This window comes from Perognathus longimembris, chromosome 22 (assembly GCF_023159225.1).
Source record: "Perognathus longimembris pacificus isolate PPM17 chromosome 22, ASM2315922v1, whole genome shotgun sequence".
Lineage (NCBI taxonomy): Eukaryota > Metazoa > Chordata > Mammalia > Rodentia > Heteromyidae > Perognathus > Perognathus longimembris.
In genome coordinates, this window is record NC_063182.1 from 17,320,110 (window position 1) to 17,392,198 (window position 72,089).

Consider the following 72,089-nt stretch of genomic DNA (forward strand, 5'->3'; position numbering starts at 1 on the left):
GATTCAAATAGCTGGCTTGTTACTACGGACCTAGAAGCCAATTTCCTCACATAGATGTAAGCTGTACACTTGCCACTCTGACCTAGGTATACATCTTGCCCATATGAAGAACTAGAATGTCCCTGTGGGCACAAAAGTTAGGCTGACCTTCCCACTGATCCAGGCACTAGACCAACCAGCCTATGGACAACAGCAGCAAACCTGCTTGGGGACCAGGCCAGGGGGGCAAGCCAGTAACTGAAGAGGCTGATGAATGAATGGTTTGCCCATCGTTAAATGCACAGATGCACATGCAAGGTTACAAAGACCACAAATAATGAGTGAAGTGTGACATTAACAATGGAAAAACATTAAGCACATAAACAAAACCTAAAAATGGAAATCTGTTCATTGTCAACAATTCAAAATGTTTACTTTTCTTTCTTTCTTTCCTTCATTCCTTCTTACCTTCTTTCCTTCCTTCCTTCTTTTTTTTCTTTCAGAGTAGCTTTGAACTTGTGACCTTCTCACATCCACCTACCACCATGCCTGGCTCAAAGTAATCATCTTAGGAAAGATAGCAGAGCTACAAGATGTTACAGCTAGATAAATGTCTATTTGGATGAATAAAATGAGAATTTATAGAAACCATAAAAAACAACACAAATTCTGGACCTGAAGATTACAATGGGCCAAATGAAAAATTTCATAGAAAGCTTCAGAAGCAAACTTGGTCAGGCAAAAGAAGATGTAAGCTTGCAGATAAGTATCATAAAAATTACACAGTGTATATAAAATGGAAAGAATTTTTGAAAAACAAATATACATATGACTTGTAGAACACTACCGACTAACTAAATAAATATTCATGGGATGTATAAAAAATAGAAAAAAAAAACAAAGTTTATTTGCAATGATAGCAGTGGGCTGTAGGCATGGCTCAAAAAGTAGGCAAGGACACGAGTTCAAACCCCTGTATCATTTCTCCTCATTTTAATGAAAAGAGAGAAACTTCTCAAACCTGGAGACAAGTGAACAAAAACATCTGTAAATTCCAGAGAATGTCATATACATTTAGCATGAGAAGTATTTAACAAGAAAAAGGATAATCAAATTTGGAAAAACTAAGGACAGAATCATATACAATGGAGTTCCTAGAAAACAGTCAATACATTTCTCCAACAAAACTTCCCAGGCTAGGAGAAAGTAGGGGGATAAATACATAAAGAACTGACATTACAAAAAAATATCAACCAAATAGTATGCTGGCAGAGTTGCCTATCAAAATGGAAGAGATATAAAGACTTTGCTAGAACACAAAAGTTAAAGAAATTCACCACTGTACTTGCCTTTTAAAAAAGTGCTAAAAGAAGTTATCCAAGTTGAAACAAAAGGCTACTCACAACATATAAATGTATAAAACTTCCTATAAACACAGAAAAATCTATTCTTAAATTCAGAGTACTATTACTCTAATTTTTGTGGATAAATCACGTCTAATTCTAGCACTAAAGATCAAAAGTAATAAAAGTATCTTTGTAGCTACAAAAATTCATTAATGGAAACACTATACTAAAAAGATGTAAATTGTGACATCGGTGATATAAAATGTAGGATAAGAGAAAAAGAATGTGTTTCTATACCACACAAAAGTAGTCTAGATTGGGTGAATTCCAATCTGATTCTCGTCAGTATGGTTTTTTCCAACACCAGGAATACAATTTCAGCAGGAGAAAGACTTTAGTTAGATTAAACAAAATGACTCAGAGAGCTTTGTCTTTGAGGACTGCTCCCCCAATAAAAGTTATTGAAAGCTATATGTGCAGAACCGTACTCCCAAGTGAGAATCAGTAGATTCTCTATGTCAGAATCCACAGTAATACAGAGTTGGAACTATTCAAGGATTTTCTTCAATTTCGTATTAAACAAGGATAGTACATCTATTAACATTTTTAACAAATCACAGGTGACTTTCTATATTAAATTTACAAAATAGCTCAAAAGCACAAGTTAATAACCAGTTCATCATATTAATAAATTGTCTTATCAAGAAAAATGTACAAGAGCAATTTTTTAAACTTTAAAAAGGTAACAGCTCCTCTAATCAGGTAAGAGTAAAACTAAGACCCAAATAATTTCCAAAGAATACTGCAAATTATGAACCAGAGGGAAAATTACACTAAGTTCTCTAGAGAAAAATACAACTGTTACACCTGTGTCCTCACCAAAGACATGTAAAACACATGAGGACAAAAGAATCCCATTCAGTTCTGTAGGATGAAACAGCAAAACAAAACAACAACAACATAAAAAACCAAACCTGACAATGTGAAGGCTTTGGGTGATGTGGCAAACAGAAAAACATAATCATTTAGTGGCCAAATTTTGCACACTTTTAAAGAAACCCACTAAAATCTAGGTGATAGTTTGTACATGTTCATGGGCATGCAGAATCATGTCTATGAGGAAATGAGTTGAATAATGTAGTATAGTTTATGAGAGTTAATTTTAAATGTTAACTAAATCAAGGAAATGGCTGGATGGTTAGTGAAACATTTCTTTCCTTGAAGGTGTTTTCAGAAGAGATTGGCATGGAGTTGGTGGAGAGAGTGAGAAAGACCATCCATCATAACAAACATGTGTATGAAGTGGGGAATCTCTTCCAAGTGCAACAAAAACCACTATCCTTGGGCATAAGAACAACAATTTCTTCAGCCTTTGCATTCTCACACTTGTGCCAGCAGCCTTGTGGGGCTCACAGGCATTCTTTTTCAACCTGAGAATTTTACTGTGGATATGTTAGGCTTTTGAAGTTGAACTGGACTGTGATACTGGCATTCCAGTGTCTTCTGCTCCGCACACAGTCTATTATGGGACTTTTTAGCTCCTAGGACAGTTTGAAGCAATACATCTTCCCTCAGATGTCTATATGTAGAGTCCCAACCTAAGATTATTTAACTTAGGGTACTTTTACTTCAAGACAAAAACAGATTAACTGCAATTTTAAATTATGATATTTTTACAATGGAATTATCAGAATGTAATCCCATTATAAATCAAGAAGCACCTGCTTTTCTATTATCTATCTATCTGTCACTTTGTCAATTCACATATCCATCCTGTTAGCCTTCTTTTACTTGTGAATCTCTATGAATACATAGTATAAAATACACTCTCATTCGCACAGACCATTCAGCTACTGAGTATTCAGAAGGTAGAAGAAAAACAGATTTTCGTAAACCCACATGAAGGATGCCCAGGGGAAACCTCTAGCAGCACAATCATTACACTGCAATGAATCATGAGGTGGCCTCCAAATCCAGGAGAAGCATTTTTCATTAAACAGATGTGAAAAGCAGCCATCCTGTGTTCTCATCTTCTTTCATCAAATCCATCTTTAATCAAATTTTAAAAGGAAAGGAAATATATGAGCCCTTTAATATTGAGGATTGAGAATTTTTTAAAAGTTGCTCTGTCATGGTTCCAGCTATTGGAGCTAAAATCTCTGAAGACAAAATGAGGAAATATTCTCCTTTGTGAGACTAAGCTGTGTTGGAGGAGCTCTCTGCTAAAAGTAGTCCTAGGTTTGCACTAATTAGATACATTATCTGGGTTAGAGGTGGGTCACTGCTCAGCCGGACTTTTGTTCCCCTTCCATAGAAAGGCTTGATGCTGGAAAAGAGATTTGTAAGCTACACGTTACATATCCCAGCAAACAGGTGCCCACGTTACCAATGTGTACCTAAGTGATGTGTGTTACATCTTGGTTTAAGTGATAGAAAATAATTGTGTCTTCTCCTAGCCTCTTTCTTTCACTGTAATGAAGCTCAGGGGATCTTTGAAGATACATGTTGAGAAGTGAGAATCTAAATACCTGGACTCCTGAGTAGAGCCAAGTGGTCGCTTCCCCCTCCCCTCTGCAGTCCCCTTTTCCCCTCCTGCCACCAGGCTGGATCACTTATAGTGTTATTTAAATAAATAAATAAACAAACTTTTATTTCTCAGTTTTAGAGTTTATTCATTGTAACAGCTAACATTGCCGTAAAGTAAGTTATTTGATGCTTGTCTTGGAACCTCTCTATTCAATAAATATTTGTAGAGTAAATCAGTCTGGAAAGTCAGATGTCAAATATGCCTTGTGGACCTTGAAAATTTCTTTAGGGAATATATAAAATAATTTACACAAATATGACCAGAAAAATTCTAAAGGCTATTCTAATACCTACAATGAGAGCAATTTTATTGCCAAGAGAAAGATAATAAAAACATTATATGATTGTATGTGCATGTATATGTGAATGTGTGTGTACATAGAAAGATGTGTCTGTTTATAGAATGAATATTATATTAATGCAACTATACATCACAGCTAACTAAAAGAACTATTTTGTAATCGATTGTGGTTTGCTGTCCCAAAGAAAAATATTGCAAACAGTACAATGAGGGTTTGTGTAGGGCAATGACACGTTCTGAAGAGCAGAAAGCCGGATAAAGAAAAGTGCCATGAGTGCCATGCTGGAATCAGTGTTAAGTACTCCATCCATATTGTAAAGGGTAGAGAAGAAGATATAGGGAAGTTGCATGTCAACGATAGTTTGTAAGATGTCAGTGCTCTCACATCAGTGAGACAGTATAAGGCACAAGGAACAGAAAAGCATCAGAAGACAGGCTAAAGAAAGAACAACTAACAAAATTACATTCCACTTGAATAATTTAGGATTGCACCTCTGGAAAAAGAGCCAGATATCTCAGCATTTCACAAGGAAAAAATAATGGACAAAAACCAAAAACAAAATAATACCAAAATAGCAGTTTCCATTTGTTCTGAACTAAATGCAAAGACATTTGTTCTCCCTCAAAATTACAAAGCAGAAAGAAACTTTGTTGATAAATACAAAGCAGTACTAAATCATGTAATTTTTTTAATCTTCTAAATTTCACATGTATATTTAATTTCATTTTCCAATTGATTTAAGTTCAAAAAATGTCATTGCCATATGAAGTTTAAAACTGAAAGGTATGAAACAGAATGATGCCACCAGGTTACTGGCGATTTATCCTCCCAAAAATGGCACTGGACTCCCTGAAGGCTTGGATTGTGTTTGTGGCATCTATGGATAAGCAGGCCAGAGAAAACTGAAAATAGATTAAGTGAATTAAGTCAAAATGTTTATACTAATCCAGAAAATGTATGGTTTCAACTCTCTAAATTATATACACAGATAAGAAAGTTTTATTTAGAACTAATCAATTTAACTAATGACGATGTGGAAACCAACAAAAAATTAAGGAAAAAAATAATTTCAACTTCTTAGTATTAAATATGGAAGATAATAATAGAAACTATCAGAGAATATATAAGAAACCATAACCTAAAAGACTCCATAATTGAACTATAATGTCAAAATCTATTAAGATAACAAAACTGAACAAATTTAAAAGATGCACCTTTTCTTTTTCCTTTTTTTTCTTGTTGCCAGTCCTGGGGCTTGGACTCAGGGCCTGAGCACTGGCCCTGAGTTCTGTTTGCTCAAGGCTCACACTCTACCACTTGAGCCACAGAGCCACTTCTGGCTTTTGCTGTTTATGTGGTGCTGAGGAATCGAACCCAGGGCTTCATGCATGCCAGGCAAGCAATCTACCACTAAGCCATATTCCCAGCCCCAGATGTACATTTTCTAGGCTCTGTGAGAAGCCTTAAGGTTTTAACTCAGTACAATTAAGAACTTAGGAATGGAAACTAGGAGGATCTTTCATAGAGAATATTATGATTAACAGAGTTTTAAAGAAAACATCACCCTAATAAAACAAAATACATCAAAAGTAAATCACACACTTCAACGTGAGGTTAAAAAGTAACTCTACTTTGGTTATGTATGCTTTTAATGATAACAAAATCACAGCAAGATTGGATTAAGGGTTCATTCCCTGTCAGAATTGTCAATGGGAAAACCCTCTTGCTTTCTCAATATCAGAAATAGTTGTCATATCTTTCTGACTAAAAGTGAAATTTTCAGGTAATGATTTATGGTTCAATGGATAATAGCATATCCATTACCTCAATTGTTCATTACTTGTTTGTAGCAAGACCATTGAACATCTTTTCTAGTTATTTTGACATATAAAATACATCATTACAAACTATGGCCACTATTTATTTGTAAAAGAGTATTCGAATTTATTCTTCCTATGTAATTGTAACTTTGTACTGAGTAAACTTTTCTCATCTCCCTCATTTCTCCATCCTCCATTCTAAAGTGACCATTGATCCACTCACTGTTTCTGTGATGTTTTAGCCTTTAAATTTCTCTTAGGCATCAAAAAGAATATAATTTAATTTTAAAAAAAAAACACCAATACTTGGCTGTTGCCTAAAGAAGGGAGAAAGCAGGCTGGTGTTCTACCACCTGAGCCACACCTTGAGTTTAGCACTTTGATGATTAATTGGAGGTAGAATCTCTAAGAATTTTTATGCCTGGGATGGCTTCAAACTGCTTTCCTCAGTTTCAGCCAGTTAAGTAGCTAGAATTATAGGTGTGAACCTACAACCTATAGGTGTGAATCACTGCGTTGTTTTTAATGAGTAACTTAATTTGCAGAGGATTTTGTAATAAGAAAAATTAGGTGGAGCTATTTAAAGATCACAATGTAATTTGAATTTTTAACTAAATAATCTGAATAGGAAAACTGATTCACACTTCAGAGAACAATACACAAGAAAATTAAAAGGGGAAATGATTTTTCTAAAGAAAAAAAAACCTTTAAGATATTTAATTTTTAAAAATCTCCAGAATGTATGAATAAAAAATATAATGAATGAACATCCAAAATGTGTTACTGAGTACACAAAATATACATAGCATACATTAGTTTTTTTCCAAATTATAAAATAAAATAGTGCCATTAAGTTACATTAACTTGTTACTTCATTTGGAAGTTTTGTTTTTGTTTTTGTTTTTTTTTTTGCCAGTCCTGGAGCTTGGACTCAGGGCCTGAGCACTGTCCCTGGTTTCTTTTTGCTCAAGGCTAGCACTCTGCCACTTAAGCCATAGCGCCACTTCTGGCCGCTTTCCATATATGTGGTGCTGGGGAATCGAACCCAGAGCTTCGTGTATATGAGGCAAGCACTCTTGCCATTAGGCCGTATCCCCAGCCCCTTCATTTGGAAAGTTTTTATTTACTGATTTATTCACTACTATATTTCAGAAAACTATATTAGCTAATTGGCTGTATATTTTTCTAAAGACTGTTTAAAAGACAAACAAATGGTCATTGAAATGGCAATCAAGAAATCATGAAGTGTATGTAATTTCTGGAATGCTCTCTTTAAAAATTGTCCAGAAATAATTCTAATGTATATGTTTCTTAAATCAACTAAGTACCAAAATACATCTCCTGGGACAATTTAAGAAATTCTGTGTTCTCCTATATTAAAATAATAATAGAATAGGATGTGGATTAATAAAATGTAGAAAATAATCATAATTGTTTTAACTGAAAATATTTTAGAATCGAATACATCCTCAAGTAGACCACTGATTCCTGAGTATGATGAATAAGAATAAAACTAATAGCTATGACCATATGAACACATAAGATGATACTAAGCAAAATGAACTTCAAGTTATGGAAACAAGTTGTATATCACTGTAGTTGTTATTTTCAACATGCCATGTGAAACCATACTGCCCCCTCCCCCTTTTTTTGTATTTCTTTCCCATGGTTTTACCCCTGATATCACTGTAACTGATTTTGTATATACATGTATTGGAACTAGGGAAGGGAAAGGGAATAACAAAATAGACAAAGGATAAAAAGACCAACAAATGCAACAGCAATACTTATCAAACTACATTGTGAAAGCCAACTGTACAACTCATTGGGGGAAAAGGGAAATGGGGAGGGGGGAGGCGAGGAATAAAGAGGGAGCGGGGGAAGAGGGAGGCGGTAACAAGTTGGATAAGAAATGTACTCACTGCCTTACATATGAAACTGTAACCCCTCTGTACTTCAATTTAACAATAAAGAAATTAAAAAAGAATTTTAAAAAAGAAATTCTGTGTTCTATATATGCAATATCATATATAAAGCTACTTTTTCTCTAACTGGTTGTCTATGGTAGGATTCTTGCATCTAAATAAAGACTCATGCTCTATTAACTCAGTCCTTCGAATACACTCCCTATTTTATCTTCTCAACAATTCTAAAAGACAAGTACAAGTATTACCTATTTTACAGATTAAAAAAATAGAGACAAAGTATAAATATAGCTTAATCTCTATTTCAATTTCAAATTTTAGATTTCTGCTTCACTGTCACATGATGTTTTGAGAGAGAATTACCTCATCCTCACACACTTGAAATTACTAAAATACTCTATCTATGGTCACTCTGGTCAGGGATTTTGTTTTCCATCACATTCTAGCTAAATGAAGATACTCTGTCACAGCCTTCTGTGTTCTTATATTGTCTTCATCCTAACACAACCCAACACAATCCTACCCAGTATTTAGTGAGGTACAGAGCAATTATACACAGTGTAGAGTTTTCTGGGACTGTTATGTCAAAATATAGGTAAAAACTAATGGCTTCAGAGCAAGTTGGGGAATAGAGCCATAGCCAGACTATACTCTGAGTTCAAAAGGAAACTTTTTCTATATCGCTAGCTCCTTGAGATATATGGTTCTCATTGAAAGAAAGGTGTTATTTTCATTAGGAAAATAACTTATGCACTGTTTAAAACACTTGTATATCAAAGTATAAGACCTTGTTCAGTTTCCCTTCATTGTCTTTCTTTTCATGGCTTGGAGCTTTTGGCAAAAGAAGGTCACTTGACAATTTCAGTGGTATTTCTCAACATGTATAAGTCATGACTCAATTGCAATGTCATTTCCTGTGATAATCTCATCTCTATTACTGTTGGTGGACCACTAGAATGAAAGATTTAACTATTCCTTCCTGGCTAATGAAAGCTAGTAGAAATGTGCAAAACAGCAGTGTTTGTTTTATTAGTGGTGTCTTATCATTCTCAGAAACACCTTATCCACAAAAGTTGCCATGAAAACTCAAAAGGAGACCTTGGAATAAATCCAAAGTTCCATTGAAAATCCAGGTCTTGTGTTTCCCCTTCTAACATAGTCCAATTGTGAAGTTATTTGGCAGGAGAGATGAACTCTCATCAGACAGGCAGGGCTGCATGAAAATACTGAAGTCCTTGCATGAGATAAATCCCTACGAATTTCCCACAACAATTCAAATAATTTATAGTTTGAGTATAGGTCATAAAACCCATCCTGTAAAGAATCTGGCTGATTTGTTTTATAGCCCAAATGCTCTCAATGCTCCTCTAACACTGAACTTCCTTTATTAGTAGTGCCAAAGGCATCCTCCATTGCTTGTATGAAATATCTTTAGTTTTGACACTTGGATCAAGTGAACATGAGTCCATGGCATAAAATGGTTTGAGTGGTCCATTCACCCATTACACAGGTATTTTCCAGGAGCTTACTTCATGCCAGGCACTAAACTAGGTGTCAATAATACAGTAATGAACAAGATAAACCTGCCCCTAGCTGTCAAGAAGCCTACATTTAGAAGGGGGAAGGGGAAATTTAGTTAAGAAATTAAATGAAAGACAATTATAGATTTACTCGTGTTAACTACACTCATTCAGATCAGAAAAAAAGAGAAAAAGAAAAATATAAAGAATTGATCGAGAAAAAAGAGAGAGAAAAAACAACAGAAGTTTAAATTCTACCAGCCATTCTTTTCATTGATAACACATTCTGAGGTAAACATGATCCAGAAAGTATGAAATCTCAGTTACTGCCTGCCACTCATAATGTGAACATCTCACCACTGAGTGATTGAGTGTTTTAAAGGTGTGACAACTAAACATGTACCACTGTCTTCATCTTATCTTCACCTGAATTAATAGCAGCCTGGAAGACAGGCAAGTTGTGTTGGATTTATTAAAGACAGGATAAACAAATACACCCTCCAATGTGGTGCCTTCCCAACAAAACATTTCAAGGGCAATTTTGGTTGTGTGAATCTTGTTTACTGTAATGTATAAGAAATATCTCTTTTCCATGAGCGAATAATATATGTTAGGAAAAAATATTGCACTAGATGACCAAAAATTTTCCTGCTGGATTTCACAGAGCTTCTTCTATATAAGTGGTGATGGAGATGTACTTTCTGCCAAGCACTGTAGAGTTAATTCTCACTTAGCTATGCTTGTTGAGGACTATTGAAGTCTATACTATACAAAGCAATTTTGAAAAGATCAAAGCATTTTGTCATTAAAACAAGGCTTTCCTTGCTTGAGAAGATATTGTATTTAATCTCAGTGCAATTCTTGATACAAGTAAAATGGATTCAAAAAGACTTTGTTTTGATGTCTGTACTCTATTGGTGCTGGTGGACTACTAGATTGGGAGATTTAACTATTCCTTCTAGTTTGTTTTCTCACCCAACACTGCTGGAAACTGCTCAAATAAACAGGGTTAAACGAAAGTATCTTTGAGTGAATGTACTCTGTGTAATGAAAGACAATCTGAGTATAAAATGAAAGGAATTGCCTCACTAATTCGAGGCAAAAGCTAACCTTTCAATCAACTAGATACTTGGAGTAGGAGAGATGCAATAAATTACTAAAGTACTTGCATTATTTCTTCAAACGATTGCATCTTCATATGCCACAACAGAGTCTCTTGTTGTCTTTTTGCAAAGAGCTTAGTTTCTAATATAAATTGAAACAGATAACAAAACTAATGAAAGCATTATTATTCAAATAAAGTTTTGATGACCCAGAGAAATACATTGGTCCCATAGCAAAATGAGAGCAGTTAAATTTTGCATTACTGTTGTATCACAGTATCATTTATTGGTATTCAAAAACATGCAAACCCACGCTACTTTCCCTTACACTGAAGTAGAAAATGTTGAAGTGGAGAAGGACAACCAGAATGCATAAATAAAATATGAAAAGTTTTGTCATGTTCTATTAGGAGGTTTCATGTGAGCATCCTATTATATTAGTATTTGTTTTCACTAATATGATATGAAAATTGTGGAAATGATTGCATGGTCATATCTTGTTAGGTGACTCAAATTCCTAAATTATAAGATTCTAATACAAAATGAAGGAAAATTGTTAATACTATAAAAAGTTTCTAATGAGATGTGAAGGCCCATCTGGGAAGAAAAGTTTAAGTTATTTTGATGTGATTTCTTAGAAATATTTCCTTTATAGAAACCAGGTGGTAACAAAAGGGAAGAAATTAGGCTTAAGAACATCACTGCTAGACTGGATGCACAAATGAAAAACATTACTTACAGGTGGGCCATTCACTGAATGAAAGTTCTTTATCCATTCACAACAATTATGAATATTGATTAGCAGAATTGAGACATTTTTATTTTATTAGTTGTAGGAGGTAGATGTAATTGTTAGGTTGGAGGGTTTTTCTTTCAATAAGATGAGCTACTGTTAGCAATAGTCCCCTTCATAAATTGCTTTTATATGAACGTTATGTTTAATATGATGCTCTAAGAACTTAAAAGCAGAACATAGTTTTGCTATGAATCTTTGCCAATAAATACAGCTTGACATATACTTGTGGTGATAAATACAGGATGTTTTTTAAACTAATGGAACAGTTCTTTAGTGCTTGTGAAAAATGGCTTTTTAATTTTATATATTTCTCAAATGTGATAATGCATCATTCAGTAGTCTACTCTACTAAATACTTTTGAGTTAAAACAAAGGTCACTTTCAATTTGGGGATAAGGATGTTTCTCTGAGGTGACAAAAGATTAGGTGTGGCTATGAGGTCAAGGTAGCATTCTTTATCAAAACTTCTATTATCTTGCAAAACCCTAACCTCAAGTTGAGAGCAGAAAAAAATGTTGGAAGAATAAAACAACTGATTATAAGAGGGTGCCATTTATTCTTTCTAATATGCAGATTTGAAAACCCTGCAAGATTCCCTAAAATTGTATTTGAAAGAAGACTGCCACATTTTAATATTTATCTTAATGTAACATTTTATATACACTGAAGAAAGCTTTCCTTCTCAAAGATGACATTATCGATGGTTTACAAAATGATTATGATTGCTTGAAGGGCTTGGCTTAGGAAAGCTAGTCCTGACATATATTACTTTTATGGAAAAATAAATTTATCTCAATTGGCTCTTAATGTCAGTTGAAAAGGGGAGCCATTTAAAATTAGCTGCCAGACACAAAAATGATATTCATTGAATTAGAATATGTTTTATACAAAAGATATACTGACAAACCTGACTTTGGGATAGAGCAACTTTTATACATAGTATGCTTTATTTTAACTATGATGCAGGTTATACTTGTCAGTATAAGAAAACCCTTTTCTTATTCAGTCTTCCAATTCCAGTGGTTCAACCCCATGTTCTAATTCTTCAAACAATTAAGAACTATTCTGATATAAATTTTTACAAGGTAATTTGGAGCTCTGTGTGGAATCTATGATAGAAATTAGCAGAAGAAACAACTGAGCTAATGATTAAAATGACACATTTAAAATGGCAAGATGAATCAAAGTTCTTCCAAGTGTCCATGGAATTAAATAAATATCATGTCATCCCACCTTGAGTAGTCAGGTCTAGTTATCAAAGTGTCTTTTCCAAGGCAAAGAAAATCAGGTGGAAGAAGTTTCCAGACACAGTAAGAATTAAAACAATTGGAATTGGTTTCCAAAACACTATCTAGCCAAGAGATTGGATTTGTCTTGAAGAATATGAATGAATACTTGAAAAAACAACAACTATAATCATAATGACAATGATAATAAAAGCTGTAAAGATAACTGCAGACCCACTATGTATCCTCCCTAAAGATTGAATTTTCACATTCTGGTATTAATATGGCTTGTCTGTGAACTTTATTCCTATCTATCCTCTGGTTAATCAAGATCACACAATCCACCTTAAAGTTAGCTTAATCCTAGATAACTTATCTAATGTTTTCATTAACTTTCTTTAACTTGCTTGCATGGTGAAGGTGTAATGTGCCACTAAGTCACTTGTCTTTTTCTCAGTCTCGTAGTAGTTGGAGCCACAAAACTTACACACTGTATTATGCTGCAGTGAGAATATAGCTAGCCCAAATCAAATGTCTTTCAAAGCTTCAATAATGCAGCCCTGCCCCCCATAAATTAGCAGTGTTTAGAAGGAGACTTACCCACATTCTATAGATTATTTTAAGGAAAGGCTCTGTCATCCATAATACATTTGGGCTTCTTTCTAGTTGAAGATTTATATTTTTTTTATTGATGGGTTATGAATATTGACACAGGAGATATTCATTGTTTATTGAAGGCTTGTTTACATAAAAGATCTTCACAGGCTACCCCCTAAGTCTAGAGGTCCTAAACCAGTGTCAGGGAGCTGTCTGGGTATTTTTTCCCACGTATTGCACTGCCATTCTACCAACAATAGAGGCCCATTAACGTTTGGCCCTTCAAGTTACTGCAGCTCAAGCCTCAGTGGCAGGACGTCTGCCCAATATGTAAAATAACGGAATGAATGGATTCCTTGGAAACAATGATAACAAGACCTGGCTGAGCTAACTGTGACAGCATGTGGTAATTTTCCAGCCCGCTGGCCCTGTAAAGGAAACTAGAACACAAAGCATAGACTGCGGGGCGGGCCGCGCTGAATAGCTGCAAACAAGTGCAGGATATCTGATGATGTCATACGCACAGTTTGACAGATGGGGCCGGACAATTTTTCCCCCCTTCAAACGTGTTCTTAACTATTTGTATTCCATTGGCTTCTCACTTGGGAAGCTCAATTCTGTAATCACCTGCTTGAAAGACTAAACAAACCTTAACTGTCATGTGCTTGATTCGAGTACCACCAATTTTATGAAGAAAAATGATATCCATTATTAGTGGCTGAATGCTGAAGGGATCAGTGGGGGAGAGGGTGTTGCTGCGGATTAATGCATCATCTCTGCTTTCAGCTGTGGGCCAGGTTTTGAGTCTAGCTCTGCCTGAATCCTGCCATACACTTTGAATAGCATAATGAAGTATTGTTATTGCCGAGTCTAGTCATTACATCAGGGAAACAGACATCTAAAGTTATCAAAACTGATTACTGGCTGAGCTTTTGTGTCTCTAAAATAAATGCATTAAAAGAAGGGTGTTTTTTCCCCTCAGTCTTGTGGGTGTTCTATCGGGGTAAGATGTTTTAATGTTTGTAGTGCTATGTGTCACTGTGTATGGGTTGGTGTTGGGCTCTATCTACAGATGGTAGTCTCCCCAAAACACGTGATCTGTGGATCTCTATCTGTGCGGGTGTGTTTAAGTTGGTACACGGGAGACAGAGAAAATGAAGATTGACAACATTTATAAAAATGAGACACAACTCAATTAAAATTCACTGAAAATAGTAAATGAACTGGCATAGTCAGTTTAATTGTAATGACACAAGACTGTCTTTTCCACCCTTCAATAAGTAGCTGCTTTGAATCTCACATGTTTTCACCATTTTATTCATGTGGTTCTTTTTATTTACTTTTCCAGGAATTTATGTAAATATATGTAGACTACAGATTAGGTCTCAGATCCAGCTTTATTCTTTAATCTTTTCATCAAATAGCTAACCAAAGAGAGGTAGCCAAAGAAGCCTGTATGTAGAGAAGTGATATCTGCTCAGAAAAAAAAAAAAAGGCACACTGCCTAGCCTGTAGAACAGAACAGAAATAGCAGGCTAATAAAAACCAATGATAAGGATTAACAGAATGCCTTTTCAACAGAGGAAAGCACTACACAACGAACTACTTTCTCCAGAACTTCCCCTAGTATAGAAGCTCTACAAATTTAACATCACCCATCTTAACTAACATAGCTATTGGGCAAGAGAGAAAGTTGACAAATACAAGCAGAGGAAATTTTTGCTTTTACCTGAAAGATTAGTTATAACAAACTAGCCACTATCTTCAATCTACTTCTCATCTTCTAGATGTGAAAAGAAAAAAACATGCTTATGATTTCTCTATATTCACCAGTTAACATAGACTTATATGTTGCTCATATTTCATGAATTCACATGGTAATGAAAGTCCACTATGTTCTTGATGCTAGACACTATTTTTATTTAAAACATCACCACCAACAACAAAGATTGTGTTATTTCGTTAAATGTGTATAAGATTCCTGTAGCTATTTTTTTTCCACTGAAGAGTTTTGTTTCCTAAGCAGCCACCCTCTATTCTTAGGTCATGCCCAAGTTTGAGGGTCAATGTAGCTACCTATGCTATAATGAATGAGAAATTGATCACAAGGCACATTTCTTATGAAGAGGAGCTCATCTCTGCTTCCCACATTTCTCACTAGCACCAAGGACATCCCCTTACATGCTTATACCAGATGGAGGTCCCCATCTGTTACAAAAAGCCAAATTGTTTTATCAGTAGCTGAGGTGCTTACATCTCTGTAGGAGACTGAGAAGGTGAGAGGAAAGGGAAAAAAAGGTGGAGATAGGAAACAAAGAGCATGTAGCTCTCACAAGACATCATGTGAAGCCATCCTCAAGCTGTTCCTTGACCAATAGTTCTGATCCATCTATGTCAGCAGTCTAGTATGAAATCCCTTAGAAAGCCCCGAGGTCATAGCCAAGGAATGTAGTTAAAGAACCCTACAAGTACTGGTAAAAAAAAAAATAAGTTCAGAATACCAAAATCCCTAGTGTTAATGCTGAGTTGAAAGTCTGCTAGCACGTTAACTTTCTCAAATACCCATCTTACTAAAAAAGAAAGAAAGAAAAAACACTAAGGTAAACTAAGTATATGAGATAGAATGACACTCTTGATAATAGTTCATAATACAACCTGGCAAGACATTTGTAAGAAATTTGATAGATGATGTCTCCACACATCTTTAATATCATGTAAAAATATCAGTATTGTTATACCCAATACAATATGCTGTCAGACCAAGTATTGTCCAGTTTAGCATGCCAGGAGCATTCTATGAAAAGGCACATTGTCATCCAAGTTCACACTCCAGCTAGCTAGCAAGCTAGCTGTTTCTCAATCATCTGCCATAGCTATAATCAAAACTAACACAAATAATTCTTCAATCTGCTACGAATTTAAACCTATCATCACATTTTGGGTTAATGATTAATAAATACACTAACCATTTCACAAGACCATGCTTATATTTATCTAAAAACATCAGTTCAGTTCAGTTAAATAAATACTCACTAAGTACTTACCTAGACTCAGGTACTATGCAACAAGTGCTCAAAATATGAAGATGGGCAAATAGCCCACAAAATTGTCTTAGGGTAAGGGATATATTATGCAAGTTTACATGTAAGCTATATATTTTAAAAATCTAAAAGAAATAGACACTAGATTTCTGCAAGTTGGCAACCTATCAATGTTTATTCTAGGAAAAAAAATTAACAATATTTAGAATTTCTTAGGCTAGGATCCAACTATAGATTCTGTTTTTCCACATCGAAGATTATTCTTTTAGCTCATCTCCACTAAAAAACACACTTCAATCGTTATCCATTTTGTGATTCTTCTCCAAACACTCCTTAGTTTCATTATATATATATATATATATATATACATATATATGTATTCATTTCCTGTAAAGCATTATTAACTTTACATGGTCTTTCCAGATTTATATGTAAAAACAAATTACAAAATTCTATTAGACCTGTCCACACTAATATAACCCCAAAACTCAGAGATTAAAAAAAAACCATACCAGGGCTGGGGATATGGCCTAGTGGCGAGAGAGCTTGCCTCGTATACATGAGGCCCTGGGTTCAATTCCCCAGCACCACATATACAGAAAATGGCCAGAAGTGGCGCTGTGGCTCAAGTGGCAGAGTGCTAGCCTTGAGCAAAAGGAAGCCAGGGACAGTGCTCAGGCCCTGAATCCAAGGCCCAGGACTGGCAAAAAAAAAAAAAAAAAAAAAAAAAAAAAAACCTAGGGCTGGGCATATGGCCTAGTGGCAAGAGTGCTTGCCTCATATACATGAAGCCCTGGGTTCGATTCCCCAGCACCACATATATAGAAAGTGGCCAGAAGTGGCGCTGTGGCTCAAGTTGGCAGAGTGCTAGCCTTGAGCAAAAAGAAGCCAGGGACAGTGCTCAGGCCCTGAGTCCAAGGCCCGGGACTGGCAAAAAACAAGAAACAAACAAACAAACAAAACAAAAACCTAGTTAAAGTGATTCTTATTGTCCATTGCTCCATTATAGAGAAGTTCAAGAAAAGATGAAATTAGGGAAAGGAATTTTCAGTCAGGAACATATTCTGTTCAGTTCTTACTAATTATTTAGCAAAAGTTAAAGGTGGGGTTATGTTGTATCATAGCTAATTTTGCTATTACTTGTTGGTGTAAAAGTGTTAGTAAATATTAAAGGATGACACCTTAAAACGTTTATCATACATTAATTGTACAAAAGGGTCTCATCATAATGGTCCTATAAAAGCACACAATGTATTTTGGACCCATTCAACTTTGTCTAAATTTTTTTTTTTTTTGGCCAGTCCTGGGCTTTGAACTCAGGGCCTGAGCACTGTCCCTGGCTTCTTCCCGCTCAAGGCTAGCACTCTGCCACTTGAGCCACAGCGCCGCTTCTGGCCGTTTTCTGTATATGTGGTGCTGGGGAATCGAACCTAGGGCCTCGTGTATCCGAGGCAGGCACTCTTGCCACTAGGCTATATCCCCAGCCCCTAAATTATTTTTTTATAGCCCATCTCCTTTTCCCTACTCCTGATTTTTTTAGTATATTTCATTATGTTTCTGTGAAATAAGGAGCAACAGATCTGTTTCCATCATTTTTCTGGTCTTTTCTTCATCTGTCCTCTTTATTAGTTAGATAAAAATAATATCTGTGTCACAGAGTTTTAATTTCAACTAGAATACAGCAAATTTAACAAGTTCTACAACCTGCAAATAACAACAGAAATAAAAGCTCCAATATCCTGAGTTATAATATGAGATTTTTTTGTATTTTACATCTGAGATCCTATATTTCTGTGATGGTAAATACCAACTTTTACTTACCTATTTAAAAACATACAGACATGAAAGACAAAAATAAGGCAGCAGATATAATGGTAAGGTAGTACTTCCAATTCTGTTCTTTGGTTATTTAGCAATGCTAACCTGGCCAGGGAACTTTTCTAAACTATGTATAGAAAATACTTTATAATAATTACCTCAATACTGGATTCCAAATGTAACCTCATCAGTGCTGCAGTTAAAATTTTCTTACCTATCTTTGATATTATTGTTTTCAGAACTTTATTAAAAGTTTACTAAAGAATACTATCTGTATCATACCCACAATCCTTCGGCTTCAATAATTGCTTTTCGGGGCTGGGGATATAGCCTAGTGGCAAGAGTGCCTGCCTCGGATACACGAGGCCCTAGGTTCGATTCCCCAGCACCACATATGCAGAAAACGGCCAGAAGCGGCGCTGTGGCTCAAGTGGCAGAGTGCTAGCCTTGAGCGGGAAGAAGCCAGGGACAGTGCTCAGGCCCTGAGTCCAAGGCCCAGGACTGGCCAAAAAAAAAAAAAAAAAAAAAAAATTGCTTTTCAACACTTGTTGTTACTGGAACAAAAGCTACTAGGAATCAACTTCTTAAATATTGTATTCAACATAAGGAATAAGCATTGATATGAGGCTATAAGATATATATATACAAAATAAATAAGATTAAATGGCAACCTCAAAAAGTGAAAATATTAGTTTATTATAAAACATGTATACAAATGACTTTTACCAAGGATAAGATGATAGAGAGATGTTGATAAATAGATAATAGGTATAGATACAAGTAACAGTGATATATGTACATATTGTTTTTAGAGAATAAAAAAGAGAAAAATGTACTTCATCTGACATATAATCTCATTTGCAATTAGTAAAGTCCTCTGTGGGGTAAGTCAGTTCTGTCAATAATTTGTGAATTAAAGACTTGAAAGAATATAATTATAAGATAGCATTACCCATTTAAATAACTGTTGCTTAATAGAATGCAACTTTAATAGTAATACAAAATACTGCATGAAAATTCAAATAGAATACTCTTTTGAAGGGCACAAAGGACTTGACTTGTGTATTAGTGTGTGGGGGTTTGTATGTATGTGTGTATATTAGTTGATCACTAATAGACTCCAATACATTTTAACAAATAAATATCTGAGTATATAAGATTGAAAAGACGGCTTTATTCTTCTACTAAGAATATAAGGTTGAAGAGATGGCTCAGACTTGTGGGTTGGAGAGGAAGGGAGTCATTTCTGTTGATATAATGGACCACTGCATCATTCGAGCAGGTGTGTTAGTTAGCTCAGCCACAGGGCTGACCTCTAGGGAAGAAGACAGCTCCTAAACAAGCCCCTTTCCAGGATATCTTTCTTTGGAGTCTAGTCCCTCTTTAGAGGACAGGGTCCCTAACCCTTACCCCTCTGCCCTCCCTTAGTCTGGGCCTGGGTACCATTAGTGCAGTGGAGCAGCAATTTCGCTAAATTGTACCTTACTGGCCCCCTATTTCGAAAGCAAGTATGAATGCTGCCAAAGCCCTTTCCTAACTGGCAATGGAATCACAGGTCAGAAAACATCTTTAGCAAGCATAAATTATTAGGCTCACTATAAAAGAGAGCTGACAGATGAAACAGGCATTTCCATGAGTGAACAATACAGCTTCAATTCAAAGACTGCTGATTGGGTGCTCAGCCTTCCAGCATAAACAGCTATTCAAATTTTAAACTGTAACCAAGTGAATAAAGAGAAGGAATGCCACGGCCACCTCGGGATCTTCAGAACGATTCAAGAAGAGATGTGATATAAATAAAATGTCAACCTATCGGTTGAGTATTTCTCCTTCTTCCCAAGGGTGCTTCACAGACCATGGAACAGCACGCCAGTGTTTTTGACCATAGTCCACTCCAGGATCCGGGAGAGTAGAGTTACCCCACTCGTTGTTCCAGAGCCGCACTAGGAGATGGTCACTGAGCACATCAGCCTGCCTCTCCTCCCACCCTGTCTCTCTGAGTTGTTCCCAGCCTCCCCTTTTGTAAGATGTTATCTGTATTCATGGGGCAAGGCTGTTGGGATGAAGTCACAAACATGCAATTATAAACCCCATAACAATGCAAAGCATTCTACACATTGGAAAAGTAGACACTGCGGGTTTCTTGCTGAGATGCCACAAAGGAAGAGCGCCTCCCGGAGATAAAACTACAGAGAGTTAACAAAAAGGAAAAGCATTTATCTCTGCTTTGCCAAAGGACACACGTCTCAGATGTTTAAAGCTTCCTAGCATTTCTTGAGAGACTGTGATAAGAACTTAAGGCCATCTGCAATCTTTGGTCATATGTAAATCTCTGATCAAAATATGGACATATGACTGTGTGTATCTAGTGACAGGAGACATATTAGCATGTCACGTTTGATTAGAGAGAATGCTTCACTATCCTGAAAGTAGTGCACATTATTGAACAAAGCCAAATATTGAATGATCCCACATTGGCTTAAATTGGGTCCCGTTGAGTTTCAGGAGATAATTAGTAATTTTAGGCACAAGTAACAAAGGAAATAATTCCACTTTTTTTCCCTGAGGAACTTTGGGCTATCCCTTCTGAATCAACTACATGCTGAGAACTTTGTGCCAACCTGGCCCTTTAAGAAACCAATGTGAGTCTCCTTTTCTACATGAAAGGTCACCTGTTACCGCACAACACTGTATTGTTAGTGTTTGCGTCTGAATTGATTTTTCAGTATTTTCTACTAAGAAGCCTTTCAGTCCCAATAATCCTGTCCCTAGAGTGCCCAAGTCTGTTTAGAGCGTTTATTACTGTTAATGAATGAAGTACACAAATAACTCATTTACACTGAAGATCTAGTCAGAGAAAATGTATATCATAGCACATACACTTTTCATCTTGATGTGTTTGTATCAGGTAATAATTATGTATATGTACCCCAAATCCAAAGGTCGCTATTTAAAATTTTTTTGTTTTTAGATGATATTTCTTTACATTGATTCAAACTGCAGACACAAATGAATTTTTCTGCTGTGAAGTACTGCCTTTCAACCAGTTCTATTGTATTGGGATCTAAATGTTCATTAATAAGCAAAGAATTTTGCTTTTGAGAACTTCTCTAAAATGTGCCATAAAAAGAGAGGAATGCTTTTAAAAAGGGGAATATTGAATATGTATAAAATAATGTATTCATTTGGTGACCTGTGACATCAGTCCTTCATATAGTAGCCTGCTCATAACTACAATTGAAATAAAAGACCTGTGTGATTTAAGAAAAAATAGTTCCCTGACCACCATGCAGAGATATCACAATGGTTAGATAGACTTCTCTTATTGAAAGTCCCACTGCCAAAGTGATACCTCAGCCATAACTGTCATAATACTACCTAAAAACGGAACATCTCACACAACCTGCAACTGATCAAAACACGTGTAGTCCTATGCTAAACCTCAATCCACTTATTAATTTACTGGCTTTTGATTATTTTGATGAGCAATTACTATCAGTTTCTACAGCAACATTTCAGGATTTAACGTGGCATAAATTGCTGTACACCAATTCAGTAATTTTGCTTCTAAATCAAAGCAAAATCCTTCACCTGGTGCTTTAGTAAAATCATTTATTCTGTGACAGAAATGAATAAACAAAGTGTATACATATTCTGATCTAGAGGATCTTTCAAAGAAAACCTTCATATTATCATTCACTGATTGTCTGAATACCAGACGTTTCATGCAAGGCCATTATAAAACTCCCCAATTAAATGAACTTCATACTTGCACTAACAATCCTAAAATATTTTCCTGTCCTTTAAGTAATTGTATCTCAATCTGAGCCCAAATTTCCATTGTACCAAGTTCAATTCCGCATCCTAGTACTTTCCATCTTAGTGCTTGCTTTTCCTTATAAGCAATGATTAGTTACTACTAAGTAAAAAATTTAAAATTTTTGAGAGTCTTATAAAAAGCACAGATGCTTAGATCAACAACACAGAATTTCTATTTGTTAGAATGCATAGCAGCTATGGGAAGAAGAGGACGGCTATTATCAGTTTTATAGTAATCTGTACCTTCCAAAGTGATTTTAGTAAACAGCTAAAGATTATCACATCTTAAATTTTTTTAGTCTAGAATGAATGAGACTATTTCTGTATATCATTTTTTGGAAAATTACAACAATACTCAAAATTCACATTGAATAAAAAATAATAAATGAATATCAAATTGTTTTCATGTACATCAAAACCCAATAAGAATTTCAGGAACCTCCCAAGTTAAGGTTTCCAATGAAGCAGAAGTTAAGAAACAGTGACACTCATATAGGCTTTCTTCTTCAAACTTGCTGTACCTACAACTTTCTAAGTAACACCTCCTCCCTCTGAGAGTAAACAAGGGAGAGTCTACTGGTAAGATCCTTTCATTCTCTGGTCTATGATCTAGAAAGGTGTACATAAATGAATTATTACATGAGCAAGAGACATATTGACCTTTTCATTCTCTTATATCAAAAAGAGAAGAGAGATGTAAAAACTTCTCATTTTCTACATGGGATTTAAAAACATTTGAATATGTTCAAGAGTGATATTCCAGGTATAATAAATCTGGATCTAGTAAAAGCATCAAGGGAGATGCTGATGAGAGATAATGTCTTCCCATATTAATATAAAACTCAAACCATATCTGAATATGACTTACCATGTAAAGTCTCTTTTCTTTTTATTTATTTATTTTTATTTTTAAAGGTGATGTTCAAAGAGGTTACAGTTACATAAACGTAATCAGTACATTTCTTTTTGAACATTGTCACCTCTTCTCTCATTTTATCCCCGATCTCCTGATCCTCCTCTCCCACAAATTGTATAGTTCATTTTCAACGTAGAGTCTAATGAGTGTCACTGCAGCATTAGTTCACCCTTTGTCCAACCATTTCTTTGCTTCCCATCCCCCTTCCTAAAACAGATAAACTTACAAGACAAGAATTACAGACTGAAAAACAGTGACAAAGGGGAAAAATCACAAAAATTGAAATCTTGTTTCCATTTTTTGGAGTCCATTTTATAAATATGGTTTTATATGATCATATGTGCATAGCTACTACTTTTGTGATCTTCTCCCAACAAAATCCTCCTTTGGGACACAATAACCTCTGTACTCAAGGGAAAATTTGTACCTCTGAGTTCCTCATCAACAAACTGGAGAAATTTCAAACCAATGATTTAATGATGCGCTTTAAGTTTCTAGGAAACATGCAACAAGCCAAACCCTAATCCAGTAGATGGAAACAAATAATTAAAATTAAATCCAAACTAAATGAATCAGAAGCCAAAAAAGAAAACATAGCAAGGATCAACAAAACAAAGAGCTGGTTGATTGAATAACTTAACAAAATTGACAGTCCCTTAGCAAATCTGACCAAGAGAGAGAATGCACTGAAATAAACAAAATCAGAGATGAGAATGGCAACATTAGGACAGAAACAAGCAAGATTCAGAACACTATAAGGGAATACTTCGTAAACTTCGATGCTAAAAATTTGAGATTTTGGAAGAAATAGAAGAATTTCTAGCAAACATTGATATACCCAAAGTAAACCAGGAGGATTGAAACCTACTAAATAGACCCCTGTCAAGTATTGAAATCGAAAAGGCAATAAAAGACCTCCCATCCAAGAAAGGCTAAGGATTAGAAGGATTCACAGCCAAGTTCTATAAGGCCTTCAAAGGAGAACTCAAACCAATATTCCTCAAACTTTTCCATGAAATTGAAAGCAAAAGATCACTATCAAACTTGTTCTATAGTGCCAGCATAACAGCATAACATAATCCAAAAATCAGATAGGGACCCTCAAAACAAAGAGAATTATAGACTCATTTTTTAATGAACATCGATGCAAAATTTCTCAATAAAATTCTGGCCAACCAACATCAAGAGCTAATCAAAAACCTCATACACTATGGCCAGATGGGATTCATTCCAAGGATAAAAAGCTGGTTCAATATATGCAAGCCAATTATTATAATTCAGCACATAGGTAGGAGTAAGGACAAGAACGACAGGATCATCTCAAATGATGCAGAAAAAGATCCAACAACCATTTATGATGAAAGCTATGGAGCCACCAGGAATCCATGGAACATTCCTGCACATGACAAACATACAGCGAGCATTACATTTAATGGTGAAAAGTTAAAACTATTTCTTCCAAAATCAGGAACATACAAGGGTGTCTGCTCTCTCCACTTCTCTTTAATATAGTACTGGAATTTCTAGTCAGAGCAATAAGGCAAAAAACAAGCATGAAGGCGATCCAAATAGGGACACCCTCTCCCCAAAGACAGGGGAGCTGCTAGACAACTACACTCAGGACACGTGGCAGAAGTTGCCGGAGGCCATCTAAGTCATCCGGGGCAGCATGTCCATCAAGTATAACGTGGAGGAGCTCTACCAGGATGTTGAACATCTCCCCAACACTCTACAAGCAGCTATGCCAGGTCTGCGAGGACCACGTCCAAGCACAAATACTTCCATTCAGAGAAGAATCACTAAGCAGTGTTTGGTTTCTAAAGAAGATAAACATGTGCTGGCAAGATCACTACAGACAAACGATCATGATCAGAAGTATTTTCCTCTTCCTGGACCATACTTAGGTCCTGCAGAACTCCAGGCTCCCTTCTGTTTCGGACATGGGCCTAGAGCTTTTCCAGAACCATATCATCAGTGCCAGAATGGTGCAGAGTAAGACCTGCTGCTGATCAAGTGGGAGAGAAGCAATGGGGTTGTCGACTGGAGCCTGTTACGGAGACTGCTGAGCATGTGATCAGATTTCCAGGTATGTGAAGATTCCTTTGAACTGAAACTCTCAGAAGAGACTTTTTATGCTGCAGAAGGCCAACGTTTAATTCAAGAGAGAGATGTTCCAGCATACCCTAACCATGTGCGTAAGCATCTAGAGGGGTAAAGAAACGGTGTTTTCACTTACCTGGACCACAGCACAGAGAAACCAATGATTGCTTGTGTGGAGAAACAGCTACTAGGAGAACATTTAACAATGCTCCAGAAGGGGCTGGACCACCTCCTGGATGAGAAGAGAGTGCCAGATCTCACCCAGATATCCCAGCTGTTCACCCAGGTGCTGCTGCAGCACTGGACCGAGTACATCAAGACTTTTGGGATAAAGACTGATATCCATCCTGAAAAAGATAAAGACATGGTGCAAGATTTATTGGACTTCAAGGACAAAGTGTACCATGTGGTAGAGGTGTGCTTCCAGGGAAATGACCACTTCATCAGTCCGGGGAAGAAATCCTTTGAGATGTTCATCAACAAGAGACCCAACAAGCCTGCAGAGCTGATGGCTAAGCATGTGGATTCTAAATTATGAAGCAACAGACAAGGAGCTGGAGAAGATCCTGGACAAGATCATGATCCTGCTTAGGTTCATCCATGGTAAAGATGTCTTTGAAGCATTTTATAAAAAGATGTTAATTTTGAATCCCAGAGTTTCAATTGTAAAGGAAGATAACTAAATAAAATATAATTCATAGTTTTTTGTTTTTTGTTTTTTTCGGCCAGTCCTGGGCCTTGGACTCAGGGCCTGAGCACTGTCCCTGGCTTCCTTTTGCTCAAGGCTAGCACTCTGCCACTTGAGCCACAGCGCCACTTCTGGCCATTTTCTGTATATGTGGTGCTGGGGAATTGAACCCAGGGCCTCATGTATACGAGGCAAGCTCTCTTGCCACTAGGCCATATCCCCAGCCCCCACATAGTTTTTTTTTTAAAAAAAAGAACTTCATAGACTCCTCTCCCAAGTTACTTGAGCTGATTCAAAACTTTCACAAAGTAGTATAAACTTATTGCACAAAAACCAGTAGCTTTTTTGTATGCCAACAATGTGAAAGACAAGGCTAAAATTCAAAATGTAATCCTCCTGTAGTATCCCCAAAAGAAAAAAAAAAGTAAAAAAAAAATAAAAACCTTAGGAATGTTCTAAATCAAAGAGGTAAAGGATCTCTATGACGAAACGTTAAAAACCTGAAAAAGGAAATTAAAACAGATTTAAGGAAGAAGCAAAACTTCCCACTCTTTGGGGTTGGGACGATTAACAGTGTGAAAATGGCAACATTGCCAAAAGCTATGTACAAATTCAATACAATACCTATCGATACCTCAACAACGTTCTTTAATGAAATACAAGAAGCAATCCAAAAATTCATATGGAATAAAAGAAAACCCTGAAGAGCAAAATCAGTCCTTAGCAGGAAAAACAGTGCTGGAGGAGTATCAATACCAAACTTCAAATTCTATTATAAAGCCATAGTTATAAAAACACCTTGATATTGGCAAGGAACAGGCCTGAGGACCAATGGAATAGGAATGAAGATTCAGAAATGGTCCCACAAACCTATAGCCACCCTATCCTTGATAAGGTAGTCAAAATCCTCAGATGGAAGAAAGACAGCCTCTTCAACCAATGACGCTGGCAGAATTGGCTATACACATGTAGAAAACTGTAGATTCTTATACATCATCCCACACCAAAATCAACTTCTAATGAATCAAAGGCCTCAAGGTAAGAGGCGATACCCTGAAAATATTACAAGAAGGGATAGGGGATACACTAGCGCTCCTTGGCACAGGTCAAAACGTCCTAAATAAAGATCCAGAAACACAACAACTCAAAGAAAGGCTGGATAAGTGGGATTGCATTAAACATCAAAGTTTCTGCATGACAAAAGACATAGCTAGCAAAATACATAGAAAGCCCACAGATTGGGAGGAGATCTTTACTAGCTACACAAACGATAAGGGCCTCATATCAAACCTATAATTAAAACTCACAAAATTAACCCCCCCAAAAAAACAAATCCTTAACGAAACAATTATCTCATTAGTAAATGGGCTAAAGACTTAGAGAGACTTTTCCCAAGAAGAAATAAGAATAACTAGTAGACACGTGAAGAAATGTTCAACACTGTCCACAAAAGAAATGCAAATCAAAACTACCTCAGTTAGAATGGTCATTATCAAGAAAACAAATAATAACAAATGTTGGCAGGGATATGGTCCAAAGGGAACACTACTACACTGTTACTGGGGATGTAAACTTATCCAGTCACTCTGGAAAGCAGTATGGAGGTTCTTAAAAAGGTTAAACACAGAGCTGACCTATGTGCCAGCAATCCTACTCCTGGGTATTTACCCAAATGATCACAAACAAGGCCACACTAAAGCTACCAGCACAACCAAGTTCATTGCAGCATTATTTGTCGTAGCATAGATATGAAACCCAGATGTCCCTCTGTAGTTGAATGGATCAAGAAAATGTGGTATATGTACAAAATGGAATTCTATGCTTCCGTCAGAATGAATGACATTGCCCCATTCATAAGGAAATGGAAATACTTAGGGAAAAAAATCATATTAAGTGAAGTAAGCCAGACCTAAAGAAGCATAAGCTCTATGGTTTCCCTCATTTGTAATAATGAGTATATGTCTAGGATAGTCCTAGCAGAGAATCACAATAGCTGAATAGCTATGTACATATGATCACATAAAATGATGCTAGTTGAAATGACCTCTAAGATATGGAAACAAGAGGGTTTTTTTTTTTGCTTTTGTTTTTAATGTACTCTGTGAAGTTATTTCTTTTTTCTTTCTCCCCCCTCCCCCTTGGCTTATCCTCTGTTGTCATTTTTTTCATTTTAAGACACTGTGCCTTGTATGTATGTTTATCTGATTTTGAGAAGGAAAATGGAATAACAAAATGCTGAGATAATGGACAAAGGGTCAAACAATGCAGCAGGGATACCCCCAAGACACTATGTTAGAAATTAACTTCACAACTTGGTGGGGGGGAGAGGGTGGGTGAGGAGTCTGGGGAGAGGGAAAATGAGAGAAAAAGAAGGGAGGGGATAACACTATTTGACAAGAAATGTATTCATTACCTTATGTATGTAACTAATCACCTTTAAAATAAAATAAAATTTTAAATAAAGTATCCTCCTTTGGTCTTACTTTGCAAATATTTAAAGTCTTGCTTAATTTACCATGTCCAAGTGTATTTTTTTGTCTTTTACCATCAATTATGTTTACTTATAGATTTATAGACACATTATAATAACCACAAATGAGGGAAAGTATGCAACTTATGTTTCTTACTTACTGGTCTGGCTTCCTTTGCTTAATATAACTTTTTCCAAGTCTTTCCATTTACTTATAAATGGTGCTATATCAATCTTTCTGGAAGATACATTGCATTCCATTGCATATATATATATATATACATATATATATATATCATATTTTCTTGGTCCTTTCATCCACAGAGGATCATCTGGGTTGATTGCAATGAGCATGGTTATGCTGGTAGCTTTAGTGTGGCCTTGTTTGTGGTCCAATGGATAAATACCCAGGAGTGGAATTGCTGTATCATAGAGAAGTATGTTTAGTTTTTTTGAGGAACCTCCATACTGCTTTCCAGAGTGGTTGAACAAGTTTACATCCCCACCAACAATGTAGTAACATTTCTGTTTGGCCACATCAATGCTAGCATCTGTTATTGCTAGTTTTCTTGAAAATGGCCATTCTGACTGGGTCTCAGTGTTGTTTTGTTTTGCATTTCTTTAAAATCTCATTTCTTATTAGTTCTTATTACCTACTGGGGAGTGCTATGTTTAAATGTATTCTTCCACATTTCAAGAGAGTTCTTTCCACTTAGGGTTTCAGAATTCATAGTACAAGTATACTTTCTCAATAGAAAAAAATTGGTGATAGTAGCAATATCCATTATGCACCTGCTCTGCCCTTTCCTTTGCAGACTATGGAACCCAAGCTTTTTGGACTGCTCTCAAAAGCCAGCATTTTCAGCCTTTGATTCCTTAGTTCCTTTCCCTAGAATTCAGTGCCAGTATACATGGTTTCTTCCAGTATGTTACTTCTTTCACCATTCCTTGTCCTCTCATGTAAAACTTTGATTCTAATTATGGCACAAATTAAAGAGCTGCTTTTTGTTTGTTCCCAGCCCCTTGATTTTAGTTGAAATCACTTTTTATGTCTGTCTCTCAGTTGAGATTTTCTGAATATCCAAAACTATGCCTTCTGAGGCAAAGTTATTCTTACTTTCAGAACTTACTCCTTATTTTATCCTCTTATACTGTCTTTCCCTTCACTCCTGGTAAATGGCTTACAGCCCCTCCTATACTACCCATTATTCCTGAAGGAACTAATGAATATCTATATACTCCTCTTGTGAGTCTCCATCCTCATGCCTACTCCCCATCCTTGCCACAGTTACATATTTCCTGAAGTAAATTGGATTACTCACTGTATCCAATTGTCATTGACAGACATTCAAGTTCATATCCCCTCAAGCCTGTTTTAATTTATTAGCTTGAATTCTAACCTTTTATAATTCAGTTTTGCAAATAACTTATTCATTTAAATCCTTATCGATGATAATCCTAATATTAGTCCCTTCTTAGAGAGCATATTTCAACCATATACACATATGTATATATATACATATAGTATGTGTATCATCTAACTTTTTAAAATACATTAATATTCCTAACCCTCCAGTGAGTCAAGGCAAAAAGAATAATTATTCCCATTTTGCATATGAAATCACTGAGGTAAAACAACTCATATTTCCCCAGTGGCAAAGTACATCAGGAAGGAAATAAACACCCGACTCACAGTTATATGCTGAGCTGCAATGAAAAAAAAAATTCTTAAACTCAGAAATTCAGATAACCCTTTGTGGCAATGAGTTACCGTTGCCTTCCTTGAAATGATTATAGTGAATATTTATTCAAGAAATTCTGAGATAGCTCATGTATGTCATGCTACCCTGAGGAGAAAATGTCAAATGGCTGAGAATAAGAGAAATGCCAGGAAGAACATGACCCTCCAAGTGATTAAAATAGAGTTTATCCATTGAGATGTAAAATTTAAATGGAAATCCTTGACTTAATGCAACTGGAGGATGAAGAATCCCTAGAGACACTTCTAAGACACAAGACTGTTCCTTCTCAGAGTTCAGAGACCTCTCTGACCTTTCTTTCACCCTCCTGTTTCCTTGTACCATGCTGCCCCTGCCTTAGAAAGGAGGGGATGGAAAATCTTTCTTGTTTCTTTCCAGAGATAGGAGGAAGGGTAGCAGTAAACAATGCTTCAATCATCTCTGTGACATCGCATACAGTATAAGTACAGAATAAATGGAGTAGAGAAAAACAAGAATGAAAAACAAATTGAAACTTCAATTATAGACAGCTTGGGAAATGGTCTATGCACAGAACGTATAGAAAAATAATTCTTTTTTTTTTTTTTTTTTTTTTTTTTTTGGCCAGTCCTGGGCCTTGGACTCAGGGCCTGAGCACTGTCCCTGGCTTCTTCCTGCTCAAGGCTAGCACTCTGCCACTTGAGCCACAGCGCCGCTTCTGGCCGTTTTCTGTATATGTGGTGCTGGGGAATCGAACCTAGGGCCTCATGTATCCGAGGCAGGCACTTTTGCCACTAGGCTATATCCCTAGCCCAGAAAAATAATTCTTGATGAGGCCAAATTGACATCTAGTTCCTATTTCTTGCTTGGTATATCTATATTTAATGGCACTATTTTTTCTTAGTGGAGTAGCTGATTCTCCTGTTAAAGTAGAGAGTCTCTTTAAACTAGAATTTCTTCATGTCCAGATACCAAGCCATAATAAATGATTTGTGTTCTTGCTGTTTAAAGGTCATCCACTACAAGAGGTCATGCCAGCTGCAATTCTTATTCTTGTATGTCATTGGAATCATTAAAGTCTTACTACTTTCTTACTTCCAATTAGAAGTCTCTCTTTATGTGTTCTTGATATTATATCATAGTCATACTATGTTAAGAAAGTATTTTTGAAGAAACTCCCTCCCATTTGATACATACTTCTTTTATAAACCAAGCTACTTTTCTCCTGAGTACAGAAATAAATTTAAGAAATCTTCATTAATAAAAATACAAATAGTTAAGAAGATATAGTTGTGCTTCATCTTTCCAGAAAACCATGTTTTTGGTTTTGTTTTACTAAATTTAAGACATCTAGCAGAGAAAAGAAAAAGAATAAATATCCTAGTAATGGTGTGGTTGGTCATGTCATGCTCGTAAGATATTCCTCTGAATTTCTAAAGCTTCCATTGCACAAAAGGAACATCAGATAGATCATGTGGGTTCAGAACTCTGTTACAACCGTTTCCTGACCCCTTACTTCATTCTCAGAACTCTTAAAAAATCCTTTGGTCCTAATAACTACTCTATGGACCACAATATCTTTTAGAGATAATATTGATTCAGAGTGGGCTGGTTGGGACGAAAAAGAAAAAAAAAGAGCCAGGCTCACTGAGTACATACATATTGTGCAAACATGTGTACATTCATGTTTCAAGCCAAAAGTGTGTGTGTGTGTGTGTGTGTGTGAGAGAGAGAGAGAGAGAGAGAGAAAGAGAGAGAGACAGACAGACAGAGAATTTGAGAATGATTTTTTATGTCTGACAGGGTGTCATTTCATTATTTTTATATTGAGATATCATTTAACTTCCATGTTAAATGTAGGCACTCATAGCTTTTTGCTATGAGCATAGAAAACCATTAGTGTTGACAAGCTGATCATATTCTCAAAAGGTCAAGATCTGCTGCGTAATACTTTTTCTTCAGCATTTGTCACTTTTGTGGGGTCTTTTTACTTCTGGGTCAATGTACGTGTTCTTCACTTCTGAGCTGACATCTTGACTTCAAAAGCAAGCTTTATCCTCTGCCTTAATTGTATGCAATAAAATAACTTATTTTTAGTAACTAAATTGTTTTAAGAAGAGAAATATATGTAATTTTAATGTTCTCTTTTTCTTTGATGATGATTTGGAATTTCTTGTTTTGTTAATAAAATTATGACTAATTTTGATAAGGTGAAAATGAAAAATTATCATTAATCTCCTTTAATAAGCCTTCCACAACTCTTGAAAAAGCTTTAGAGAATTAAAAAAAAATGATTCATTTGCACCAATTCCATATTAATTTGAATTAGTGCTGAGTATCAAAGGGTAGAACTGCTTCAAGTTTTAGTATGATTTCCTCCTTCAGTTTTGCTTCTGAAAAGTTGATATCTAACAAAAGAAAGGAGGTAACTGAGTTCAGTGGCTCAGGAAAGTAATCCCAAGTACTTGAGAGGCAACTAGCATTCCAGGTCAGTAATGAGACCCTCACCTTAGATTTTCTGTCCGAAGCTGGCCTTGAGCTGTGATCTTCAGGTCTCAGCCTCCTGAGTAGCTAAGATTGTAGGCATGAGCCACCAGAGCCTGCCTTCAAATCTAGAGTTGTGAAAAGAAGTGTCAGAGATTTGATGGGCCCAAAATATTCCCCAGTTACATGCAACCATAAAGCAGCTCCTTGGACCCTGAATCATTGATTTACCTGTTGCGTTTTATGGACATGAATTGATTTAATTAGGTTTTGCTTCATATTTTTATAGAAAGGAGAATGGGTCACCCTTCTTATGTCTAAGTACTGTTTGTGACCTTAGGTCTCTCAGGAATCAGGTGATCAGTGGCCATCTATTCCTATAACACTGAGTGGCCCAATTTCACTTAGTCTGGGTAGATACCCAGGCTTTCTTTGAAGGAAAGACATGTAGCACTTTGTGTGTATTTGCCTTACAGGGAATTATAAGAATCTCTGCTTTAAGAAACACATCTTAATAAATTCAAGGTTAGAAAGGTGCCTTTTTCCAGCACTTCCATTGTCCAAAACTATTTCTAGTACTTCCATTGTCCAAGAGCTCTGCCTACTGAAGCTAAATTTTTGTCATTCTTTTGAAATAAATACAAGGGACGATTCTTGAATTGTATTCCATGATTGCTCTACTGAAATCTTCCTGGAACAAGAATTGCCATTGCTCACTCTGTTTAAATTTACTTTTTCTTAACATGTTGACAACTTCTAAATGTCCAAAATTTATCATTTTAATGGTTTTAGCTATCAAATCTCACATCTAGCTTCCAAAGTTACAACTCAGAACATTGCCAAGATACCACTCACAAAAATCACATTTCCCAGCTCAAAAGTGAGAATGTCAAAATCAAATATAATGGCACTTCCAGTCCCTTTGAAGAACTCAAAACAAAACCATTCTTCTTTTTTTTTTAAGTTTTTATTATAAAACTGATGTACAGAGAGGTTACAGTTTCATACCTTAGGCATTGGATACATTTCTTGTACTGTTTGTTACCTTGTCCCTCATAACCCCCTCCCCCCTCCCCCTTTAACCCCCTGAGGTGTTCAGTTCACTTACACCAAAGAGTTTTGCAAGTATTGATTTGTTGTTGTTTCTCTTATTTTACCCTTTGTCTCTCAATTTTGGTATTCCCTTTCAATTTCCTAATTCTAATACCAGTATACACGGTTTCCAATATACTCAGATAAGATTACAGAGATAGTGTAGATACAATCACAAGAAGGTGATACAAGAACATCATCAACAGTATAAACTACAGGGGCTGGGGATATAGCCTAGTGGCAAGAGTGCCTGCCTCGGATACACGAGGCTCTAGGTTCGATTCCCCAGCACCACATATACAGAAAACGGCCAGAAGCGGCGCTGTGGCTCAAGTGGCAGAGTGCTAGCCTTGAGCGGGAAGAAGCCAGGGACAGTGCTCAGTCCCTGAGTCCAAGGCCCAGGACTGGCCAAAAATAAAAACAGTATAAACTACAGATACACATGGGATGTTGAAAGTAGTTACAACTGTGATATAGCAATCATTTCCATAAAATGGAGTTCATTTCACTTAGCATCATCTTATGTGATCATAAGGGTATAGCTATTGGGCTCTTGTGATCCTCTGCTGTGGCTTGCCTAAACCTGTGCTAATTATTCCCAATAAGGGAGACCATCGAGTCCATGTTTCTTTGGGTCTGGCTCACTTCACTTAGTATAATTTTTTCCAAGTCCTTCCATTTCCTTACAAATGGGGCAATGTCATTCTTTCTGATAGAGGCATAAAATTCCATTGTGTATATGTACCACATTTTCCTGATCCATTCGTCTACGGAGGGGCATCTGGGTTGGTTCCAGTTTCTCGCTATGACAAATTGCGCTGCAATGAACATTGTTGTGCTAAAACCATTCTTCTTGAAAGGGAGTTTAGCGGCCCTAGAAATCTTGTGACCATGTAGGAAGTTCTACCCCAGATCTCCCTAAGGAAGCTCAACTGTACCTCTGATGTTACACTGAAGAGCAAGACAAAATTCTGCATGACACATTTTGTTTCATTGTGAGTCTCAGGCTGTTAATTGTCTATAAAGCATTAGACAAGCTCTCTAAACACCAAACTATGCTATCTTTGGCATAATGAAAATAAAGGAGAGACTACAAAGGAAGGAGAAGGGAAAACGGAAGGGGACAGGGGAAGGGAAATAAGGGGGACAAAGGGAAGGGTAGATGTAATCAAAGTCCATTGTATGCATGTATGTAAATGTCATAATAAACAGCTTAATGTGTACAATTCATATACACTAACTAAAACCATTTTTCCTATAATCCTCCTGATCAGTGCCTCCCAAGCAGTTAGTAATGCAAGCATGAGCCACCAGTACCTAACTCCATTCTCCTAACGCTACTATACTGTTGGTGGGACTGCAAATTTGTCCAACAACTCTGGAAAGCGAAGACTAAAAACTAAACATAGAACTCCTCTATCATGCAGTAATTCCACTCCTTAGATTTTATACAAATAAGGCCATACTAAAGCTACCACCAAAACCATGTTCATTGCAGCATTATTTATCATAGCTAAGAAGATATGGAACTAACCCAGATGTCCCTCAGTAGATGAATGGATTATGTGGTATATACATGATGGAGTTCCATGCCTCCATCAGAAAGAATGACATTGCTCCATTTGTAAGTAAATGAAAAGAGCTAGAAAAAATATATTAAATGAAGTAAACTGGAACCAAAGAAAAGTAGATTGCATGGTTTCCCTCAGTTGTAAGAACTAGAATATATCTATGATATTCTTAACAGGAGGTTGCTCAGTGCATAGGGCCATATATAATAAAGCATATCAACATGAACTCCAAGATATTGAAACAAGAGTTTCTTATTATGTCCTATACTTAGGTGTTTTTTTTTTCATTTCTCTTAGTTTTCTGTACCTTGTGTCTTGTATATAAGATTATTCGATCAAGGAAAGGGAAAATGAATCATAGAAACAGCAGGTCAAAGGATGAACTAATGCAACAATGATTGTCACTTGACAGTAGGTTGGATATGAACCTTACAACTTGGTGGAGGGATTAGAGAGGGATAAGCAGGAGAAAATGAGGGATGAGGTAACTGTTTTAAAAAAATGTAAGGGGCTGGGAATATGGCCTACTGGTAGAGTGCTTGCCTAATATACATGACCCTGGGTTTGATTCCTCAGCACCACATATATAGAAAGAGCCAGAAGTGGCACTGTGGCTCAAGTAGTAGACTGTTACCCTTGAGCAAAAAAGAAGCCAGGAACAGTGCTAATGCCTTGAGTTCAAGCCTCAGGACTGGAAAAACAAAAAGCATACTCATTATATTATTTATGTAACTGGAACCCCCTGCTAATCACCTTTTCAATAAAGATAAAATATAAAAACAAATGTTCCCTGACTCTCAGCTCAATCACAAATGCTTTCCCACACATGCAATGAAGAAGAATCTTCTCTTCATTCTATGGAAGAAAGAAGACTACCAGAGGCCAAGAATTTAGCCTGTCTTTGCATCTTTGCTCAGTGCTCCCACATGTTTTCTTTATTTACCTCTCTAGAGAACATTAAGTCCATGGGTGAATAGTATCATTTCACAGAGGCCTAGAGGACAGTCTTAGAAGGTCATCATACCCCCACTCTCTTCTGTGGGATGACAAAGAACTCTAAACTTCTACAATCTGCTCATAGAGTGGCAACTTAGCTTCTCTTGCGACTTGAATCCCATCATCTCTTCCAGAAATTGATTTCATTCCCCAGTCGATCTTACTGTTGTTTTTTTTCCTCCAATCTTTCAAATGATTCTTGTTCAAATTTAAATCCAATATTACTGTTCTTATCTTTTCTAACTAATGAGAATTGCCTCTTCCCTCTTTGGGAAACTCCCAAGGTATGTATGTAACTGCATTCACATTTTTGTGAGTGTTTTCTTTTGTGTGTTTAAAGGTTATCTCAGATTCTGGAGAAGAAAATCTTGCTTTAATTGTATATGTTCAATTTTATTCTTTTCTAGGAAGTTCTTACATGTTTGTTTTCTATATTTGTCTTCCTGAGGGAAATGCAAAAGTAATAAGATGTTTCTCAGATATTATTTAAAACATACAATCTGTTATCAAAACTACTGTTGCAAGTCTACTACTAGGTGACTTGACTGTGAAAATTGAAGCAACTTAGTCAACAAAGAGATTATTTGACTACCATACAATTTCCTGGGATGACATATTCCCCAACTTCTAATTCCTGCAATAAATTACTATAATTTGATCTACCTTCCTCTGATACGTGATGAATACAGAAACATTCTTACTGTATTTCCCTCTTCTGAGTTGTCAGTAATGGCAAAGGATTTACTTACATTGCTTGTGAAATAACACAGGCAGCCAATTAACAGGTATTTATCAAGACTTTATTGTGTATATCATTCTGGTAGACACCAATGGAGATATAACAAAAACATGTTTTCTTTTCTGTCTCCTTCATCCAAGCACCTTGTCATCCTCTTTATTATCCTTTAGTTCTTATTTCATTGTCCCAAACCAACCGATCTATCAAATACGCATGTCATAACCAATACTAGATTTCTCCTGACAAAAGAGAAACATATTGCTTCCCTACAAACACTCCATACACTGTGGTATAAATTTCCAGTTACTCAATAATTCCTATATTCTTCTAACTCCCTTCAGTAATGACTCATCAGGTCAGATCTCTGTCCCCTAATTTTTCCCTGAGAGAGTTTCATCATCTTCACAATGCCTCCTAGGTTCTGTTAACCACACAGCACTCTTAATGTGTAGTTCTACGTCAGTATGTTTCAAAAAAAGAGTAATAATTCAGAATATGTTGATACAAGAATGCAAAACCAATTTCAGTTTTAAAATAGTTATGTCCCAGATTCTCTACATCTATATATATATTTTTTAATAAAATTAATATGTCTGATAATGGTTTCAGATGAGAGGCCTCAGAGAGTTGTCCTTTCCCACCTCACTCTTTTCAGTTCCTCCCGTTAACAGATGTAGGGAAGTATATACATGCATGTCTACTTGCTTGTGTGTATACGTACATAAGTAAATAAAAGTAAACAATTCTCTCTTGTATTCCAGAATTTACTGAATTTCAATGTCTTCACATATTATAAACCTCCAGGTCCCACAATGGGGAAAAAAAGTATCTATCTGTTAGTTCTAAAAACTACATTGAAACAGAGTTTCAGCTTCTGTAGGGATGTAATAGATTTTGATGTTTTGCAGTCAGGCATATAGAGAGATAAGGAGTTTGAAGACTTTTTTTTCCATTAGCATTAACGAAAAAGAATAGAAAATAACCCAAGAGAGCAAAACATAGAATTGGATGTGTACAAAATTTTGAAGGCAGTAAGTCCTTATTTCATTGAGGTTAGAAATTTCCAGTAAGGCTTTATGCATTATCTGTCTTAAAATAATCTTAAGTGAGGTGTCAGAAAGTATGCATTGACACACTTACTTGACTTAATGAACAAGTTTTTTTTCTGAAAGTAAGTCAAATTTATCTCATTGATTTGAAAATGAAAATTAACTTTGCTTATTTTTATATGGTAAAGGCATTGCATTATTTGAATGGGTTAAATAGGTAGCTCCAAAGTTTTTTTATGATAAAAATAAAGCAAATAATGCAGTAAATGGATTTTGTCAAAACATATTGTGTTGGCCAAATATATTGAAAACAGAAATATTTCAGTGTTCTTAATAACTTCTAAAGAGTTTTTGACAAAGTGTCCTGAGTTGAAAGAGACACAAGTATAATAATAGTTTAAATATTAATAGTTAAAATAACTTAGAGTCATAGTAAAATGTTTTTACTATACTCCCCCAAACTCAGAAATTGAATAAATATAAGGGTTATTTTATAAATCTTTTCACTGAACAAAATTTAAGAAGAGCAATGACAAAGTATTAACACTTTCAGTAATGTTGTACTGTGGTGTTTTGTGACCAAATCAAAGTGAATTCAAATAGTTGTGAGAGATCATTGTTTTATAGTAATAAAAATATCAATGATATCAGTCCTCTAGACTATTTTTAAGATTTAGAGCATAATGATCACAATATTAACCCATTTTAAATTTCAATATAACAAAATTCTATTAGAAAAAATAGGCTAGAGATCCAATAAATTTAAAAAATGATATTCATAGAATCAAAGAAAATTATGTTGTTAATTTTAATCTGCTTACTTTTATGTAGCATCTATGCAACTCACATTTAGAAAAATACACAATTTCCTAGTGTCATTCTCAATTTTCACTGTCAATACACAAAACAGCTCTTAAAGCAAGAACAAGAACATTGCCAGTACCCACAATCACTTGCTGCCTCTATAGATGCTATGCTCCATGGCTAGTCATTGTCCTGCTCCCAACTTCCTAGATAAGCTGTGACTGATCCTGACCTTTACATAATTAGAGTCATTGAAAGTATGATATTTTTCATCTTTCATTCAGTATTATGTTTCTCAAATTTATTCATATCTTTATATTGTATAAGTGCACAGTGATAAGCATTTACTATGTTATGGTACGGAAAAAAGCATATATCTGACCTTATACATATAAAGAAAATATTGGATATCACCAAAAATTACACGAGACTGGTTATTTACTTTCTCTGAGCCTCTACTTTATCAGATAGGGAGATAAAGGATGGCTTTCCTCACAGAGTTGCTCTGTGATCATGCATGTGGAAGGCTTTGCCCAGCCCTTGACAAGTACATAAATGGCAGCCATTATGATAATTGATGCCCAGTGGTCATCTGAATGAAACCACACACTCCCCAAATATTTTCCCCTTAGTGACCCTCACATATTTTATAACCTAATCATATAATGAACTTGTTCCTCTCATACTCAGGTTAACCTTATTCTGCATTTTAGAGCTTAGACAATGTGGAGATAAGCATTCCTATGAGATAACCAGACCCCTATCTACCTTCTATGTGGTTGCAGGTTAACAACATCTTGTAATAGAACGATGGAAAAATTCCCTGGAAATAAAGAAGAAACAAAAGGAAAGAAAAGCTTGGTGTATGTGTGTAAGGTACTTAGGCAAAAGCAGGTGCATTACTGTAAGGGAAGACAGAAGGAGAGATAGGAAGATTATTGAACAATCTGTGTTGTGATAGATTTACCTTAGTAAGTAAGCAGTCTTGATCCTCACTTCCTAAAAGTGGCATAAATGAACATCACATTATTTTAACCTTTTTGTGTGTGTGCTGGTGGCAGGGCTTAAACTCACAGCCTAGGCACTGTCCCTGAGCTTTTTCACTCAAGGCTAGGGCTATATTACTTGATCCTCATTCAGCTTTTGGGTGGTTAATTGGAAATAAGATTCCCGTGTTCTTTCCTGCCTGAGCGTGCTTAAAACTGTGATCCTCAGATCTCAGCTTTCTGAGAGGCTAGAATTACAGCCAAGAGCCACCCGTACCTGCTTTATACTTTAAAAAGAAATGAGAAAATTTCATTCCTTAGAGGTTAAATGATTTGCCTGAGGATGTGCCAAGAATGAGTAGCAGAGTAAGCATTTTCTTTTGAATCTGTCTAATTCCACAGTTTTGATTATCATTTTGTTCTATTCCATTGCCTCTTTGCAACATTCTAATTTTATGGTAGTATCCCAGATACACTCTACTCCTATCAGAGATAATTTCCTATTTTAGCCTTTTGGAGACTCTGGGTCTAGCCAGTATAACATTGACTTTTAAACGAGGCGAGCACTCTACCACTAGACTATATTTCCAGCCCAACATTGACTTTTAAATGAGTTAATACATGTAATGAGCCTAGCATAGCACTCAATATATGTTATTTTGTTGTTGTTTAATTTTAAGATATCAATTCACTGAATCATAAGTTAAACAGAAAGTCAAGTTATGAAGTTCTCATACATCAGGGAAGCAATTTCCCTTTCATATAAGATAAGCACCAACATTCTGATACACATGTAGCTCTTTACCTCATAATTACCATATATCTTTAATATTCCATTAACATCAGGGCTTGAACTCAAGTCATAATAAAGTGCCAATAATGGCTACAAGAGAAAAACTACATTCAAAAACTGGGCGTTAAAATCTGTACCTGTAAAATCTGTGATAACGTTGGTATGCTGGTGCATGTCTGTAATCCTATAATTCTGGTGACTGAAACAGAAAGATTGTGATTTCAACATCAACCTTGCTACATAGTAAGACCCTATCTTAAACAACAACAAAAAATAGTTTTAAACAAATTGCAGCATTAAGACCCATGAAAGAATAAAATAAACACAATGTAATATATAAGTGTAATACAAAAAACAACAACCCTGAAGGCACTGATAGAAGCAAGTTGGCATTTCATAATGCTAAAAGAATTGTGAAAAAGCAATATCTGGGAGTGAAGTATAACTCAAGTGGTAGAGTGTCAGCCTAGACACTACTCACACAGAGTGTAAGGTACTGAGTTCAAGCCCCAGTCCTAGTATTGGCACAACAGCAGCAACAACAACAGCAAAAGAAAGAAAAGAAATAGAGGAAGGAAGGAATGAAGGAAGGAAGGGAGGGATAGTGGGAGGGAGGGAGGAGGAAGGGAAGGGAAGTATGAAACTATGAACACAAGAAGTAACATCTGACAGAAACTGGCAGGGAGCTTTCAAGTATCCAAAAGGTGTGTAACAGTCTAAATGAATAACACTGCAAAGATCCTTAAAAGGTGTAGCAATGGGTCCTGAAAGAACAGTGGAAAGGCTAGTATAAAAACTGTGTGGAAGAAAAATTGGGATCAGTAAGACATGACTACTTGGAGGTAATTGAGGATCAGGCATGTATGTTCTTTTTTAAAAAATGATTTATTTACTGTCAAAGTGATGCTCAGAGAGGTTACAGTTTCATATCTAAGGCAGTGAGTCTATTTTTTATCAAACTTGTTACCTCTTGTCTCATTTTTCTCCCATCTTCCTGCCTCCCCATTTCCCTACACCCCTGCCCCAAGTTGTACAGTTGGATTACCGCATATGGTTTTGTAAGTATTACTGTTGCATTGGTTCACCTTTTATCCTTTGTCTCACCATTGTGATGTTCCCCTTCCCTTCCCTACTTCTGATATGCATATATACAATACCCAGGGTACCAAAATCAGTTACAGTGACATCAGGGGTAAAACCATGGGGGAGAAAGACAAAAGAAAAAGACATAATTTCACATGGTACATTGAACATAACAACAACAATGATAAACCACTTATTTCCAAATAACTTGGAGTTCATTACAAACAGAGCAGAATCAATCTTACAAGTAGATATACTATTGGCATGATTGAGAATTAGATATGAACACTGGACTTACAATAAAGATTGCAGTGTAAAATAGAGGTGAAAAGAAGACTTGCTACGTGTTGTTGGGTCAACTGCTTATTCATAGGGATAAAATTATTTTTAACCCAAATATTCAATTGAATAAGAAGTTCATGTATTTCTGCTTTAAGATAATTTGTATATACTTCATATGAATATCCATATAAACTTTGGAACCAACGTGTTAATTTTCACAAAAGAAACAAATCTTACTGAGATTTTGGTTGTAATTTGAATCTAAAAATAGCAGAGATGAAAATTGATATCTGTGTAATATAGTATCTTCTAGTCAATGAACATGATAAATATAGCCATGTATGTATATATCATTAATACTGTACAGATTAGTGTACTGAAGCTCTATATCTCTTTTATTTCTATATCTCTTTTATTTTACTTATATTCAGGAATTTTATATTTTAATGCACTGTAAATAGTCATTTTTAGGTTTTATTTTCTAACTCCATCCTGTAATAAAAAAAATAGATTTTAAATTTTGTTGGTGTTTTTTTGTGTGTGTATTTTCTTTTTTGGTACTAGGGATCGAACTCAGGACATTGCACTTGCTAGGCAAGCACTTTGCCACTGAGCTACACCCCAGCCAGATTTTATATTAAATTTGTACCAAGAAGACTTACTAAATTGACTTGTTAATTACAATGACTTATATGTAGACTATTTTTCAATGAATATAACTATTTTCTAAATAAAAATTTCCAGTTCTTTCTTTTTACTTCTTATAGCTTTTAGTTTTTCTTGTCTAGAAAGTAAGAAGTTGATGTGAAGTAAATTATATTTTATTTATAGCTCAGACAAAAGCTTTGAACTTTTTTAAAAAAAATATGATGTTTGTGATAGGCTTTTGTGTAGATATCCGTAACTAGATTACAATAGACTTCGTCCCATTCCTGGTTTGCTACAGGTTGTTATGAGCAAAAGCAGACTTTCATCAAATACTTATCTGTATCTATTTCTACCTTGTTCTGTTAATGATATATCACATTAATTTATTTGCAAATGTTAAAAAAATTCAGAAAATATGGGCTAAATTTCAGTTAATCATGAGATAATGCCCTGTTCATGTATTTTCATATTCTGTTTATTAATATTGTTTTAAGATTTGGTTGTTGGTGAGTAAGAGTGACCTACTGTTCACTTTAACCAGACATCTTGGGTGTTGGTGCTAAATTATGTGGCTCTCCTAAATATACTGGGATGTAGCTACATCTTTTCATTTTCTGGAAGATTTTGTATATGATGAGGCTTCCTTTCCTTTATACATACAACAGAAAATTCCAATTAGGCCATCTGAACCTGAAATTTCCTTTTCAAGTAAGATTAAAATATTGCTTCAAGATAAAGTTTACATTTATAAAGTTGACCAGCAGGTCTGTAGCCTATTTTCTTCTATCTCTAACAAGATAGACCTTTTCAAGGCTAAATTGAATTTTCTGCATGCACTGTACACCCAACATATTTTCTCTGACTGCCTGACTTGTGGAAGGAAAATCCTGTCATTTTCATAATAAACTTTTTTTTCTTTTTTTTCTTTTTTTTGGTTGTGGGGCTTGAACTCTGGCCCTGGATACTGTCCCTTAGCTCTTCAGCTCAAGGCTAGTGCTCTACCTCTTGAGCCACAGTGCCATTTCCAGTTTTCTGGTAGTTAGTTAATCTGAGATAAGAGTTTCATGGACCTTCCTTCCCAGGCTGACTGAACCATGATCCTCATATCTCAGCCTCCTGAGTAGTTAGGATTACAGGTATAGGCCACTCTTACTCAGTCATAATAAGGTTTTAATTTTATGAAGAAATGAACTTAATATTACTTCAAACTTTTTTTTTGCAATGCAGGAGGTTGAATCCTCTCACTTCACACCTACACCAACCTAAGCAAACACTCTACTACTAAACTACATCCCCAGCCTTAAGTTATTTTTTAATTAAGACCTAGAGTATCTTTACATTTCTTTAAAAATAAAAAATCTTGTTTTAACCCTATAGGATTATAAAATGGGAAATTATGAATATTCTCCTAGTCTGAATACAAACCTCCAGATATTCTGAACTGATAAGTATAGCTCTTCTATTAGGTTAAGGAATCTTCTAACACTGAAGGTATCCTTCCAATTTGTATTTTTTGCAATCCACAAATAGAATTGTCTTTATTTCTGAATAAAGTCGGATGTAGCTAAATAATTTTGTCAGTCAAATTTATTCAACTCATCATCATTAAATCACATGAAAGTCCAGAGTAAAATAATGTTTATTTAAATGCATAAATAAACTAGCTTAATCAATTGCTGTATATACTATGATCACTTGTATTCCCTATGATTCTACTTCTGTCATTTATCCAAACCCACTGTTTCTATTACGAAACTGTCCTCAAATGTGGAAAAAATAATGTCCTTTCTAAAAGACAACTTACAATAGGGCATATCAAACACTGGAAACACTGCATTTACAACATTGGCATACATTGTCTCTTTCTATCACTAGAAAATTACAGGCTCCATAAGTATTTAAGGGTGTAAGGATAGAAAGACAATGAAAGAAGCTACTAATGGGGAAATCTCATCAAGCTTAATTAGAACTTACTAAAGTAAGCTGAACACATCATGAATTATTACGACAGAGTAGTTACCATCACCCTAAAGTGTTACAAGGTGGCACTATAATCAATCCCCAATTTGTCAACTCAGAATGAGCACTTTTTTCTTATAATACTAGGTTAAACATGTGCATGACACAAAAAATTTAAATAGATAATAAAGTGAAATCTTGAAAAAATGAAAGATTGTAAGAAAAAATGGAAAAATATGTATTATTTTGAAAACATGAGAACCCTAAAATACATTGGCATAATAAAGCTTAGGACTACTTTAACATTTGTTTGTATTAAGGATGTTTCAATTCATGAAGAACAAGATTATTTTTGTAAGGAGAAGGAGGAAAAACCTTCAGGAGATTCTGGAGGATATTTTTAATGATTTAGAAGTAGAGACAGTAGTCTCTGGGGGTACTTTTCTTTTAAAATATTTCTAAGGAAGTCTGCAAAACTTTGTTTCTCAAGGAAAAGAAATTTGTTTTAGGATGTTGAGAAAAACAGAAAAAGATTTATATGATCACCAAGAGGTGAATAAAGAAGTAGAAAGAACAGTTGGATACAAGTTGCTACTACTATCTGTCAAGGGCTTCTCAGCTAGCCTGACAAGCAGAGCCCAAAGAAGGGCTAAATGGAAACTTCTGAAATTTCCCTCTCACAACTCAGAATATTTTATCTTACTGGTAATGGAACAGGTCAGTGCTACCCTTATAGACCTAAAAGGTATAGGGCTAGTGGTCACCACCCCACCCCGACCTTTCATCTAATAAATTGGTAAAGACCAATGGATCTTGAGCATCTCATGTGAATATCAGAAACTGAAGCTGCTGTACCACATGTGGCATACTTACCAGAACAGAATGATATAGCTCCAAGTACACGCTCTACAACCAATATTTGAGCAAAGACCATTTTCCCTCCTGTCAGAAAAGAGGATTAGAAGCAATTTAGTTTTACTTGATAAGGACAAATACTTGATCTTGTTAACTATATCCTCTTTTTTGTTGTTTTGGTTCCTTATTTTATTCCTTTTCTCATCTTTTTTTTCTTATTTATTGTCAAAGTGATGTACAGAGAGGTTACAGTTTCATATGTTAGGCATTGGATACATTTCTTGTACTGTTTGTTACCTCCTCCCTCACTCCCCCCTCCCCCTCTTCCTTTCCCTCTCCCCCCATGAGTTGTTCAGTTGGTTTACTCCAACAGTTTTGCAAGTATTGCTTTTGTAGTCTTTTGTCTTTTTATCCTGTGTCTCTTGATTTTGGTATTCCCTTTCACTTTCCTAGTTCTAATACTAGTATATACAGTTTCCAATGTACTCAGATAATCCAAACCAATCAACTGGTCCACCGTATACTGTAGACCTCAGGTTACTTAGACTAATAAATGATCATGAATTGTTAATGCAACCTGAGAGCATCTCCATGCACATAGCACATAGCAGTAAAGTGTTTAACAGTAAAATGTTTAGGGGTCATGGTTTGCCATAACACTGCCCTTCAAAGGACAAATGATCCTAGCTTGCAATCCCCACCACTGTAAAAGAAGGGCACCTAGCATGCTGCTTCAGGTCATGTGGGTAGCATATTTCATACTCAGGAGCCTTGCACTAACCAGTCTGGCAAATCATCTCCAAAGGAGTTGGCTTCAAATAAAGTAGAGAGCCAGACTACAGTGGCTCTTAGGCTTTATGAACTGGTAGGCCCATGATACTCCATCTACTTAAGATTTGAAGCAATTTATAAAACTGGTAAGACAGTTCAGATTCCTTAAAGTCTACTGTACTTCATGCTTACAACATGGCTACTGACAAGAAGCATGCCATCTTCTGTGTTAAGACTGATATGATTACTTGCACCCTGTCTGCAAGAGGATGATGTCTAGATAATGGATATAAATAGATGTAAATGAAGAGATTTTTCACAGGCTTCCAGAGGCCAAAATAATCACTTCAAAATGAAGTAATTGATTAACTACATGGCTATTTCCTCTAAAAAAAAAAAAAAACTGCAGTCTTCAACTGTCACTTCTCACAAGGACTTTTAAGGTCATCTAGGTGAAAAGTTTAATGTATACAAATGAAGAAACTGAGGCAAAAGGAAAAAAATGTTTCAGTAATTTGCCTAATATATTTTCAATTTAAATTTGGCCAAAGCCTAATTTACATCCAATTATATTCCCATAAAACTAAGTCTCATCAATTCCATATTTAACAATTAAAAACTAAAATCAATCAAATCTAAAATGCAATCATATAAAAAGGATTCATATATTAAATCATAAAAAATAGAACAGGTGATTAAACAAGAAGTCATCTGTTCAGTCATCTCCTTCTCTGGAAACATAGTTCACATGTCACATGGTCTTAGGTCTTTATTTCTTCTAACAAAACCCTTTCCACAAACTCATAATGATACCAAGTTGCTAAAATTTATGTCTCCATTTCCTAAGATTAATTTATAGACTGAACATTATCACTTTTAATCATTTTATGAGACTCGTATTTTTATGGCCTGAAAAGGCCTCAAGGTTATCTTTTGTGCTGTAGGATTTTGGCCTCTAAGTTCTAGGAATCCAATGCTTGATGGTCTAGCAAGTCAGAGGACAAACATAACTTACTCCTCCCAAACCTACATAAGGATAATGACTGTCATAAAAGTCAGAAATCATTCAAGCTAAGCATCTACTGATCAAGTCCTTTATGCACTTTTTAATATTAATTTTTCTTGACTCTTCCTTCAAACTGGGATATTCACTCTCCATTTTTGGCTTAATTAACACATCATTCTTCTGATTTCTCTTCCCACCTCTCTGGCCATCTCATCCTTCCTTCACATCTTTGCTCTTGTTAAATGTTCAAATGCCCACTAGTTCCATCCTTGCCTACCCTGTCTTTACCCTCTTTTATAGGAATTCTTATTTGGTTTCAATATGAAAGTAGTATCTTAATTTCCACAAGTTCAAATTCAGTATTCTCTTCAATTAAACAATATGTAATAGTTCAGGCAAGAGATGTGAATTGTTGCCTTTGGAGAAAAGAGAGAGATAACTGTCATTCTGCAACCATTTTTTTTACTCCTAACCATTTTTATACAACAGTAGAATTATGTTAAGGATCTCACAATATCATTCATACTCACTATTTACTTCAGTATTACTGCAGGAGAAAAAAATCACATAAAAATTATAAGGGAACACAAGAATAAAAGAAATCAAATTCCTTGGGAGCACAGGAAAGAAAGCATAGAAGTGTCTTCTGAAAAACTGGAAAGTATTTAATGGGAATAACATATCATACTGGTCATGAAAGATTGTTGTTGTCCAGGTAAAATAAAAAGAGAGATCTTTTGAAAGGCAACAGAGCCAAAACATCTCTATGGCTCTGAATTGTGAAGGAAAAAGGTAGACAGTTCTATTCTATCAAAGCACAAGATTGAATGAAGGAAGGAAGGGGAAGAGCAGAAACAGATGACTAAGCTGAAGATATATAGGAAAAGATTCTAAAAGGCTATCATGCCATTCTAGAACGTTTAGTTCTGTTGCTACAGGCAATATCTGTGTCTAATTTGCGTCGTTAAAGTAGTTGCGCTGATTTCAATATAAAGGACACACTGGTGTCATGGAGACTTGTGGAGGAATTATTTTAATGGTTCAGGGAAAAGATGAGAATTTATTTCCTTTGTAGATAAGAGAGAAGTGGAAATTTTAATTGAATTTTTTTTTGCTTAGATGATTGGGGAATGATACTTCCATCAACAAAATGAGGGAACATGTGAACACCAAGTTTTCAATTGAAAAGAAGATTGCATTCTTAAAGAAAGTATTCAAATCCCTATACCAAAAAAATGTGTTAGTAGGCTTATTTAGGCTTAGCACACATATACTTTTTACATTTTGCAGATAGTAAATAATTTGAAGGCAGGCAGCTTACTGATACTTTTCCAGCAGCTGATAGTCTTGGGGACTTCTCAAAGAAGAAATAGAAATGACAAACAAGCACAGGAAGCATTCAGCATCACTAACCACCAGAAAGGTACAAATTATAACTGGTATGTTACTGTTATGCCTACATTAAAATTAGTAAAATTCAAAAACAGATAACTCCTAGTTTTGACAAAGATATGGAACAACTAAAACTTGCAAACATTACAGGTGGTATGCTAACTGGCACAGCAGTTTTGGAAAATATCTTGGTATTTGCTTATGTAATATTAGTATACAACCTGGCAGTCTCACTCCTATATATTTACACAATATATGTTATAATGTATGTTCACAGAATGACCTGCACTGCCTTTTATAGCTGCTTTATTCTAAGGCAAAAAAGCAACTAGAAAGAATTCAAATACTTGTCAACCAGGAGCAGACTAAATTGTAGTACACACATACAATATGATATTATTCAGAAATGAAAATAAACCATTAGATACAATGTGCATTCATTACACTAAGTTAAATAGACAGAAGTAAACAAATGAATGCTTTCATGTGTATGATGATCTGAAAGGCAAAACTAGAAGGAATGGAATTATGCCATGATTGCCATGGGTAGGAAGGGAAATGACAGTTAAGAAGAATGCGGGAATTTTGTGCAATGATGGAAATATCCTGACAGTGGTATAATGGTAATATACCTGTACATATGTATTAGAACTAATGAAACTATACCACTAAAAGAGAATTTTACTGAACACAAATTATACTTCAATAATGCTGGTTTCAAAAAAATTCTGCATTGTAAGAGCATTACAAATTTCAGGGAAAAATTAATTGATTATTTTATGGGAGTAAGATACCAGCATTGAAAATGAGCACAACGTGGAAATAACAGAACTAAAGTTAATATTAATTAACTTAAGTGTCAGAAATTTCAGTTTTCAAAGATAAATATATATCAAAGATTCAATGAATTTGAGAATAATTAAATTTTTTCCTTGACATCATGTTACTACAAATAGATTTCCCTGCTTCATACATGTAACAATTTCTCAAAAATGTTTACCTTCCAACTCCTGTTACCGGGGCTGGGAATATGGCTTAGCAATAGAGTGCCTGCCTTGCATACATAAAGCCCTGGGTTCAATTCCCCAGCACCACAAAAACAGAAAAAGCCGGACGTGGCGCTACGGCTCAAGTGGTAGAGTGCTAGTTTTAAGCAAAAAGGAAGCCAGGGACAGTGCTCAAGCCTGGAGTCCAAGCCCCAGAACTGGCAAAAAGATAAAATAAGAACTCCTGTTACTTGACAATGTTATAATTCAACTCTTTATTTCATTATTTAAGTCTTATTTACCACATATATACCATTTTATTTTAGTTAGTAAACCTGCTATATATCATTATAAAATCCTTCAAAATACTTTCAAATCTAATCACATCCTCACATACATGATATGACATATTTTAGTTACTATTTTAAAAAAAGTTTCAAATCTGAATAAAAATGTAAGTTTGAAATCTTTTGTACTGATGTCGGATAGATAGATAGATAGACCACAGGTTCTGATAAGGTGGCAGTTGAGAACTTTATTTTCTTCTATCACTGAGAAATAAATAGTTGATATACTTTTACAAAATTTCCTGTGTGCATTTTTAATGTTAATCATTCAATTTCTCTAATTATGTGAAAATGGTATTTTTACAAGACAATGGCTCAATTCACTGTGGATTCACAAGCAGCAATTGACTCAATGCAATTCCTATATTAGACCTTTTACTCCCATTTTCTCATGACAGAATCTCTAGCTTATGAATACAAGTCTAGGACACAATCAAACGTAAGTTCAAGGACAACGGTGTTGAATTTTCTGGCTTAATACACACTGGATTTGTGAAGTCATCTTTGCCCGAATTTTCACCCTGAATCTCCTGAAAGAATGGAATGCCTGAACCATGAAAAACACTGAAGACTTGTTCTCAGGTTAAATTTCTCTTCTATTTAGGCATGCATTTTGACATGGAGGCTTTGTCAGGTTTGTCGTACACAATTATTTCTCTTCTCAGTGTGCCCCACCTCCCTGCAGGCCTGGGGAGGACTCCCAAATGGAGTTATGAATGCACCTCTAGGTCCACTTTCTGACCTCCTTTCTACACTGTACATGACTGTTTAATTTCCTATTTAAGACAAATTAATTGTTGCATGCTCTAGTAAGACTGCAAAGACTGCCGCTCCAGTCTGCAAGCTGGAAAGAGGTTACTCAGAGGTTGTCCAGATTGATGGTTCCAGGGTGGGTGACCTGAAAATGAACTTTGACTAAACTTTGCTCTTTGTGCACTTGGCAGTCTGTACTTGGAAAGTGGCAATTGTCTGCAGCAGACAGTTTAAAACTTCGGGTAAAGATTTTGTTTGAAAGTTAGCCTTTGGGAAAAAGGAGGAAGACAAACTTCTTTGTCAATCTTTTCAATACCAGTTTTATCTGTTGTGTTGCTGTTTTATTATTTATTTCATCTAAGTTATATTTCAAAGTAGAAACTACTAACTGAAATAGAAATGACTTTATCTTGTTCATTGAATCATTTTAAGTGACACCCAATGTACTATAATGCAAGCTGCATAATGCCCATCTCTTAAAATTTTCAAAACTATACTGATGGATATTAATTGGTCCCCACAATCTGGAGATTATATATTAAACCAATTTTACTTAATAGATATAATTTATGTCTGGCTTATGTAAGTACTAAAGACAGATGGGTTAAAACTACTAAGTTTCAACTTTGCAATTCAAGACTACAACCTAGAAATTCTAAACTAATTATTCACCAAAAAAATAAATAATTTTTCCATTATTATAACAGTACAGAGCAACAGGACATTCTGAAATAACTTATTTAGGTTTATCCTACTCTGTCAATGAGGCTGGACTCTATGTACTGTATAAAATCACCTTTTGGATAACATAAAAATGTTCTTCCTTTTGGAGATATATAGAGCATATGAGTGTTACTGTATATAATGTCTATCATGTCTTTTTCAAAGCCAATTAAGTGTTATATAATTCTCAAACAGAATGATAAATGGAAAATGGCACACCTTTGTGAGATGAGAAAATTGGCCTCAGAAAATGCCTTAGATCATTGTATGAGTTGATAGATTTGGAATAAGGAGTCCCTGTTTTTTACTTTCTATTCATTCTTTGTATCCCTTCTTCCCTTCCTCTGTGGTTTCCAGGAATAACTGAGAGCAACTCAAGCAGTGAACAATTCCCTCCCCTAGTCTCACAGCAGCATGTGGTAGAAACAAACACATAAGGAAGATCCTGAACGTTTCACCTCTATAGGTAGGTAGGCAGGAAAAGTCTATGCAATGTATTTCTCCTTGTCCATAATCCTCACAAAATATAAGAGAGTGTCACAAAATACTACCACACATTTGGGAACCAGACTAAAGTGGAGACAAAAATCTCAGCCTGCCTTTAGAAGACTGTATACACCTCCCATGTTAGCAGTCCTAGGAAGAAGCCCATGTGTATCGTCTTAGTGAACTACTTGAGGCATTAGTTGAATTTGGACTTCTTAAATATATCTTTATTGTGAAGCTGATGAACCAGGGGTAGGGAGGGTGAAGGAGGTTACAGCTACATAGGTTAAGTTAATGAGTACATTTTTCAAACACTGTTACCCATTCCTCATTTTGTCCCATTTTCTACTCCCCAGTCTCCTTCCCTCTAAATTGTAAAAGTGCATTTTCAATATAGTGTCTAGTGAGTATCATTGTTATAATAGTTCTTCCTTTCTCCTGCTGTTTCTGTGGCTCCCTTTCCCTTACACAGATCAGACAAGACAAAGGGTATAGAAAACTAAAACAGAGAAAAAATAGAAATAACTGTATACAGGACATAATAAGAGTCTCTTCTTTCCAATTATTGGGGTTCATTTTCATACTCTTAATTATATACAGCCCTACTCATTTAGCAATTGGACTATTGTGGTCCTCTTCTAAGAATATCATAGACATATCCGTGACATCCAGACTATGATGACTCCCTGCAAAAGGCCCCATTGGGAGTGGGGAAATTCCATAAATAGAGACTTAAAGTAAATTAGGGAATTGAATACCAGGTTACTAGAATTCGGTGGATAGAAGTAAAACTTGGTAGAGCACAAAAACCTGGAATGTAGTCTGGGGTCTTAGATCTGGAAAGTGTTTTGGTCGATATTACCTTGTTTACCAGAATTATAATCATCTGTAATCATTAATTTCCAATTCTGCTTCTGTATGTCTGCTGCTTTCTTTTTCTAACTTGCTTGACCACCTGCATGTGGTTTTCACCTTTGAATACCCTGGAGCTCAGGGCTGCACTTCGCTCCCCAAATGGTCAAGTGCAGATCATGTGGTGCACCAACCTAGCCTGATTAACTGAGTGTCTTGGAGTCTCCTTTGAATTCGAGATAAAAATACCACCTGGCTGGCCATGGGTCAGAGTCCCACCATAGGTTTGAGTCCCACCTTGGTAACCAAGATACAACAATATCTAGTTATGAAACAACCATCTCATTAACAAGTGGGCTAAAGACTTAAAGAGAGACTTCTCTGAAGAGGAAATAAGAATAGCCAATACACACATGAAGAAATGCTCAACATCTCAAGCCATAAAAGAAATGCAAATCAAAACAACATTGAGATTCTACCTTGTCTCAGTTAGAATGGCCATTATCAAGAAATCTAATAAAAACAAGTGCTGGCTGGGATGTGACCAAATGGGAACTTTACTGCTAGTGGAAGTGGAAACTTGTTCAACCACTCTGGCAAGCAGTATGGGGATTCCTCAGAAGATTAAACATAGATCTCCCCTACAACCCAGCAATCCCACTCCAGGGCATTTACCCAAATGACCATTAACAAGGCCACACTAAAGCTACCACCACAGCCATGTTAATTGCAGCATTATTTGCCACATCTAAGGTATGAAACAAACCCAGATGTCCCTCAATAGATGAATGGATCAAGAATATTTGGTATATATACACAATGGTATTCTGTGCTTCCATCAGAAAGAAAGGCAGTGTCCCATTCATGAGGAAATGGAAAGACCTGGAAAAAAATTATATATTGTGAAGCAAGCCAGGCCAAAAAAACTGTAGGTTGCATGGTTTCCCTCATGTGGAATTTGGACTTTTTATGAGTACTTCTAGAAGATATCACTGACTGTATTGGATTACAGTTTCCTATCATCTCTCTGCTGAGTGCCTGGGCTCACCTGAATAACCTGGTGGCTGAGATCTGAGGATTGCCACTCAAAGCCAGTCCAAATAGGAAAGCCCTTGAGACTCTTATCTCCGCATAACCACCAAAATGTTGGAAGTAGAACTGTGGCTCAGAGAGTAGAGCACTAGCCTTAAGCATGAATGCTCAGAGATAGAACCCAGGCCCTGATTTCAAGTCCCAGGACTGGCATGTACATGCATCTGCAAGCGTGAGTGTGTGCCCCTGCACGTGCCACACAAGGGTGCGTGCACACACACACACACACACACACACACACACACACAATGTTTAGGGAACTCAACCACTACAAGGCTACGACCAAAAACCAGGCAAAAATTAACTCAATGACTCATCCCCTTCTATGACCAGTTTTCTTCCTAATCAGAGGCCACAAGCATGTGTGTGGGTAATTTCACTAGATATTAATTTCTTCCCAAATAATTATGGTGAATTACTTATACAATGTCATCACTTACTATATTCTCAGTCATTTCACTGCTAAGATAGGAAAAAATCTGAAAGACTAAGGCACCAACATAACCAAATTAAGAATAAAAAATATTTGCAAAGCTCATTATTTAATTGTTAAGCCTAGTGATAAGTTTTGAGTACTTTTCTTTTTTTTATAATATAAGGATCTTTAGATGGGAATATTTTATTCAGTTATTTGGGAATTTATAGTGTATCCACAAAGGTTCTTTTTTTTTCTTTTTTATTATCAAACTGATGTACAGAGAGGTTACAGTTTCATAGGTTAGGCATTGGACACACTTCTTGTACTGTTTGCCACCCTGTCCCTCATACCCCCTCCCCCCTCCCCCTTACCCCCCCTGAGGTGTTCAGTTCACTTACACCAAACAGTTTTGCAAGTATTGCTTTTGTAGTTGTTTGTCTTTTTTTTACCCTGTGTCTCTCAATTGGTATTCCCTTTCAATTTCCTAGTTCTAATTTGAGTACTTTTCATGCTAGGAAAATGAGAGGAAAATTTCTTTTCTTAAAACACATTAGTCCACTAAATATGAAGACAGAAAATCCACATATGTACAAAGGAAGATTGTTTTGTCTTACATGTCTCTCCATATTTATCTAAAATGGCAATTAAATGGGTTTAGTACAAATATAAGTGATTTAGTTTTATAAGACATGAAAATTATTTTTTGATAATTGGCCGGCTGTATAGAAGACAGTATTGACTTTAACCACTTTAAATCTGGTTTCAAGAAATACCTAAATATAGAATATGCACTTGCAATGTGGAATTGCATTTAGAGTTTTTCCACAATTATGTACTTAACTTGCCAAGTATTATGTGAGTATATTTGATTGGTCAAAAGAAATTGAAAAATTAATAAAAAGTAAAAACCAGCTTAGGCAGATTTCATACCTTAGCTATTGTAAGTCCTGCTACCAACTTGGGTGTGCATGTGTCTCTGTTGTTTGCTGACTTAAATTCCATTGGATATACACAGTGACACAGCAAGATCATATAGTAGTTCTGTTTTACTTTTTTGAGTAACCTATATACTAATTTATATGTGGTTATTGCAAATTAAAATTATACATTAGGGTTTCTACCTCATTTTTTCCAGCATTTGTTGGTGGTGGTTGTTTCCTTGGTTGCCGTTCTCTGCACAGCAGCATGAAATCTCAGTGTCACTTTCACTTGTGTTTATTTTATGGCTAAAGACATTGAACATTTTTCATGTGTTTATCTTCTGTTTGTTTTTGCTTCCTTTGAGTACTTTCTGTTCAATTCACTTGCCAGTTTATTAGTTGAGTTATTTGTTCATTTGGTGTTGAATTTTAAGTTCTATTTGTATTCTTTTTTTTTCTTTTTGGCAGCCCTGGGGCTTGGATTCAGGGCCTGAGCACTGTCCCTGGCTTTGCTTTTTGCTCAAGGCTAGCACTCTGCCACTTTAGCCACAGCACCACTTCTGGATTTTTCTGTATATGTGGTGCTGAGGAATTGAATCTAGTGCTTCATGTGTGCAAGGCAAGCACTCTACCACTAGGCCATATTTCCAGCCCCCTATTTGTATTCTTGAAATTGATCATTTGTCTAATAAATAACTTATGAAGATTTTTTTTCTCATTGTGTAGGGTTTCTCTTGATTCTGCTAAATATTTCCTTTTAGAGCACTAGTCATGCTGGATTAGAATCTATTCTAATTACTTCATGTTACTTGAGTCCTCTACACAGACTCTATTTTCAAATAAGGAAACTTTCTCTGTACTAGGTGCTTGCATTTCAGCATATGAGTATGGGGTGGAGGGAGAAGGCTACATAACTACTAGAAACTATAAAACATTTGCCAAAGAAAACTATGTAAGTGGAAAGGAGAAGCACATTCTGTTCATGGACTAGTAAACTCACTGTAAGTTACCTATTCACCCTAAATTGAACTATATAACACAACTCCATCAAAACACAAGCAGAATGCTTTGTATGTACACATAAGTGTATCATAAAATCTATATGAAAAGTGTAAAATCTATGACAGCTGAAACAATTTTGAAAAACTAGTTTCACAGAAACCAAACAACATCCAATTATAAGACTTATAAAACCACACTAATTAAAGCCATGTGTATTGGTGATAGGATACACATAGAGATAAATGAAACTGAATAGACAAAGTATAAAATGGCAATATAAAATTTCCAAATTGAATTTTGACTAAGTTTGCAAAGACAATTCTATAGAAAAAAGGACAGCCTTCTCAATGATGAGTATTATAATTATTGGAGATCTATATGCCTAAAAGATCAATCTCAATCTAAATGACATACCTTATACAAACATTAATCCAAAATGGATGAAATATCTACATGTCAAGTTCAAAATTATGCAACTTTTCAGAAAAAAATACAGGGGGAAGTTTTGTGATCTGGCATTAGACAAAGAGTTCTTAGATACAACACTGAAGCTCAATTCATGAAAGAAAAAATGATAAACGGACTTCATCAAAATTTAAACTTTTGCTCTTCAGAAAACACTGTTATAAGAAAGAAAAGGCTCTCAATCTGGATCCTCTGTGTCAGTGAGAGTTGTGAGTCCAGGCTAGAGCTTGCAATAAAGACTCTCGTGTGCTTGAATCAGAAAAGAGAGAGAGACAGAGAGAGAAAGAAAAGACGAGCTACAGACTGTGGAAAAAATGATTTGAAATCTCTTACCCAAAAAAAGAACTTGTATGTATGAACTCAGAAAATTTAAATACATTTTAAATGGGCTAAAATTGAACATACATTTAATCAAAAAGGACGCAAGAAAGGCAAATTAGTATAGGGCTGCAGAATGTATTAACTTGGTTCTTTTTTCCCTTCATGTTTTCATACAATTATTTTATCTCAACATTATTTATGCTTCCAATTTCTCAATATTCATTATGTTTACTTGCAGTTGGTACTTTTCAGATTTTAAAATAAGTTAAGAAGTTTATTTGTGCTGGGAATTTGGCCTAGTGGCAAGAGTGCTTGCCTCCAACACATGAAGCTCTCAGTTCGATTCCCCAGCACCACATATATGGAAAACGGCCAGAAGGGGCGCTGTGGATCAGGTGGCAGAGTGCTAGCCTTGAGCGGGAAGAAGCCAGGGATGGTGCTCAGGCCCTGAGTCCAAGGCCCAAGACTGGCCAAAAAAAAAAAAAAAGAAGTTTATTTGATAAACTTTTGTATATACTAGATATTTTTCCTGGGTTAAATTTCTTTTCTTCCTATTGTTTATATTTTTATTTATTTAAAATAGAAATATACAGGGCTGGGAATATGGCCTAGTGGCAAGAGTGCTTGCCTCGTATACATGAAGGCCAGGTTTCGATTCCCCAGCACCACATATATAGAAAACGGCTAGAAGTGGAGCTGTGGCTCAAGTGGCAAAATGCTAGCCTTGAGCAAAAAAAAAAGCCAGGGACAGTGTTCAGGCCCTGAGTCCAAGGCCCAGGACTGGCAAAAAAGAAAAAAGAAAGAACTATATGTATATATACATATGTACATGTATATTCCCTAGCTCCTAAATTATAAGTTCACTCAATATATAATTCTAGGTTCATGGTTCATTTCTTTCAGAATTTTGCAGTCTTTCTAATATTTCTGACTTCTTTTTTTTTTATTTGAGATCTATATTGTTTTGTGGGAATTCTTTTATAGATAATCTTTCTCATCTCTGTTGTCTTTTAAGATTTCTTGCTTAGTATTTAGGTTTTTGTAGTTTTATTTTGAGTGACCTGTATATTACATCATTTTTATTGATCAACTTTGGGACTCATTGTGACACTGCAAATACTCTCTTCCTCCATTAGCTCTACTCTTTCCTTCTAGGAATCCTATTTAGCATATATAGAAACCATATAATTTTCTCAACCCTTGTTCTTTAAAAACGACTTTCAATAGACATTTCATAAGGAAATGGCAAGAATTGGAAAATATATTAAGAGAAGCAAGCCAGACACGAAGAAACACAGGCTGCATGATTTCCCTCATTTTTAATAACTGGAATATATTTAGGATATTCTTAGCAGTGGATCACAATAGCTTAATAGCTATGTGCATGACTACATAAAATGATGCTTATTAAAATGAACTTCAACAAATGGAAACAAGAGGTTTTTCAGTGCATGATTAGCAATTATTTCTTTTTTCCTTCCTTTCTTTTCTTTGATTTATTCCCTGTTGTTACTTTGGGTTTTTTTAAATTTCTGTATTCTTTGTCTTGTATATAAGTTTATCTGATTTGAGGAAGGGAAGGCAACCACAGAAATGGCGGGACAAAGGGTGAACCAATGCAACAGTGACACTCACTAGATGTTATGTTGGAAATTAACTTTACAACTTGAGTGGAAGGGGAGTCGGGTGGGAAGCAGGAGAAAATGAGGGAGGGATAACACTCTTCAAGTTATCTTACTTATGTAACTGTAGCCCCCTCTGTGTATCACCTTTACAATATTTTTTTTTTTTAAAGAAAAGAAGGAATTGATCCACTGGTTCTGTTCTCATTATACTTTCTAGTTTATGTTAATCAAATAAATCAAATTTTTCAAAAATAAAAACAAACTTCAACCCCATTACTCTGATGCTTTGTAAATTAATTTCCTCAATCCGTCCATATAGTCTGATAGTTCTCACTATCTAGCATTACAATCTATTTCGTAAACTTTCTACCAGTATTTTATTTGTAAAAAAAAAAAATCTACTTGATTATCATTCAAGTATGTTAATATTTTTGTTGTGCCTTTTATACCTTTTTATTTTATATTATGATATTGTATGTTTTGTTAGTTTTCATTGTAATTACTTTTATTATCCAATTTTTTTTTTTTTTTTTTTTTGCCAGTCCTGGGCCTTGGACTCAGGGCCTGAGCACTTTCCCTGCCTTCTTTTTGTTCAAGGCTAGCACTCTGCCACTTGAGCCACAGCGCCACTTCTGGCCATTTTCTATATATGTGGTGCTTGGGAATGGAAGCCAGGGCTTCACATATACCAGACAAGCACTCTTGCCACTAGGCCATATTCCCAGCCCCTCCAATTGTTTAGTATCTAAAAACCTTTAAAACATGTTTCAAAGTTTGTTTTTTCACTATTTCTTGATCTTAGTTAATTATTTCCCCCGTGATTGTTTTTCTTTGAATCATGAGCTCATTTTCAGCAGACTTTTCATTTAAGAATAGACACATCCAATACATGCATTGCTTCAAAGTTTCCACCTCTACAGTGAGAGACCACTACAAGTAGTACTGAAAGTACTAGTCACACTGCTACACACCATTCCTTGCTTACTATTCTGTGAGCTCAGTTGTAAATTTAACCATGTGTTGGTTTCTTCTTATTTACTTATAGTGATAACATTGCCAACTTCTGCTACTGTCTGCTCTAGAGCATTAGCTCCCCACTAATCATTCATCAAGGTATATACATTTTTCAATAATGTTTATAGTACAACTTGAGGTAGAAGTCATTATTCCTGAGTTTGACAAAGACAAACAAAATCACTTAATCTGTCCATTTCTCTTTATCCATTTAGAATATGGACATAAGAAAAATATCTACCCCATGAGATTGCGATGAAAATTCAATGAATTAATATCCATCATATGCTTAGAACAATAACGGGCATTTAGTATATATTGCCGTAAGTATTTGCTGGCATGAAATTTAAAAACCAAAATAGCAGCCTTTTACCCCTTTAATATATATATTTAAAACAAAGGAATTCCATTTTACTTTAAAATGTGGTCCTCATTGCATAAAATGACTAAGTTGGTACATCTAAAGTTGAACAGTAACATTCATTTAATCCAGTTCCCTTCACTCCATATTTCCCTCTTTATGTCACATATTCACCTTGTCAGTCACATATCTCAAAATTCTACAAGGAAATAATTTTAAATGAAAACTGAAGTGAGTACCATGTCTTTCCATTTCTCACTCAAAGATGCATTTAGAGTTTATAGGAAACACAAATCCTACATGAAAATGACCCTATTAAAGGATTTGAGAGGGGGTGCTTTCCATATTTTTCTTCTAACTCCCCTGGAGCAAACACCTTGGCATGTTGCTTCTTGAGGGTTCTATTAACCAGCACCTATCTGGTGGAGAAGAGCTTCCTCAGGAATGTATGGGACCCCAATGAGCCACATATTTCTACATCTATGTGGAAAGCCAGTTTTCCAACCTTTTGGGTGGGCTTCTAATGTATTTTTATTCCTTGCTGAAGGTAATAAATTATGAACCAACAAATGTAATGGTTGCACATTTTTTTTAGGAATTCTAAGACCATTTTTATTCCCCAGTGAAGTGTGTGTGTTTTTTAAATTAATTTTATAGCTATTCATTTAAAAGATACAAAAATAGTTAGACTTCAAGTTAAATTTTATCTGATTATTGATTTTTAAAGTCCAGGCCAAAAGGCAGTTTAGTCACTTCAATAAAGCTCCCACAGGTTAACCAAAGTAAGATCTGTGATATTGCTCACTAAGTTCAGTACTCACCTCTTTGTGTTTTAGCTCTAATGATGATTTCTTCAACACTAATGATGATTATTATTATACTCTGTGTTTAGGAGTCATAATGTTTGAAAAATGAAACACGTATATGTCCTTAACAGTGAAGAAAATATACTATCTCATGAAGTGGTGATTCTTTTTTCAGACCTACTAAAACATAATTGAAATTTTCTTTTCTTTTCCTTTTTTTACATTTTTTCTTTTTTTATTTGTTGTAAAATGATGTACAGAGAGGTTACAGTTTCATACGTTAGGCCTTGGGTACATTTATTGTACTGTGTGTTACCTCTTCCCTCATTCCACCCCTTCCCCCTTTCCATCTCCCCCCGCCCCCGTGAGTTGTTCAGCTGGTTTACACCAATGGTTTTGCACGTATTGCTTTTGTAGTCGTTTGTCTTTTTATCTTTTGTCTCTCAATTCTGATATTCCCTTTCACTTTCCCAGTTCTAATACCAATATATACAGTTTCAAATGTACTCAGATACGATATGGTTTCACATGGCATGTTGAAAGTAATTACAACAGTGATATAACAGTTGTTTCCATAACATGGAGTTCATTTCACTTAACATTATCTTATGCATTCATAAGGGCATAGCTATTAGGCTCTTGTGATACTCTGCTATGACTAGCCTAAACCTGTGCTAATTATTCCCTATGAGGGAGACCAGATAGTCCATGTTTCTTTGGATCTGGCTCACTTCAATTAGTAGAATTTTTTCCAAGTCCTTCCATTTCCTTACGAATGGGGCAATGCCATTCTTTCTGATAGAGGCATAAAATTCCATTGTGTATATGTACCACATTTTCCTTATCCATTAGTCTACTGAGAGGCATCAGGGTTGGTTCCATATTTTAGCTATGACAAATTGTGCTGCGATGAACATTGTTGTGCTGGTGGCTTTAGTGTGCTCTTGTTTGTGGTCTTTTGGGAAGATGCCCAAAAGTGGGGCTGCTGGGTCCTAAGGGAGCTCTATGTTTACCCTTCTGAGAAATCTCCATACCTCTTTCCAGAGTGGCTGAACCAGTTTACATTCCAACCAACAATGAAGTAGGGTTCCCTTTTGGCCACATCCCCTCCAACATTTATTATTGTTAGTTTTCTTGATAAAAGACATTCTTACTACATGATGTAGAATCTCAATGTTGTTTTGATTTGCATGTCTTTTATGGCCAGTGATGTAGAGCACTTTTTCATATGTCTCTTGGCCATTCTCATTTCCTCATCAGAGAAGTCTCTTTGTAAGTCTATAGCCCACTTCTTGAGGGGGCTGTAGGTTCTTTGTGGTTTTGTTTTGGAGGAATTTAATTTTTTTAGTTCTCCATATATTTTAGATATGAGTCAGTGTCTATTGTACGGCAGGTAAAGATCTCCTCCCAATCTGTGGGCTTTCTGTTTATCTTGTGAGCCATGTCCTTTGCCCTGCAGAAGCTCTGCAGTTTGATGCAGTCCCATTTGTCCATCCTTCCTTTGATTTGTAACGTTTCTGGGTCTTTGTTAAGGAAGTTTCGTCCTGTGTCAAGGAGCCCAAGTGTTTCTCCCACTCCTTCTCTTAGTGTTTTTAGTGTATCTGTTTAAATTTTGAGGTCTTTGATCCATTAGGAATTGATTTTGGTGAGGGGTGATATATAAGGATATAGTTTTAGTTTGTTGCATGTGTTGAACCAGTTTTGCCAGCACCATTTGTAAAGAGGCTATCTTTCTTCCATCCCATTTAGCTCCTTTATCAAAAATTAAGTAGGCATAGTTCTGTGGGTTCATTTCTGGGTCTTTAATTCTGTTCCATTGGTCTTCAGGTCTGTTCCGGTGCCAATACCAAGCTGTTTTTATTACTATAGCTTTATAATACAGCTTGAAGTTGGGTATTGTAATTCCCCCAGCACTGTTCTTTCTGCTTAGGAGTGTTTTTGCTATTCGTGGCCTTTTATTGTTCCATATGAGTTTCTGGATTGCTTCCTCTATTTCATTAAAAAATGGTGTTGGAATATTAATGGGTATTGCATTGAACTTGTAGATAGCCTTTGGCAATATTGCCATTTAGATTATATTAATCCTCCCAATCCAGGAGCATGGGAGGTTTTTCCATTTCCTTAATTCTACCTTAATTTCATTTTTCATGTTTTTAAAGTTGTCATCATAGAGGTCTTTCACTTCTTTGGTTAAGGTTATTCCTAGGTATTTTACGTTTTTTGAGGCTATTGCAAAAGGAGTTGCTTTCCTGATTTCAGCCTCCGTCTTCAGGTCCTTAGCATATAGAAAGGCTGTTGATTTTTGAGGGTTTATTTTATATCCTGCTAGATTGCCAAAGTTTTGCATCAGTTCTAGCAGCCTGGAAGTAGAGTCTATGGGGTTCTTTAGGTACAGGATCATGTCATCTGCGAAGAGAGAAAGTTTCATCTTTTCCTATTTGGATCCCCTTTATGTTTTCTTCTTGCCTAATTGCTCTGGCTAGGAATTCTAGTACTATGTTGAAGAGGAGGGGAGAGAGAAGACATCCCTGTCTTGCTCCTGATTTTAAAGGGAATGGCTTTAGCTTTTCACCGTTTAGAATTATGCTTGCTGTTGGTTTGTCGTAAACTGCCTTTATTATATTCAGGAGTGTTCCCTGGAATCCCAATTTTTCCAGGCCTTTTAGCATCAATGGGTACTCGATTTAGACAGACTCCTAGCAAACCTGACCAAAAATTGAAGGCAGCATACCCAAATAAACAAGATCAGAGATGAAACAGGTAACATCACCACAAAAAAAAACAAAATTCAGAACACAATAAGGGACTATTTTGTAAAGATTTATGCCAACAAATTACAGAACCTGGAAGAAATGGAAGATTTCTGAGAAAAAAATTGATATCCCCAAACTCAACCATGATGATTTAAACCTTCTAAACAGACCCATATCCAGCATTGAAATAGAAATGCCAATAAGTGATCTCCCATCCAAGAAAAGCACAGGTCCAGATGGATTCACAGCAGAATTCTACAAGGCCTTCAAAACAGAACTCACACCAATATTTCTCAAACTCTTCAATAAAATTGAAAGAGAAAATTCACTACCAAACACAGTCTATTAAGCCAGTATTACCCTCATCCCAAAACCAGGCAGGGACTCATCCCGGAAAGAGAACTATAGACTGATTTCCCTGATGAACATTGATGCAAATTTTCCCATCAAAATTCTGGCCAATTGACTTCAACATGTCATTAAAAAAATCATAAACCATGACTAAACTGGATTCATTCCAGGGATGCAAAGTTGGTTCAATATACGCAAGTCAATTAATATAATTCACCACATCAATCGGAGCAAGGTAAAGAATCACATGGTTATATCTCGATGTGGAAAAGGCGTTTGATAAAATTCAGCACCCGTTGATGAGATTTTTTTTAAATCACAATCTTTGTTTGGACATTATCCATCAGTGTGCAATCTGAATATTAGAGGATCTTGAAATCCTCCCTATATCCATTCTTTCAACTTGGCTTTTGTTTGTCTTATCAAAATCATAAAGGTAGACAAAGTTGGACTTATTATTATGGAATGCAAAATAATCACCATAAATTAGCCTTTACTCATGGTCATTTATATTTAATAATATCATAGTGATATATTGGTATAGGAGTATTATTAATGCAATATTTTGTAAATATAAATATTCACAAAATAGCTAATAAAAATGTATAAGCAAATATATCTGCACAATGCAAATCATGTTTAGTTGTCTGGAGAAAGTAGACCACAATTGAAAAATGTCAAGCCAACCACAGACAATATGACCCGATGCCTCTTTGAAAAGGCAAAAGTTCCAGTCCAATTATTTGTGTCCAGTTTTCAAATCCACTCAGTCCATTACTGAAAAAAAAAAAACATTACCTAAGAGTCAATATTTTGTAACTCTTGAAGTCAAAGTATCAATGCTTTCTGAATTAGAGTATAATGTTATATGGCTAAGAAAAGTTAATTTGTGTTTTATTCTATTGTTCACAACCATCATCACATCTAGATTAATGACTAGATTAATTGTGAGGGCTTTTAAACTATTTGTCAAAGTACTTTCAACTGAAAGCCTTTCAAACTAGTAGAAAAATTTTAAAGTAAGTTAATGTAGGTTGTAATAAAGATGACTTTATCTTAGAAGACCCTAGCAAGATCTTTGAAATAGCAGCATGTGTAGATCATGTATAAAACACAGCTAAGCAATTGTTCCTATACTCCAGCAACCAGTGGAAGTTTTAATAAATGGTTAAATAATAAATGTCAGCACCACTGAACTCTGCTATTCTTAAGCATTCAAGCAGCTATGGATAATAGACTGATGAATGGTTATGGCTGTGTTCCAATGAAACTTTAGTTACAAAATATCTTTTCACTATTAAAAACTACTTATTTATATATACAGCTAGTTACTACAGTAATAGTCCAACACATGAACACCACAATTCACTTAGCTTTGCCTAATTTCCTAACAAATATTTATGTTTTCTATTTTTAAAAAATCAATCTGCTCTGTAGGAAATAGTAACATGTAAGAAGTATCTATGTTCCAAAATGTAAGACCTATCAGAAAAAAAAGTCTTCCCTTTAAATATGAACACACATCATTATTTATGGTTTCTCCTTTACAAACATCTTAGAATGATAGCAAATGGGTAGATATAATGGTTATATAATGGGCATGAACCAAAAAGTGCAAACAAAAGATGAAAGGGAGGCGAACAAGCTACACAGGATTGATGAGGGCACCTGTGACAGGAGGTGTTAGAGAAAGCCAACAGTAAACATCCAAGTCAATTCACTGCTAAAATGCCCACTTTGTTACTTTTTTGTTCTGGTTGCTTAATTTTGTCATCTTCTCAAACCTCACTTGGGAAGTACTTTCCAATTCTTGTCTAAAATGTTAGCAATTCTACTTCAAAAAACTAATTGAGGTAATATAAAATACATACATTGTCCAATTTGTTTTATATCCATGTGCATTAGGCTGAACTACTATTAGAGAAAGACTTCCCAATGCATTAGTTTAAAGCATATGGATATTTTCTCATGGTTGACAGGAGAAAGCAATGGTCAGTGTTGCTCTGCCTGGTGTAATCATTCAGCAGAGCAAAGGGATTTCTACTCACTCTGAACTCATCCAGTGGTTAGGGGAAGAGGCTCTGGAGGAAACACACCTTGTACTTCAGCACAGAACAAAGAAAGCAGACACAGACATTGTTTCTGCTTATAATCCACCAATGATACCTTAAATCCTGTGACCACATCTACTGGAAATGTAGACTAGAAAATATATACAAACTCAAGAAGAAAGATGATGGGTTATGTAGAAAATTAACAGAGGACACTATGGTTTTCCTTTTCCAGTGTACTCCTGTGGCATCTAATACTTTTCAGTTGTAAACTTATATTTCTGCAGAGTTCCTCTGTCAGATAATGTCTACTGGGCAGGGGTAGAGAACCAGATATCTGGGAATAAAGAATTAAAGACACAATACTTCGTAAAGGTTGAGAATAGCATGCCTTCATCTAAGTACTACCACAGTAAGGCTTAAACCATGCTCTGAAATATTGCCACCCAGCACCAATGTCACTGATTCCCACTACAAGAGGCAAAATGGTGCAGTCATTGTCCCATACATGGGAGAAGCAGGAAGAGAATTCCAAAAGGTTACTTCTACCCACTTACTGCACTGCTGCCACTCACTACTCTCTCTGTCTCTCTGTCTCTGTCTCTCTCTGTGTCTCTGTCGCTGTCTGTCTCTGTCTCTCTCTCTTTCTGTCTCTTTCCCTGTCTTTTTCTCTCTCCTCTCCTCTCTTTATGTATGTGTGTTCTTGGGCAAGTTATTTAAATTATGTTATCTGAGTCTTAGCTTCTGATCAGTAAAGCAGATGTAATAAATAAGGGTTATTTGGGAATGAAATGGCTTACATATGTAAAAATCTTACCACTCTGCCAGAAATCGGTAGCAGTACCTCGATGTTTATGACTATGTTCCCTTACTTCACAAAACTTTTACTAGAATGACAAGGAAACTAAGGTCTGGTTTGTGACAGTCACAGTGTGTTTTGATGAAATCAACTAGCAAATGAAATCAGGCCATCACGTAGCCACATCCACTTGTTCCTGAGATTTTGAAAACGTTACCACCTCATCAGTGGATAGAATACAAAGAACCTAAATCTCACTCAGCATTGGATCACTGAGGAGTAAAAAAAAGTAGTTTGACTACTCTGAGGTGAGAGAGAGAGAAACAGAGAGACAGAACAAGAAAGAGAGAAAATAAGAACAATAATATGCCAATTTATATAATCATATCCAATTTTTCACTGGTCCCAGACATTTGGTAGAAAAATATGCTTTTCCAATCCATCAAAATCCCAGCAACTTTCTTCAAAGAATTACATAAAGCAATCCAAAAATTCATATGGAATAATAAAAGACCCAAGTAGAAAAAATAACTCTTAGCAGCAAGAACAGTGTTGGATGAATATCAGTACCAAACTTCAAACTCTATTACAAAGCCATAGTAATATATTTTTAAATTTTGGTACTGGAACCTATGATCCAGCAACCCCACTCCTGGGCATTTATTGAATAAACAAAAAACAAGGCCACACTAACGCTACCCAGTACAACTATGTTCATTACAGCATTGTTCACCAAAGCCAAGATATGGAATTAACCAAGATGCCCTTCAATGGATGAGTGGATCAAGACAATGTGGTGTATCTACACAATGGAATTCTACTCTTCCTTAAGAAAGAATAATAGTGTACCATTCATGAGAAAATGAAAGGACTTGGTAAAAATTCTAACAAGTGAAATAAGCCAGAAACAGAAAGCACAGATTGCATAGTTTTCCTCATTTGTAGTTACTAGAATATGTCTATAAATCTCCAAGTAAACATACTAGATGGCTATGTGTATATGTATATATGTGTATATGCATATAGAGAATATGTGTATATATAGAATATATGTATATATACAGAGAGAAAACATATATATATATATATACACAGAGACACAGACATACTGATAGACAGACAGACAGAGAGACAAGATAATATACAGGTCTCTAGACATTCACACAGTGAGACCAAAGGAAGATATTCATAGTAGGGGATCGCAAAGGCTCGATAGACATGTGCATAATATCATATAAAATAATTTTAAAAATAAACTCCAAGATATGAAACAAGAGATTTTGGTTGTTGATGTTGCTTTTTCATTGTCTTTTCTTTTTGTCTTGTTAGTTTATCTTCGGGAAGATAAAGGGGCACAGAAAAGGTAGGACAAAGGATGCACACAAAGCACGGATTCTTACACTATCTGGAAAATGAACTATACAATTTGTGGATGGGAACTGGAAGGAAAAAACTGGGAATGAGCAAGGGAAGGAGTGACATATTTAAAAACAAAATGTACTCATTACCTGACTTACTTAATTGTAACCTCTCTGTACATAACATTTGCAATAGTAATAAAATATTTTTAATCCTTTCTCTTGTGAAATCATGTGATGATGTGATGATGTTTTTGTTAATAAATATACTCAGAAGAAGACACATTAAAATAGTCTTCTTATAATGCTCCATAGATTTTTTTAATTTACTGCTCTTACAATTAGACATCCTAGAAACTATCACCTAAATTATCTAGAAATACACTATTAAGATTGTTCCTATGTGGAAGAATGACTGATCCAAGAGAGTCCCATTTGGTTGACTGAAATTTAACTTGATTCTAAGATATTTATACTCATGTGAATGAAGCTTGCTTTCCAAAAACAGTGCTATTTAATTTTTATTGACTTCCATGTGAGGGAAACTTGAATATGAAAATATAGATATAGATATACACATAATGTTCTGATGTGTATTTCTGACTTTTCTTCTTTACTATTGAAATAATTACACAAGTTAAATTAACCTGCTACAGTGATTCCTGTTTTTTTTTTCTTTTTTGATATTCTAAAAGAGTGGTCAACCTTTCCTTTACAAATTTTTTAAACAAGTCAAACAAAACAAATGTAATTAGAACTAGATCAGTTATAGTCCATGGTAGATGGAATGGGGAGAACAAGGTGGGTGCTCGTCAGTGAGTCCCACATGACAGCCACTGAGTAATGACACTCAGGGGATCCCTCTAGTCCACTTTGAAAAACCACAGCTCTAGTATAGTTGACTACCAAGCTGCCTAAATTGCCTTCTCCTGTCATTTCCTAAAGGCTCAATTCCTGAGTGATTTTAAGGATTGCCTTTCTAGCAAATCACTAAAACATAGCGTATTTTTTGTTTATTCCCAAATGTTCAGCCATTTTAATATCATTTCCCTTTAAACTAATACTATTAAATAGAGTTAAAGAGGATTTTTTTCCTTCAAGATAAATGTAGGATTGATGAGAATAATTCGCTGTTCCCTAAAGACAGCAATACAGACATAGTGCAATTGTTGCAAATCACACAGTGATCATCGTTCTTGTCCTCATCCCACTCTCTACTGCAGTCTTGTTTTGCAAAATCAAGACTTAGCAACTTCATTAAATACATTTCCTGACGCACCTGTTTGGACTCTGAGTATCATTTTCTTTCTTCTGACACATTTTTATTCAAAGATGTGCTGAATCTCCCAGAGGCTCTCTAAGGACTTCGAGACATCTGTACCCAGCAGTTTGCTTAAACCAACAAAAAAATGTTGAGGCACAAATCAAACTTTGGGGTGTCAACTTAACCACTCCATTTCAAGTATCCTAGAATGATGGAACATGTCATCTCTAGTACATTCACTATCACTGTTCAGTGCTTAGAATAACTATTAAAGCAGAACTGACTGCATTCTAATGAAAACTGTCACCAGGAACCATGGTGCCAGCACTATGAAGGGAAAACAATGCAAAGAATATTACAAAAACTCACATTGGAATACACTGACTCAGAAAAGCAGTTCAGCTACTAGAAATAGCATAGTGCAATGTATTCTATTGGTGTGCAAAATATATTGTTACAAATTCTATAATCTGTTGTGTACAGTACAATTGATTTTGTACAAAAATTAAGCCAAATAGCAAGCACTCCATAAAAGAGGATATAAGATCAAGCTTTTCAAGCCTCTACTCACAGCTCAGTTCTAGAATCCAAATTTTTCATGCTTTCCTTTTACCTCATATGAAAGATCAGTAATCATTTAACTACTCTTTTCAATGCAATTGTGAGGTTGTCTTTGAAAATCTTGTGTACAATCAAAAGAGATAGAAAAGAGATAGTGGAGTAGTCAAAAGGAGAAAAGAGATCAATATATCAAAATTATGTTTATCTAATCTACATGAACCCCCTTATAAGTGCCAAGTTTTGTTGTCATTTTGTTTTGTTTTGTTGTTAAGGCTTGAAATAGAATCCAGGGTTATGTATGTATGACCTAAGGTACTCTACCTCTATTACACCCCCAAACCAACAACCAATAGAAAATAAAATTAAAAATAAATAAATAAATTTTGCATCAGGGTTTTGGAATCTGATCTTTTTAAAGATGCATTGGAGTAAAAGAGGGTTGTTTCTCAAAAAAAAAAAGAAATTAAATAAATGTAGTCATTACCAGCAGGGGCCAGGTATATATACAGAACCCCTGTGGCAGAATCATGCTCTGTCCTTGTAATGTGACACTGAAGTTCTTCCTGTCTAAAAGTAGATCACTGCTACTTCTACCTATTGAATCTGAGCTCAACTTCAACTTCTTTTAAATCCAGTAGAGTGTGTTATGCATACAACACACTCAATACATTTTCAAGGTTGGCTGACCCAGACTCAAGATGTACACATGAAACAGCCATTTATTGTTCAACTTTTGAGAACTTGTACATATAAGAGCAAAGACAGATTTTCCCCCCCAAAAATTTGTTGGATTGTCATAAGAGCACTTACTATGAGTTCTTCCTTGTTAACAAAATTTCAAGTGTACAGTACAGGCATGGGCATGTAGCTATATAGCAAATCTCTACAACTTACTTATTGTCCATAACTAAGACTATGAATGTTGATTAGCATTTTCTTATTTCCCTGTTTCCCAACCCCATGATTTCCACTCTCTGATCTTATGAGTTTGACTCATGTAGAAACCTCATATAAATAGTACTTGCCTTTCTATGACTAGGTTATTTCACATACATACTATCCCCAACATCGATCATATTGTCATGTACTATAGCCATTTCTTTCTTTGTGTGTCACATTCCAATTATTTATTTAACAATTCTGTACCTCAGGCAGCTCTTGGCTCCTAACCTAGACCCTCTTTGCCCCAACAATACAAGACTTTGCAGCCTATGTAAGCACCAGCATCCAGCAGCCTGTGGCCAAAATGCCAGTAGCAATAACAGCTCCTGCAGCCACTCCTGTTGAGACCTGTTTCTTAGTGTGCTATATTGCTGGAGTGTCATTGTATGCTCTGAACCAGGGATCTAAGTAAATTTGGCCCTGGAAGTGATGAGTCTTGCTCAGAATGAAGAGCTAGTAGAACCATATAGAGAGGAAAAGACAGCTGAGGACCTATCAATTGAATCATATCTTAAAGTCCCTCTTTCATGCTCTGTTCCATATTGAGGCTCCCATACCTATCTATCAAAGTCCAGTACTTAGAGAAGGCTGCCCATGCCACCATAAGGTGGTACCTGCCCTATTATCTCACCAGACTAGATCCTATAGCCATTTAAGTCCCAAAGTATGACAGGTAAATAGAAGCCAAGGCTACAAAACCATAAATGGCATTGGCTCAAGTATAATCATCAGGTGAAACCTCCTTTTGTTCTTTTCAAATATCTTCTACATGGCACATACCTAGAGAAAAAGAAAAAGAGAACTGAAATTTCATACAGTATGTATCATATCGGCAGCATGCACAGTTAAAAGTGTGAATAAGAAGCCATTGTAGTATGTATTACATTTTTTTCTTTTCATTTGTTTGTTTATATGCTTCTTCTGGGACGTGAACTCAGGGCCTGGATGCTGTCCCTAAACTGTTTTGCCCAAGGCTAGAATTCTCCCACTGCTCTACTTCCAACTTCTTTATTCATCTGTCAAATAACAATCATTTGGTTTTTACCCTTTGGCTATGGTGTATGGTTCTGAAGTGAACACTAGAGTTCCAATATGTTTTTCAAATACTGATTTCAAATATTCAATATTTCATATTCAAATATTTAATTTAAAATATTCAAATGCTACACATTACTAGGTCACATGGTACTATTCCTTTTAATTTTGAGGAGTCTCCACACTATTTTCTATAGTGTCACACTATTTTGCTTTCTTACCAGCAGTGTAAAAGACTTCTAATTTCTCCCCAACAGCACCAACACTTACTGTCTTCTTCCTTGTTGCAATGACTGCTAAAATGAAGCCAAAAATACTAACAGTTAAAAAAAATCAGACTATGTTAAACAAAATATTCTGCACAGCAAAAGAAGTGACACAGTGAAAAGGAAATCTAAAGATTGGAAGAAAATAGTTGAAAACCTTTTGCAGGTTAAATAAGTAGTTTCTTTAGAACTACTAAAACTCAACAGAAATAATAGTATATAGATTTTTTTAGGTAAATGTAGATAGATAAATGATAG

The 72,089-nt window shown here is 35.6% G+C and overlaps 1 pseudogene; it reads left to right on the forward strand.

Annotated features, from left to right (window-relative positions):
• The first annotated feature begins 19,915 nt into the window (after positions 1-19,915).
• Positions 19,916-25,577, forward strand: LOC125339939 (annotated as a pseudogene).
• The last annotated feature ends 46,512 nt before the right edge of the window (positions 25,578-72,089 follow it).